The 72089-nt window shown below is 36.9% G+C and overlaps 1 protein-coding gene across 1 annotated transcript; it reads left to right on the top strand.

Annotated features, from left to right (window-relative positions):
* Positions 1-26639: 26639 nt before the first annotated feature.
* Crisp1 (cysteine rich secretory protein 1) lies at positions 26640-56652 on the top strand. The gene is made up of 7 exons (XM_052193627.1): positions 26640-26714; positions 29722-29856; positions 34809-34899; positions 36301-36449; positions 46327-46424; positions 47847-47935; positions 56525-56652. The coding sequence occupies exons 1-7, from the start codon at positions 26640-26642 to the stop codon at positions 56650-56652; spliced, it is 765 nt and encodes a 254-aa protein (XP_052049587.1).
* Positions 56653-72089: the final 15437 nt, after the last annotated feature.

The following is a 72089-nucleotide window of genomic DNA, read 5'->3' as shown; positions in this document are numbered from 1 at the left end:
AAAAACAAAACAAAACAAAAACAAAAAAAGGGACTCTTAATGATACTCTGCTATGCTCTTCGATCAGTGCTTTGCTCAGTCATAATCTGAGAACCTTGTTCCCACAATAGATGGGAAAAATATAGAGACTGTCACCCAGCCATTATGCAGAGAATGAGACCCTGGACCACTTGGCCCTAAATTAGACCACTCCATCAATCCCTCTGCTTAGAGCTCATGAAACTCTGATGAAGAATAGACAGAAAGGAAGACAGAACACAGGGAATTCACTTTTTCCATGTGTTTATGATAAGGGTAGACTGATTCCATGACAGTCTTCAAATTGGCAGTTAAGGAGACTAGGCCTAAAATGTTTGTTTCCCAGAACTTGGTAATCCCAGGCAAATCCAGGCCTCCATCAAAAACTGCCTAGCAATCTGGCCTGAGGCAAGGAAAATGGGTCAGCAGCAGTTTCCAGACTTCCTCAGCTACTTCCTCAGAACAGTTTCTAGACCTCCTCAGTAAGTTTCCAGCCCCTAAACCATGGTAATGGAATATCCATAGAGATGGACCCAACAAATTAACATAGAACCTACCCCAGAACTCGCTAATGTGCTTTAAATCAGGCCTGAAAGCTCACTTGGGTGTCTTTCTATTCTGGTATTGGGAGACCCCAGCATGCAGGACTTTCACAGAATAAAACACTCTTTGTTTTCACGTACTATTCAAGTCCTGGGTGTCATTCCTCAGAGAATCATGGACCCTTACATTTCAAGGTTTATCTGGCATTTGCTGGAGAGCACCTGATCCAAATAGTGGCGTGTTTTTTCTTATCTGTAAGTCCAGAGGCCTGGTTGCCTTTTATCTTGTTTATATCTGTGTTTCTGATTGGGATTTAGTTCTGTTTCAGATTTAATCTGGAGGCCAAGAGGGACAAGCAGACTTGTATTTTTTATCATCCAGCCAGGGGCAATGGCAAATGGTCCTGACTCCTACCAGAAACTGGAGAAATTGCTAGTTCTCCTCTATATTCTGACCTGGATGTGGGTTTATGATGGGACCAAGTACAGAGAGGAAGACTGAGACAGCCCTTAAGTTTGTTTTTGTTTCCTTGGGAATGTCCTTCTCTTTCTATGTGTACTCTTTGTGCTTTTTTGTCCTCTCTTACAAGTTTTTCTTTTTCCTAGGATGGGAGTGGCACAAAGCACCCCACTGGACTTGGTCCTGAACCATGTTCAGGAATTTCTGAATTCACAGAAGTCTCAAGTCTGGTTCTTCCTTCCCACAATGCAACCATCTCTTACAGGAATGAATGGCCCACCTATGGCCCAAAGAGAGGGGCCTTTCTATCTCCCTATCACAGTTTATGAGCCCTGGGGCCTCCTGGACCAAATGCTATGGGCCTTACAAGTTCTTCCTCTAATGGATGGTCAGCCTGGCCCCCATGCTTTGCTCCCCCTTTCTCTTCCTGAGGGGATCTCTGTCCCCCTTCCTATGTTCCTCTTCCTGCTGCCACTGCTGAAGCCTCTGCCCAGCCAGCCCAGGCAGAGGGAGGAGCAGCCCCTGAGTCCTCTGACTCTGCTGATTCCACTTGTCTTCCACTTTACATTGCCAGTATTGCCCAGAGAGCCAACTCTCACAATGTAATAATAAACCATCTACCAATCATAAGTGTAAGGTACATTACTTGCAGAGCTGAACTGCCTGTCTAAGTTGCTCTGAGGCTAGAAGCTGCAGTCTCCTGCTTAGCACCACATAGTAAAACAGTGGCAGGCTAGGTAAAGTAATCTTTGTTCTGTCTCTGCAGGAACTGCATCTCCAGAAGAAAAGGGAAGGGAGTCTTGTCACTGTTCCTTGTTCTCAGCACTTGTAGGACTTTCAGAGTACATGATCACATGGTAAAAATATTCACTACAAGTTTTCACATAATTCAGGTTACAAATTGAATAAGAGGTTTATAACAGAGAATGTCTCCATGCTTATCCACCAGGAGTAATTATGTGGCTAATTACCCATCATTTGTTACTAGTTTGCAGGTTCATGGTGAGTTAAAAACCATAACTAAGTTTTCCTTGAAGTTTTGTATAGATAAACCCAGTCACTATTTTATCTTCTGTCCCTGCACCTGTGGTATAAATCCATAGTTGCTTTATAATCTTCAGTTACTGGTTTTATACAGACCCTTGGAATGTGTGTTAGGGTTTAAATGTCTTTTATCTCAGAAGAAATTAGATTTAATAAGCAAGTTCTATTATAATGTTAAGTTCTGTTGGATGTTTTTTCTCATATATTTTTATTAGATCTTTTTATTTACATTTCAAACGTTATACCCTTTTCTAGTTTCCCCACTAAAAACACCCTATTCCCTCCCTCCTCTTCCTGCTCACCAACCTACTCACTCCCACTTCCCTGTCCTGGCATTCCCCTATACTGGGGCATTGAACCTTCTCAGTACCAAGGGCTTCTCCTCCCTTTGATGTCCAACAAGGCCATTCTCTTCTACATATGCAGCTGGAGCCATGGGTCCCTCCATGTGTACCTTTGGTTGGTGGTTTAGCCCCTGGAAGCTCTGGGGGAGGGTACTGATTGGTTCATATTGCTGTTCTTCCTATGGGGCTGCAAGTTTCTGTTGAATGTTTTCGGCCTTCATCTACATTCTGAAACAATGCTAACTGTGGCATGTTGGTTGTTTCTGCAGAATAAATGTTCTTTGTTCTTGCATACTATTTGAGTCTGGGGTCTTTCTTCAGTGATTCTCAAATCCTAACACTCTAGGTCCTCTTCATGACAGAGGAGAGAGAGAGAGGATCATGGAAGCTGCCTAGAAATTGGTTCTGGGAGCAAATAGGCTGCCCACTCAAGTTCAGGCTGGTATTGATGCAGCTTTACCATTGACTCCACCTGAGGGACTTTAATACTGCAGAAGGGAAGGAAAGGCTTCGTGACTACCACTAGATTCTGAGGGGGTGGGATTCTGAGAGGTTGCCAGACAGCCCAAAATTTATTGTAAGTGAGGCAGTGGATGCAGGAAAAGAATGAGAGCAACAGAGAACATCTAGAAAGACTTTTTGAAGCCAGTAGGACCTACACTCCTTTTGACTCAAAAGCCAGGGAGCACCAGTCAGCGGTGAACACTGCTGTTGTTAGCCCACCTGTCCCTTACATTCATTGTGAGCTTCAGCCACTGAACAGCTTTGTGGACATTTCATATTTTTTTTTTAATTTTGGTTTTTGTTTGCTTGTGTGTGTGTGTGTTTTTGGACATCCAGTGTTATTTGAATTACTGTCTAAATTAAAAAGGGGGATGTTTTCAAATGCTAAACCAAGCTCATTTCTAATTGCTAGAATAATACCATAGACTAAAAAAATAAGTATAGACTGGCATTTCTTAAAATAATCAGTCTTCCCAAATGTAGGTCTATAAGCTGAAACAAATCTAACAACTTGTAGTTTAACTAGCTAGGATAGTTGCCTAGACCTTCATAGGGGAGTCGTTAACAAAAATCACAAGTTTAGTACCTGACTGCTTGGAGTGAGATTGTTTTTGACTATAAAGCTATCGAAATGCAGGTTATGCTCGAACATTTGTCCTAGCCAACACTTCTGAATATTTACCATTAAAATCAGCTAATTAGCATAATCGGAGAATTGAAGACTTGCTTGCTTATGTGTTAATGAGGACTAGAGATTTTAGAGGGGTTTTCTAGCCTGAGTCAAGGTCAACGTGCCTTGTTGCCAATTCTCATTGGGAATATGACCTACTGCACTGTCATCACCTCACATCTGCTCAATGCTGACAATAACCCATTTTGTGGCTAAGCATCCCGACAAACAGCACTGTCTTGTGATTTAATTTTTGGCCTATTTTCAAGTATTTATGGATACTGCCAGAAAAAAAAATACCATTTTTTCCTACAGGAGTTCATAGAATAGAAACCAATTATTTCCTTAGTTATGGTTATTGTGTATGGATATAACATAATGGAAAAACAAAAAATTCAGGAAAATACAATCATATTAACTAAATAGTGTTGTAAAATTCATAAATTCATAGTATTCTGATCAAATCATCTGACAATAAAAGCTCAGCTTAGAAAAAGACAAGGGAACAAGTTATTGTGCATGACTATGTGGTATATAAAAAGTTATAATTACTATTATAAGCCACCAGTGATTACTTTATTTAACCTTGTGTAACAAAGGAAATTCAGGTTCTATTTTGCTACTTATGACTAATGGAAACTTTAAATCTGCTTCCTTTTTTCATTGATTCTTTTTTTGGTGTTGTTAATTGAAAGTTTCCATGAAGATTTCTCACATAGAGACAATGCATGGTATCCCCCTCCCCCTCCCCAACACAGCCTCCCATTTTCCACCAACCCTGTCTACTCTTCTTACACTTCCCCATTGCTCTCTAAATCTCTATATTTTTAGCCATGTATAAAATCTATTCTCACCTGTAATCAGAATACTAGTATTCAAAAATAAAAGGCAAAAAGGTTAATTCCCTAAATTAGCCAACTCAGTAGTTGATCATTTGTTTTTAAGTCAGGAATGTCAAATTGCTATATATGCATTTGCATTTGCATTTGCCTATAAGAAGGCAAAATAATTTACAGTTTTCTGTATATAATTTGAATGCATAAATGTCTGTTTTCTTTCTTTAAAAGTCTAGAAATTAGTACTATTTAGAAAGTCATAAACCCTTTGGAAACTGAAGTTGACTGAAGAATTCAATCAGCTAGCATAAAATTTCTTAAGAGTTGGGTGGAAAGCTGGGCAGTGGTGGCGTATAACATTAATCCCAGCACTTAGAAGGTGGAGGCAAGAGGATTTCTGAGTTCTAGTCCAGCCTGATCAACAGAGTGAGTTCCAGGGCTACACAGAAAAGCCCTACCTCTAAACATACCCCACAAAAAAGAGTTGTTTTGAATTTTTTTACCCCAACAAAATTCTTCCATAATTTCATATATATATACCTTTGGCTGAACTTTCAGGATTATCCCTTGGACATTTTTTCTCTTTTGTTCATTATTTTATTATTTCTATGTGTACATGTCCATGTATATACATCTGCATATGCCTTTGGGTACCTATGGATGCCAAAATAAAGAATCAGTTCACCTGCAGCAGGAGTTGCAAGTGGTTATGAGACACCTAAAATCAATATATATATATATATATATATATATATATATATATATATATATATATATATATATATATATATATATATTTTAATGTGTAGCCCAGGCTGGCCTCGAACTCGTGATCCTCCTGCCTCTGCCTCCTTCAGCAAATCCTACCGGCCGGCGTGCGCCACCACAACCGGCTAAAATCAATATTGGAATGATACTCTTGTAAAGAACCATGGCTCCTGGGAGCCAAAACCAGGTCCCCTATAGAAACAGAAAGTGTCTGTAACCTGTGAACCATATCTCCAGCTCCCAAATGTTTGTCAATTTATTTTTCAATTTATGTATGTGTGTCTGTCAGTGTTAGGTATGCATGCAAATGTGGGTACCTGCAGAAACCCTAGAGGGTGGATCTTTTAGAACTAGAGTTAGAAGTGGTTGTGAACCACTAGACATGGGTGCTGGGAACAGAACTAGGGTCCTCTAGAAGTGATGCAAATGTCCTAAATGGTGGAGTCATTTCTCCAGTTCCTAAGAACTGGAGAAATCTTTAAAATCAAAACATTCTAAAGTCTGACACAATCCAAATGATATTCAAACTATTGTTAAATTGGATTGTTTACCTAATAATGGTAGGAAAAGGGAGTCTGGACTTGTTCAGTCAGCTGTGCTGTCTTTGTTGAGAATATCCTTCATTTTTAGTTAGATGAATCTACAGACATGGAAAGTTTATGTCTGAAATTCCAACTGTACACACAATCAATACACTAAATACACACACACACACACACACACACACACACACACACACACACACACACACACCAGGAATACAAATAACCACCTCTCTACAGACAAAGGTGCTCCTATTAATGTCTAATTATTTCCTCTTTAGGCAACAGTCTGATGTAGTTTTAGATGGTGGTTTAAGCAGTTGCACCAAGACTATTTCAAATGGGCAGCATTGTACTTCTGAAGGTAGAACAAGAGCTGTACATCATGATTCCATTCACCAGAAGCTCTCCCACTTGCAGCAAGGCCACAGTTCTTAAGATGGGAAGGTTATAATGTGTAGCCTAGAAAGGGAAAGAGAGAAACTCAAGATTGATATATGGAAGAAGCCAGGTGACAAAAAGACTTGGGGACCTTCCCCACCAGGACTAAATGTAAGGAGCAAAGCATTCTGGATAAATAAGGCCTGGATCTTCAATAAGGGGGAAGATGTAAATGGTTCATTGAGGAATTGGGTAGCTCAAGTTCTTTGAGCTAACTTTCCTCAGCACTCTGTTCAACATTAACCTTTGAAAGCATGTTCTTATTGAACTATCTCTATTTCTATCACGATCCATGATTCCCTGGGCCAATCCTTTATTTCAAACGAAGGTACATGGAAGTCAGTTAAGGTGCCCACTGAATTCTAATCATACACATTTAGTAATAAGTCAGAAATGAAAACAGCTAGTCTACTGAGGTACCGCCCTCAGCATCACAGTATATGCCACAGATCATCTGCTCATCCTCATCGCAGCATGGAGGACTAGAACCCTTGTTCACTGCAGGTACCAGAATCCACAGAGAGTATCACGGGTTGAATACTGATAGCCCAGGTAAACATCAAAATTCAAAACTGGAAGTACAACTCTATTCTCCTAAAACTGACAAACATATAGTCAAACCATGGCAAATAAGCACTGTCTCTGTTGTGATTCTACTGCACAGATATGCTATAGATTGAATTAACTACAAGAGTTAATAAAATGCCATACAAAAAACTAGGGAACCATGAATTTTGAGTTCTTATCTTGTTTAGTTTAAGACAAAATTGAAGCAAGATATACTGCTGTAAACTCATAATCTAACAACAGGAGGGATAAACAGACAAGTGAGTTCAAGGCAGCACTAGGTTAGTGATGAAAATCTTGCCTCAAGACAAATAGCCTCAGAGGTTGTACCCTTGCCTCATATATGTAACCCTTACTTCTTTTGCCAGTCCCACACATTAAATGAACAAGAAATATAATAAAAGTAAACTAAACTAAAATAAATAAAAGTTAAATAGTTTTATTTAAACTTAATGAGTTTTATGGGGTGAATTTCTTTTCTTGATTTAAAATTACATACTTGTATATAATGCAAATTGACCAAATTCACTGCATTGCTTCCTGTCCAAATCCTCCACTGTCTTCCCACCACTTGTTCCTCCCAGTTCCAAATGTGATTTTTACAAACACACCAGGTCCACATTTCACTATTTGTATACACAGGGTTGTGCAAATGTTTTCTGGAGCATGGATAAGCCAAACAGGGTATGCATTTCCGAAGAAAACAGACTCTCCAATATCCCACTCCAAACATCCACAATCTTATGACCTTTTGAAGATTACATGTGCATAGTCACAGTTGCACTTATGTGTGCAATGACCCTGTAATGTTCAGACAGTATTTCATGGCTGTCATCTGTAGCCCCTGGTTCTTGTAATCTTTCACTCATTAAAAAATACCTTGTAGACATTCTAAAACATAAATACTCAGTATACTATGCAGGTTCAATAGGTTCTAGCATACTAAAATTGTAAGGGCTCATGATTCACTGAAGAATGATACCATGGACTAAAAATGTATGCAAACACAAAGAGCGTTTTATTCTCTAGAAGTTCAGCATGCTGGGTTCTCCTGTCACCAGAATAGAGAGACTCCGAAGTGAGAATGCAAGCCTGATTTAAAGCACTTTAGGGAAGTTCAGGTAGGTGACCTCTATGTTAATCTGTTGAGTCTCTCTCTTTTTGGACATTCCATTAGGAGGATTCAGGGGCTGGAAACATGCTGGGGAGGTCTAGAAAATGTTACAGAGGAAGTCTGGAAACTGCTGCTTATCCATTGTCCTTGACTCAGGCCAGGTGACAAAGAGGTGCTGAGGCTAGACTTGCCTGGAATTGCTCAATTCTTGGAAATTGAGATTTAGGCCTAGGCTCCTTACCTGTCAATTTTAAGTCTGTCATGGAATCAGCTTTGCCATCTCATAGTCAATCAGTCAATCAATCAATCAATCAATCAATAAATCAATCAAATGAAGGTAATGACACATACTTATAGTCCCTGAGTTTTTAATGCCAAAGTAATATGCTCACCACAAAATCAAAGCTAACCTGGTCTGCATAGTGAGTTCTAGGCCAAACAGGGCTACTCAGACAAACAGATATTCTAATTCCATATGTCAATCATCATGATCGAAATATCCAATGTGATGTGGTCTGTGGAGTCCACAGAAAGAATATACAAATTTAATAAAAGGAATGTTTTAGAACATTTTAAAAATAAAACCTTACATTTTTTAAGTTGTATACAATTCCCGTTCCCACAGCAGATACTGGATAGATGTGATGGTTAGTGTCAACTATCAAGCTGACAGGATTGATCGGGTATAACCACCTGGAAGATGGGACTTTACACATGCCTCTGGGGGAATATCTTAATAAGGTATAGAGACATGTCTGCTGTAAAAGGAATCATTCCGTAGCCAGGAGATACTGGACGTTGGGAAATGGGAAAAAGAGACGAGCACTAGTTTGTGTTTATCTCTCTCTGTCTCCTGCTTGTGGATATGATGTGACTAACTGCCTCAAGTTCCTACAACCTAAAATTTTCCTCTATAAGTGACTACACTTGGCAGTGTGAGCTAAAATAAATCTTTCTTCTTTAATTTTTCTGCTACCATAAGTTTAATATCCATTGCATATAAAATGTCTTATTGTACAGGCTCACCATAATATGTTCTTATTTAGTTCTATCAAGGTGTGTTCTGTTTCCTAGATTGTCATGCTTACATACTTCTTGGACCTTTGAACTGGCTTCTTTATAAGGACTATCTCCATTGCAGTCCTTTGGATTCTTATTTCCCAAGAATAGCCAGGTTGCTTTCAAAGATGACTTAAGATTTACTTATAGAATTTACCTTCCAGGTCTCCAGAGGGAGATGAAGAAGATAGAAGCAACTGAGAGGTAGCAAAGTAAGACTGTCAGAACCTGAACCCTGCTATAGACAAAGCCATCTGAGTTCTCATACACAAAAGCAAAATAGCCAGAACAAAACAAAAACAAACAAAAACAACTTAAAATTATTCATAGGGACATTTCCTAAAGTTTTCATTAATTATTATGAGATGGCCACTCTAGTGTTGTAAATCCATAAAAACAATTATTAATAACATATTTTGGAATGTAGGATTTAGGGAATAAACTTAAGAATTTATAATTCTTAGAAAACATACAATAGTACTGTGATATGTCTGACCTTTAGCATATAATAAAAACTTAGCAAAAAGGATTAAGATATATAATTTGGTAAAAATGTGACAATATCATTGCTAATAGATGGTACAGGCATTAGGTTTCATTATATTCCTTTCTACACATTATCATACACACATTGAATAATACCTTACTATTCCAATTGCAAAAAATATTAATTGACAATTTTTTTAAAAGATATCTTCCTGCTCTCATAATAGTTGGTTGGCTTTGACTAACACTGAACACCAGTTCACACTAACAAATGATCATTGAAATTAATGACCTCATATTGTACTAGCTTCAAGACAGCTGTTCCAGAATCTTCTACCGTGAACTTATTATACTTCTTGCTGTGGAAGCTGACGTGGCCTGTGCCATTGCACCATCTGCTCAGCTCTCACTCACCAGCATCTGCTATTCTTGCCTTGGCACCATCTGGTGGCCATCTCCACTCCCATCTGCACTGCTCAGTGGTACTGCTGAAATTACAGCACATTTCACCTACTCCTAAATAAAGGTCTCTCTGTGTCTTGAGTCATTTCTCCTTTGAGATCCATGAAAGCCCTTTGTGGAATATCTGTAAGTCTTATTTTCAGTATCACTTCATTCTTATTAACACACATTTCATGCTTTTCATGATTTTTAAAATCTAGAAAGGACTCTGAGTGTATAGTAATATACATGGAACTTCATGATTATCATTCTAAAAATGCTTGGTATTCAGACAATGCCCTGCTTGCATAGAAGTTATTTAACGAAAAACTTCAAAGGCAAATACAATGAAGTAAAGTAAATTGAAAACACATGTAGAACAAGGACATACAAATGGAAATTTTTCATAGATCTCTGAAATGCATTTGTGTTCTGACAGATAAGCTACTTTAAAAATGGTTAAAATGTTCAAAATTTTAAAATTATAGAGCAACAATATAATCATAAGCTAGGGTTGATTTTGTTTTTAAAGAAATAATTACATTATTAATGTCATGTGTTCCAAATTCCACTTTGTATAAGTCTATGTTAGATATAGTCAGTCAGTTAGTCCTTGACCTTCCCTTTCATTGAGTAGCCACAGAATCACACTGGGAAGTTTCCTGTTCTATGATCTTCATTAAGAGTATTCCTCTCTTACAGGTGTAATTGTTTTCTGTCTTTTACCCAGTGCATTGACTAACATTTTTCTATGTTGAGCTAGGTAAGCAAAGTGTATTACTGTTGTCTATTATATCCATTACAATAGTATAGAATGGATTCTCCTGTAGAGTTAAGGATTATGGCAATAGAAGCTATACCATCCTTATCTAAGTGTATTTTATCATGATCATACAAGGAAACTACTTAGTGATACATATCTGAGAGGGTCTCTACATCACTAAATAATACATGATTGCATTTTGATAGTGTAATTGTATATATTTGTATTTATTTATTTATTCACATGCACACACATATGTGTGTGTGTGTGTGTGTGTGTGTGTGTGTGTGTGTGTTGATATGGCGTGTGTAGAGAAAATAGAGGATATCTTGCAGGAGTCAATTCTCTTTCTTTACACCACATGTGCTCCTGATATCAGTCTTTCATATTCAGGCTTGATGGCACACGCTTTTACCCACTGGACCATCTAGCCAGTCTAGAGTAACTGCAGCTAACACACAAGCAACATGGAACTGAGTTTCTGTTGTTAATATTGCAGAATATGTGGTCTGCTGTTTTTGTTTGTATTTTTTTTTTATTTGTAGAAGGTTCTATGGACGTTTTTGGAGAAGTAGTATTGAACAAACTCTTAGTATCTTATCCTATTCCAATAGATTAAGACATCTCCTAACCTTCATTAGAGAAGATTTCTATTGCTATAGATGGTGATTATAATGAAAAAAATCACAGTCCATCATGGTGTAGGAGAAAAGAGACTTCAGAATGCTGAGTCTTAAACATGACATCCATTGCATAATCTTTACCCTCAAGTCTCATGAGTCATTGTAAAAAGATGTTAAAGGATCCACATAGCCAGAGTTTCGTCAACAACTACAAGGAAACTTTTTCCTGACACAGGAAGCTCCATATATAACACTAGTTGGGGAAATATTCATAAGCCTTATGCAAACTCAAGTCACATAAATCCCAATATGGAGAAGGGAGAATATGATTTGTTTGCTTGTTTCTTTTAGTTTTTGTTGTTTTTGTTTTGTTTTTTTCTGAAGGTTTCATTCATCTATGGGTTGACCATGCAACAGTGAGAACCACATATCTGAGCATCCATGTTTATATGAACTTTAGCATCTTTCCAAGAGAGAAACAGAGATAGAGAGACTGAGAGACAAAGAGAGACAGAACAACAGACAGAAACACACACACAGAGACACACAGACACACACATGAGGGAGAGAGAGAGAGAGAGAGAGGAAGAGAGAGGGGGAGAGAGCAAGAGGGGGAAAGAGTGAGAGAGAGGGAGAGAGAGGGGAGATGGAGGGAGGGAGGGAGGGAGGGAGGGAGAGCGAGCACAAATTGATTGGGTGAGAAAGAAAAGGGCAATGTTTCTGGGAAGCAATGGGGAGTTGAATATGATCAAAACACATTGTAAAAATTCTCAAAAATCTTATAAAACATATAAATAAATCTAGAATATACACCTCTTTTTATTTTGATTTCGAGTTATACATTATGTTGATATCATTGGCTACTTGAGTTCAGATGCCATTCAATGGATTTCCAAATTCTTGTGTCCCAGTAAAAGGAATTTGACAGAGATACATGCATAGTAATAGAAGTAGATCTAGTTTATTAACAATACATTTGCTAGGAAAGAAGTGAGCAGGAGGGTTACATACTCAAATGTAAAATACAAAAGATTTGTATTTTATGGGTCATTTGTCTTTTATGAGTTTTCTTAAGCACCTCTGTACCATGTAGGAAGGTCTGGGGTGTCCAGTCTTTCTTTCTGGCAAGTAGTCTCTTTCATATGCTAATTTTGTACTTCTTCAGACATTAATCTTCACCTCCAGATTCTTTAATAAAACCTAAAAACAAGTGAGGAAACTTTTCATGATTTTAGAATATTACTTTACTGATTCATTTTGCTTCCATTAACCAAATAGATGAAAGTATCTTCTACATTTGCCATTGAACTAATCTGTTTACCCAGGAGAATTCTGTTAACTGAGTTCATGCCACTCTTTGAAAACATTATTGACTCTAGGAGGAACATTTACATTGTAATGTGGAAATACTAGGTAAGAAGCCTTTGTTTGGATCAGAGAACTATGATACAATATCTGTACTTTGTTAGAACCACCATTAATTATTTCTGGACAATGGGGTTTGTAGTTTTAAGTGTTAAGGTTCTAACATCCCATTCTCTTAATAATTTCCTGACTGAATGGCAATGATTTAAATTTATGTATGCTTTCCCTCTTCTTTGCAATTGAAGCAAAAAAGGTATTAATATTCTTCTATAGTTTCTGTGAAGAAAAGACAAATATATGTGAAATTCCTAAATCACACTTTATGTTCTTATATTTCAATAGATTGTAGTTATAGGTTAATATTGGCATTTTACTTCATACATATATCATGTATAATGAATATTATATTACAAAATTAATGAATACATATTTTTAAGGATGATTCAGTAGTTTTCTTTACAAAAGTAATAAATTCTTGTAACATCCTTGCGTATGGTCTTTGGAATATTAGGTCAAGTCATAGACAGTCCCTACCATCAGTAGATTATGGAATATGGTTATGCTCTTTATCAATTCATTCTCATTAAAAGCACTACAATTTATTCTGTTCTTGGATTACTTGCTCAGGAATATGTAAACACCATACTTTAGGTCTCTCTACCTAGCTCTGTGGACAGATAAATCTTTTCCTTTTCCATCCAATTTGCTAACATCTTTGTTTCAATCTTCCTAATGCTACAGACATAAAAAACATTTACATGTTATGCAATTTTTATTTCTGCTTTTGTGTATGCATGCTGGGACTGATGGACACCAGGAAAAGACGTGAGGTCTCCAGGATCTAGAGTTTCAGTGAACCATTAGAGGTATGTTCTGGGAACAGAACTCAGGTCTTCTAGAAAAGCAACAAGCAGTCTTAGCCACTAAGCCATCTCTCCAACCACTTAAAATTTTATTTAAGTTTTACCATAAAACATGGATGTTTGCCAACTGCAATAATCTTGAATATTTAGTAAGATAATCAGGAACATACCCAAAGATCCCCATGAAAAATCAAAGGAAACATTCAAACAATTAATGATTCAACTTGGACAAACACAAAGATGATAAATGTCTGTGATCTTTACTGACACATGACTTCCCTTGATTAAACACCAGACTGAAATCTGAGTCACTAATGCCCTGAAACTATTGAGTATGCTTATTGTTTTAAACTCTTAAGATCTTTGAATTATTGTTACAGGAGTAAGCAGGAAATAAAATTTCAATACAAAGACATCCATCTTTGATAACATATTGATATGTTATAAAAAGTATAAAGTTTATAAATTACAATTCTATTAGAATTAAATTATAAAAATGACACACTTCATTCTTTATGTGGGAGATATTTAGATATGATAGAGTTTAAATTTTATGGGGATAGAACCAACTTTATAAGCTAGAAAGAGTTTGAAACATAGGCAGAAATGTTCTGAGTGGTAGTCAACTCCCAGGACACTTTGATAACAAAAATTTCAGCCTGGGAATTAGAAGTTAGGAGACAAGGGTATCTCGTCTTTAGAGAGTGGATCATGAGTGTGAAGTCATGGGAAGAACAACTTGGAAAAACAAAAATCATTTAACACAAACAAAACATTTTCATGACTTTTTTGATATTATACTTTAGTTATATTCTCTTTTTCCTTTCCTTCCTCCAAAAACTCTCAAATACATTTTCCTCCCCTCTTTTAAATTCATGGTCTTTAGTTTCACTAAATTCCTAAATATAACATGTTCAGTCTGTCTACCTTTATATATGCTTTCAGAAATGACCTTCAGGCCGTGTATAAACCAATGTGTGTACTCTTGCCTAGGTAAGGTCATCTCTCCCCTTACCAGTTTCCATCAGTTCATACCTCTTTGTGTAGGACTGAAGACTTGTGGACTCTTCTGTTTCTTTTGGCATGCTCATTGGTATTATCCTTGTTCAGTTTATGTTTGAGAAAATTCGTTAAGACTGTAGAGATATGGATTCTGACATTACTAGGAAATACAAACTCAAAGCAAGTACTTTCATCCTTTGGCTCTTATAATCTACAGCCCCTTGTCTGTAGTGGTTTCTGTTTGTTACGTATGAGAGTGTTTTGCAGATATATCCTTTGGGACCGGGATCCACAAGTATGTATTTTGATTGGTTTGGTTTCCTTTAATGGTTGCCATTTGCTTCAAAATGAAGTTTCTTTGATGAGTGAAGACGCCACTTATAAGAACAAGTGTTTATAAGTAAATAAAAATAAATTCAAAAAATTATATAACATTTAAAAATGATAACATTTGAAATGTAAATAAAGAAAATATCCAATAAAAAGAAAAAATGTTTTTATGCCTCTAGCATTAATACTGAAAAAAGATATTAACAACTTTGATGGAAAAGAAAAAGATTTACCTGGTGTCAGAGCTAGTTATAGAGGTCTAATGTATGGTATTTATATATTCCTGAGCATGTGATCCAAGAACAGAAGAAATTGTAATGCTTTTAATGAGGTTGAAATGATAAGGAGTATAGCCATATGCCCCTATCTATTAACAATAGAAATTTCCCATGACTTCATCAAGTAATGATTATGTTGGTTTAATAGATAACTTGTAGATATTCTTCCAATAATCATCACTTAACCAGCATAAAGTATTTTGCTAAGTTTATAGTATTAGGCATCTTAGTGAACTCAAGAGAAAAATTTTGAATGCACATATGAGTATGAGAGTCTCACACAAGTGATGCTGCCAATTTTAAATCTTGTGCTATCAGATTTTCAGCTATAATATGTGCAATTATTTTTGAGATTAAAAAGCACTTTTGATCCAATTTATCACATAGATACTGGGTTTTTGTTTAATTATACATTTATGCTTACTATTTGGTAGCTGATTTCTGAGTGGATGATTGATTTTAAAGTTTCTTTTAAATGCATTTATTTTAATGAACAGGATGTGTTCACAAACACATTACTCTTTATTTATCTCCCAAGGGTTTTTTGGGATAGCTCCAATTTAAAATACTCTATCATGTTGTTGCATCATATGTTAAACCAATGTGTCTTGATTCTTTGTTTTAGGAGAAAAGTCACTGTGGATCATTTTCTACTATGCTAAAAAGCTTAAGCAGAAAGAGAACAATTTATGAAAATGGGAGGGAGATGAGCAGAAGCAGCCAACTGGCACCATGTTTGGGGCTTGCATGCAAATCATGTTACTCTGTGCTTTCCAACACTTTCCAAATTCCTTTAAAACCATATTTAAAGCTGGATAGCAACTCTATATGAAGTCATCAGTGATATAAATACAGACAGCACTGTGTTTGGTAGAGCCATGCCAGAGATTGACAGGACCAACAGAAAAAATTCCAAAACAATTAAGTTTCCATAACAGTTGACTTGGTGTTGAGTCAACACTCTTCATTGTAAATAGCAGTGTAGAAGGAAATAAATGACAATCATACATTTCCAATACATAAATCAGGCTGGTCTTCTGAAGAAACCACATTCTTTTCCAGTTTTCTTCTTACAAAATGGGAAAATAAATTCTTCAGTAATCTGTATACTTTGCTTTGGCAATCAAGCAAAGTTTCTTATCTACAAATTTTTAGATAACTTTTGGTACTTTACCAATTTAATGTCATTCTGCCAAATTCTGGTTACAGGTTAGCAAGTTTTAAGGGATACTTAGTTTTCAATTTTTTGCAGTTTATTTCCAGGCATTAATTTCAACTTATCAAGGCCAGAAATTCTGTATTAAAAGCCTTATTTTTCCTTTAACTTTCATTTAACTCCCACGTGAGTACTAACACAAGGTAACTCTTTACTACCTACCTATTGTGTATTTTCTTCCCTTATAGATACTCAAGTCACCTTCCATTTTAAAAATGGTATAAATAAATATTTTTATTAAATGTTTTATGAATCCTCAATGGAAAATAGAAAAAGGCATAGAGAGAATGTTTTCAATATAATTGTATGCACAAAGGCATGTGTATATATATATATATATATATATATATGTGTGTGTGTGTGTGTGTGTGTGTGTGTGTGTGTGTGTGTGTGTGTGTGTGTATGTGTGTGTGTGTTTTAAAGACTTATTGGAATATAAGAAGATAGATAGACAGATAGATAGATAGATGTCAGAGAGAGATAAATAAGGTTAAGTAAACATTCTATTGTTTATGTCCTTTTCTAAAGTGTCTCCAGTTTTAATCATATACATGTTAAATGATGTATCAGCAAAAAAGGATAAATAGGAAACACTCCCCAAAAATTCACTTGAGAGAAGTTTTGCTTTTTTTTTTTTTTTATGCAATCAGAAACAAGTTAAACAATTCCTGGACCACTTATTTAATGTTTCCGAAATAACAAAATTAAAAGCAAGTGTATTACAAATTAAGAGCATTTATTCAAGAGTGAGTTTTCTATTTTTATATGTGCTTTCATTTGATTAGCATGAATTGCCATTCTTTTGAAAGTTCTTTTTACTTCTTATCATCAAACTCAAGAGACTCCTGGATACTTAGCTTTCCTTTATTTGATATTTATTATAAATCTACATAATATTTCCAGAATTTTCAAGGCAGTTTGTTATCTCCATATACTTCTGATTTATTTTATCACCATCTTATCTTCTTGTAGATATTTGTTTTCTGTAATCACTGAGATCCTTATGAGAGTGGACTAGCTTTCTTTGAATCTTTGAATCACCTTACCCTAACTAGAATAACATAGTATGATACCATTAATGAACTCCAAGCACTACACACCAGGAAGTAAAGAAAATCCTCAGTAGATTTCACACTCTCTATGCTTGTTTATCATAATCAGCCGAACATGCAGAAAGGGCATAGTTAATATTACAATTTTAATAAAAGATGGGAGAAATGATGCAGTAGGTAAAGTCTTTGCCAGACATATATTAGGACCAGAATTCAATCTGATATAGAGTACCCAAATAAACAGGTGCGATTGCTTACACTCTGTTTTAATCCTTGCTCTGGGGATATGAAACTAGGAGGATTTCTGGGATTTGCTGGCCCAGTAGAATAGACTAACCTCAGTGAGAAAATGTATCTTTAAAAAATGAGGTGCACTGAATTTTTGAGGTTGGAGAGGATGTGGAGAAAGAGGAACATTCCTTTATTGCTGATAGCATTTCAAGCTGGTAAAACCACTCTGGAAATCAGTTTGTCAGTTCCTCAGAAAATTGTACATAGTACTACCTGAGGACCGAGCTATACCACTCCTGGGCATATACCTAGAAGATGCTATGACTTGTAATAAGGACACAATTTCTACTGTGTTCATAGCAGCCTTATTTATAGTAGCCAGAAGCTGGAAAGAACCCTCAAAAGAGGAATGGAAACAGAGAAGGTGGTACATTTACACAATGGAGTACTACGCAGCTATTAATAATAATGAATTCATAAATTTCTTAGGCAAATGTATGGAGCTAGAAAATATTATCTTGAGTGAAGTAACCCAATCATAAAAGAACACACAGAGTATGCACTCGCTAATAAGTGGGTATTAATCCAAAAGCTCAGAATACCTATAATACAACTCACAGAACACTTGAAGCTCAAGAAGAAAGAAGACCATTGGAAAGTGGATCAAAATACCAATGGTTCACAACCAACAAATAGACTGAGCATAGAAAAAGGATCCAAGGAGCTGAAGAGGTTTGCAGCCCTGCAGGAAGAACAATAATATGTACCAACCAGTACCCCCAGAGCTCCCAGGGACTAAAACACCAAGCAAAGAGTACACACGGAGGGACCTATGGCTCCAGCTACATATGTAGTAGAAGATGAGCATGTCAGGCATCAATGAGAGGAGAGGCCATTGGTCCTGTGAAGGCTTGATTCCCCAGAATAGGGGAATGCAAGTCAGGAAATTGGAGGTGATCAGGGGGAGGGGGGATGGGATAAGGTGTTTTATGAGGGGTAACAGCAAAAGGGGATACCATTTGAAAGATAAATGTAGTAGATATCTAATAAAAATATGAAGTGTGGAGCAAGTAAGAAAGATACGCTACACTGACCCTTGCCTCCACTTACATATAAACCTAAGTGTACACACCTGTGAATACAAGTATATAGACACATATACATACTTATATCACACACACAAACACACACATGCACACACATACACACATATGCACACACACTTAAATAAATATTTATTTTTGAGTTGGAGAATGAAATAAAAGTGACAAAATATTTTCATTTTCTTTCCCACTACTGAGACTTTCAGGAATCTTTCTATTCTTTTGTGATTCTATGTATCCTGCAGCTAGGTTTTACCATTTTGTTCTCAGTGAAAAAAATTTAACACTGATCAAGTTGTCTAAGGCATTGTATATTCTAGAAATATGCTCATGATCCTGATTTGAAAGCTGTGGCCTATAGTTTTGTTGTGAACGTGTGATAAAGCATATCTGCTGCTATTCCTTGATCTGCTGAAGCAGCTCCCCTTGTTCTGACTGCCTCATTGACCAGATCTTTTTGAAATGTCATTTAACTCATTAGTAAGCAGTACAGACAAAGGTCAGGTTCGTATCAGCACACAATTTTAAGAGCTACATGGATGTGGGTAAGTTATACATCATATTTCAGTCCATTATAAAAGAAATGCATAGATAACAATTCAGCAGCATTGTAATGAAATTGATTTCATGCAAATCTGTTAATGTTGACATGATCTAAAAGCAAAGGTCCACTATTTCTGCAATTTTAGTAGGATTTATGATCAATATATTCTGTCCAAGATAATGTCACTTTTTGAGTTCATTCTCATAAACTACTGGAGTCAAATCGGATTGCTCCAATTTGTACATCTTTACTTAAGTTTTACATTTTATACATGCAAATATTTTGAGTATATTCCCTTTCCTCATATCTTTCTTTCCCTTTCCTATCTCTCCTTTCTCCTTCAATAATCTCTTTTCACAATAGACAGTTTTATTGCTACTTGTATATCATATACCTATACAAGATTTTAGGTACCTATATTATATCAAGGAATTGCAAAAGAGAGAAAAGATGTAAGAAACATATGTTTTATAGGTTTGCATTGACTTATTTAATAAGATTATTTACACTTCCTTCCATTCCCATCTGAAAGACATGACTATGTTCTTCTTTCTGGCTGAAAAGGATTTGATTATGTAGTTTTCTATCTATGCATGAGTAGATAGAAGAAACATCATACAGGTTTACAAATGTCTCTGAAATACATTGACTTGAAACTCTGGGTAAACATGCTGCAGTGGTATGGTTGTGTCATATAATAAACCTAGTTTTAGAGTTTTGAGAGCCCTCCATACTGACATGCAGAGAGTCTGGACTAGGTCGCATTCCCACTAGAAGTATAAAGCATCCAAATGTAGAGTAGTGGAGTTTGGACACATTTTATTTCATCTGAATCTATTACTGTGGTAAAAATAAGCAGTTCACAGAGGAACATCACAACCCTGCACATATTTTACATCTACAGTTTGTCTTGGGGAATCATGAATCATTCTGTGGATAATAGGATAAACACTTTTGCTTTACATAAGAAAAGCAATCTACAAATTGTGGTCTTGGGGGAGGAGGCTACTTTTAGTTGTTCAAATTTCTTTCGGCAGATCTTCTAGTTGCTGTTCTTTGATCCTCTAGGCTTCAGTGTCTTCATGAGAGATCTCGTCGTCTGAAAAATTGTACAGCCTTCCTCAGCAGTGTCTCTTCTCTGTGCCTACTCCTTTCTCACTCCTCTTTTAATGCTCTCTTTGTTCTACTCATCTTTTCTGTTGTGTGTGCTGTTCCTCTGTGCTCTGATTTACAAAAAATATTGCCTTCAGTATATACTCTATACTGTTTGTAAGTATGTGTTTATTTCTGAAGTGGACATCGGCCCAGAAGACAGTGAAGTAAATGTAACACAAAACTAAAAAGGAGAAAGCAAAAAGATGATCATTTATTTCACAAGTTATGACTAGACACTCATACAGTAGGTTATTATCAATATACACATGGATTTATGTCAAATAAGTATAATCTACATTATTTACTATTAAATGTATGGCATGTAAAATATAATTTTTGTTTAAAATGTTAGAGTTCAAATTCATTATTTTTGTATTAGATATTCCACTGAATTTTCTTTATTTGATTTCATGGTAGCCTTTGTCTTAAATCAGATGATAATATGTATAAATTTATTTTTGTATCCTATAATATTTCCTTGATTAAGTTTTCTAAACTTATGACACCAATGGTGCCCATGCCCAGCATTATAGCAAATTTTAATATTTATTAGTGCAAGCTTTCAAGCTTTGCTATTCTTCAATATTTTAAAATTTGAATCAATGTTCAGAAGAAGAATTCTTTCATAATTTGTCTATTCTGATAAGAAAAAATTTATCAAACATTCATGTAAACAGAGACAAACAAACACAGCATTAGCTATAGTGAGTAAAACTAAAACTTAATATCTACTTTTAAAACAATTGTTAATGAAGATTTACAGATATTGATCAGCTATTTCATATACTCTCCTTCTAGAGGTATATGAAGATTATTGAGATTATTGAGAAAGAGGATGAAATAATTATATGAATCAAGGACAATGTCTTTAAGAAAATTGTCTTCTGGAGATAGCATGGATGTTGAATATATAACTTACAGAGATTGTGACATAACACATAAGACATAGGTACTGGCAGCGAGTTTAAGCCAGAAAAAATCCTAATACAGATACGAGAAATGGGCATGAATTTCCACCTGTAGTTGGCAAATGATGTTTTCTGGAAAATGAAAAACAGATAGTTAGTATTCTTTTAAGATATGATCCCTGGTAGGTTGAGCAGACTTTAATGCAAGATTTCATATTCAAGATTATATGGAAAATATGAGCAAACAAACCAAAAACAAAAACTAGGACACAAAGTTGAGTTAAGGAAAGAAAGAGATGGGTCTAGAAGGAGTTGGTGGAAAGGAGGTAAATAAGGAATTCTCAAGGAACTAACAAAATTGAGAAAAGGGAGTTTAAAAATTAGTCACAAGCCAATAAATTGCTGATACATTTTGAATGCTTATCAATAGCATAAGTATAATTCACACAAACCAATAAGAAATGTATAATGAAGTAATTGTAACAATAGAAAAAGATTGAATACAGACTATATAAAAGATGGTACCTAGTGTCTGATAAAACATTTAAATATACTCAGTATTATTAGTCATGAAATAAATAAAAGCTAACATTGTAATGAAATAACATTATGTACAAATAAGAACAAATAGCAGGTGAGGACAGGAAGCAAAAATTGTTTTTAAAAAGGATTGAACTGCTCTGGACAATAATTCATTAAAATATACTAAAGAAAAAAAAACATTTATATAGCCCAATAATTCCACTCTAGGTTAGGGAATTCACTCTTTTAAAAAAAAAGGAGCATGAAGTTTGTACCAAAAGATATAGTGATAAAATGTTACTATAAACTTTTAGTAAAATCCCAACTGAAAAAAGATCAAAGTATCTCTGAATCATAAAGTGGATGGATACATTGTATCATAGATACATATTATGTGGACTGTTATATAGCTATCTTCATTTGTGCCATGAACGATTCATGTAGGCATATTAGCAGAGAAGGTAGCATTAAGATATACATATATCAACTCTAGAAAGGTTAAGTATTGATTAAAATAATTCATAGCCACGAAGATCAGGATTCTGTTTTATTTGGGGGCTGTAGACTAATGGGGCATGAGGGACTGACTTGGGTATTAGAAAAACAGTGTGTGTGTATTGGTTATTGTAGAATTGATGCAGGTATACACATTTGTACAGCATAATCAAGCTTGACCACTGTGGTTTGACTGCCTTACTGTAGTCTGCTGAAAGTAAGGGTTAACATATTTGCCAAAGCAAAGAAGATTAAATGTGGGAAATGGGCCATTGGCAAGGCATGTTTTTATCAGTTATTCAGTCAAGGCAAGGAAGAGCCTGTTCCTCATTTTAGTTGATTATGAGCAGTCATGTTCTAACAATTCCCAGATGAGGAACTGTTCTGAAGGCTTGCCCCAGGGTACTGCTTGATCCTCCTCAGATTTTTCCCACATCCTCTCTCTTTCCACTCACTAAATATTAACTTTTATTTGTTCATGGTCCATTTGTCCAAGCTTAAAACTAGGACAATAAGTTTATATCATCAGTTTTTCATGTTTGGGTATTGTCCAACTTTTTGAAAAAGAAGGTTGACTAAAAATTTCACATTTTGGACAAACTATGTGTGTTAAAATGAAATGCTGAGGTTATTCTCCTTTGTCTCTGCTTTAACTGAGTTCAGGCAACTAGTTAGCATCTCAGATCATAGGTCAGTGTTGTTTACAGATTTGCAGCCTGTGGTCAATGGAGAACTATGCAAGATACTCTGGCTGGTTTGCCCAGGTCTGCCCATGGATTTCATCATTTCCCAGTGATCTAGTGAACACGGTTCAGACTAGATATGCAAGGCTTCCACCTTTTTATCATCCAAGCCTACTCAGCTTCTCATTCATGCTGCCTAATCCTTACTTTTAGGCCAACATCTCTGCTTATGCCAATTTCTGTTTCCATCTGAAACCACAGCCTCTTTCAGATCCTTCACCCTACCCTTTGACTACCGATTCTGAGATGTATCTATCAGCACAACCCAAGAGATCCAGTCTGTGATCTCATATACTCATCTCTAGACCAATAGCAATCCTCTCACATTGCATGAGCTCTATTGTAACTCTAAAATCCTTAATGCATTCCTGATAGTTAGGTACTAAATAGTATTTTCCTGTTTCAACCTGATTTCTCTAAGTGCTCTTTAAACTTTAAGCTACCTAGCATGATCCCCTATGTTCTTTGTACTTTCAGTTATTTAAGGAACATTAACCTGAGTCGACACATTCTACCTGCCCACAAGCCGAGAAGCTAAAGCAGGATTTGGAATTGTAGATTTCTTTCTTAGCAGATCCTCCTTCCATTCCGTCAAACTAATCTTTGCGAAACCAAAGTTCTTGATATGAAGCCAATGTGCTAAAGTAACCATAATCCTATCTCAAACCAGTGGTCCCATGATCATATATCAGAGTTAAGATAGGAGTTTTTTGTGGCTTATGTCTTTTGTTCACAGATAATAAGTCACAGGTACGTATTACAGTGTTCATTCCTTTATGTATGCTACAGAAAAGAAAGATTTTTCATCTATTTGTGACAGATATTTTTGTATCTAAAAATGTTTTACGTGAACATGTACACATATATATGTTTCAGTTAATCTTTCTGTGGTAAGATATGTGTTCTAACATTGCCCCTTATCACTAAAGAAAACTTATAGTATATTATATGCCTTCACATTTGTGACATGAGGCAAGTTAGCAGATTGTAGCATTCTGTATTGGGCTCTGCCCATCTGGATTAGATGTCTGCTAAAGATTTTGGTTGTTTCTCCTCTTATTTATTTTTTTTATTCGATATAATTTATTTACATTTCAAATGATTTCCCCTTTTCTAGCCCCCGACTCCCCGAAAGTCCCGTAAGTCCCCCTCTCTTCCCCTGTCCTCCCACCCACCCCTTCCCACTTCCCCGTTCTGGTTTTGCCGAATACTGTTTCACTGAGTCTTTCCAGAACCAGGGGCCACTCCTCCCTTCTTCTTGTAGAAGAGTATTTGTGTTAACTCTTCTTTGAAGGTCTGATAGAATTCTGCACTGAAACCATCTGGTCCTGTGCTTTTTTTGGTTGGAAGACTTTCTATGACACCTTCTATTTCTTTAGGCATTATGGGACTGTTTAGATGGTCTAGTTGGTCCTGATTTAATTTTGGTATTTGGTATCTGTCAAGGAAATTGTCCCAGAGGATTCCCCACCATGTAATAAGGATACATGCTCTACTATGTTCATAGCAGCCCTATTTATAATTGCCAGATGCTGGAAAGAACCCAGGTATCCCTCAACAGAAGAGTGGATGCAAAAAATGTGGTATATCTACACAATGGAGTACTATTCAGCCATTAGAAACAATGAATTCATGAAATTCTTAGGCAAATGGATGGAGCTAGAGAACATCATACTAAGTGAGGTAACCCAGACTCAAAAGGTGAATCATGGTATGCACTCACTAATAAGTGCTTATTAACCTAGAAAACTGGAATACCCAAAACATAATCTCCTCTTATTTAAACAAATGTGTTTGCAGCTTTCAGTAGACCCTTGGTTGTATTAAAGTTGTAGTAATGATGTTATCTGTTCAACTAAGTTTATAAACTCCTGGCTCTATTTCTACTCAGTCTCTATGGTCAGCATAATGTCTGCAGCAAGCATTAATTTATACATTAGTAACTATGAAGCAGATGCTTGCTAAGGACTGATTGTTTTAAGAAATAAACGGCCCTCATGTATATTATCAGGTTGGCTATTGTAGGGACAAGTAGAAAGGAAGAGTAGCTAAGCAGTCACAATGAGAACAGTGCTTAGTATTAGAGTGTTAGATGGAACTAGAAGAAAGGAGTATACTTGGGAACATGAATAAGAGAAGGAAAGGACAAAACAGGGCGCATTCATGGGCATTTGAGTTAATAACAAAGTAAAAAGAAGGGAGAAAGATGTTTTAGATATCACAAACCAAGTATTTCTCTAGGCTTTGGAAGTATAATAGTAAGAAAAATGGGCATGAGGAAAATAAAAGAGGTGGAGAGAGAGACAGAGACAGAGACAGAGAAAGAGAGAGAGAGAGAGAGAGAGAGAGAGAGAGAGAGAGAGAGAGAGAGCGCAAACAACCCAGGTTAGAATAATGAGAGTAAAACAAGAAAGCGGTAAACAGTACAAGACAGTGTCGGCCTACTTCCCTAATCTACTGCACTGTATAGATAAGAAGTAGCCATTTGGAGCAGAGCTGGACAGAACTATAAGATGATAAAATGGCTGGCTCTAATGCTGTTTTCTTCATCTTGGCAGCTCCTTTGCATTGTCTTGGTGTGCTGATCTGGGCAATGCTCTCAGTTGCCCTATCCTTGTCCAGTGGCTCCCCAGCTCCCCTTATGTGTGATAAACATTGCAGGTGGTTGATTGTGAGGGTGTGGGAAATACTGGAGAAAATAGGTTTGAAGAGAGTGAAGTTGATGAAAAAGGCAGAGCAACACTACATGGTTTATTTAATAACACATCCCTCAGGTTATACATTTTTTCAGAGGACACGGGATATCTAAGGACATGTGACATCTGAGAGCAATGACAGGACAACCATGCAAATCACAGAATCAACCATAAGTACTACTGTTTAGTATTTAATTCGTCACAAACCGATTAGGTTCCTTTTCAAGATTAGAAATTTCTATAAAATGTAACTAGTACTTTCATAGAAATACACACAATAGGTTGTTAGAAAAAGTACTACCCCATTTAAAAACTTATACTCATTAGTACCTGAGCATTAACTAACTTTAATAAATAAGAATAAAGGCCCATTAGTACTGATTTTGTTACAACACAAAGACAATTCTTAGCCAAGTAATGGAAATATGCAGATTATCTTTAACTCACACACACATATCAGTATTAACAGCATCACCTGCCTTCTCTGTGCTCTTCCAAATAATACGTGGCTGATGGCATCTATCTCATGTTATTTGCTACAGATGTGGCAAATAACTTTGTCTTTTACAATTAGGCAATTTTTGGGTTAACTTAAATCAATGAAAGTACAGGATAATCTCTTTTAGTTTTAATCATTCGGTGAGCATCCTAAATGCCATCTTCTACTTTAATTCCCTATTAATACATAGTTGTGTATATTCAGACTATGAAAATAAAGGAGTTTACATTCTGATTGATATCATTTATTATTCTACTGTATATTATTTCTGAGTCCCCTTAGCTAAAGAATAATATTGAACTATATTTTCATGTCCACTAAAAAATGCTAACAATGTAAAAGTAGTTCAAGATTTCTTAGAGTTTTCTACACATTAAGAATAATCTAAAATTGTGTTACTTATTTTTTTTCAGGTATGGCAATGAAACTCATCTTGTTATTGTTTGTTGCTGTTACTCTTGTTGTCTTTGTTCCTGTTGTGACTATCAGAGTATGTAAAGTTTATATGCTAAATAATTATATTTTATTTAAGGATACCCAACAATCCTTTGATGAAATGTTTCATATATAGTGGTATGAGAAGGGTGTATCAGTTACTCAAATACTTCATATAATGATGTAGCTAAACAAGTCCTATTCTGGCTTATAAAAGAATCACTTATTTATTTTATATACATGATTACACTGTAGTTGTCTCCAGATACACCAGAGAAGGCACTGGGTCCCTTTACAGATGGTTGTGAGCCACAATGTGGTTCCTGGGAATTGAACTCAGAACATCTGGAAGAGCAATCATTGCTCTTAACCACTGTGCAATCTCTCCAGTTCCAACAAGTCATGTTCTTAATACAACAGAAGCAAGGATGCAACAAAAGAATACCAAACTGTCAGGTTCAGATGTCTAGAACTGAGGAGGTTAAAGTTCAACTTTCACTTTAAATTCTTGGGCCCAAGTCTACATCCTTTTTATAAACAATAAGAAAAAACAAATAAAGAAAGGCAGGCTATCAAAGAATGTGATAAAGGAGAGGCAGGATGAAGGGAGAGAAATATAAAAGCATTCTTTACAATTTACCCATGTGTTTTCATAATCAGAGAGAAGAAAATAGACAAATGCTGTTATTGTTACTTTCCCTACCATATAACCATGTCTTCAACTAAGCTATATACTTTTTGATTTTAAGAATGTTATAAACCAAATTAAGTATAAAATTGAAAGGCACAACTACAAAGATGTGTGTGAGACTCAGCAGTGGAATCAATATATAATGCCTGGATCTGATTGCTCACAAAAATAAAACCTTTGGACTAGCCATATATCTCAGTATTATAACACTTGCTTTGTATGTGTGATGTCCAGAATTCAATCACTAGGATCACAAAATAAGATAATTATGGTGATGATGATGGTGTTACTGATAAGGATGACTTCAATATTCACTAAACAAAATCAAAATCTTCAGTGGTAAAATAGGTGGAGTGTCCTAACAATTTGTGATCATTGAATAATTCATCATTAGCAAACAAAGTAAGGTATAGAAAACTATGTGGACCTCAATTTCCTTTATCTACCTATATAATGACATAATGTCAGTGATTTTTTTTTTGCAGAACTAGATTGAGTGTGTGTGTGTGTGTGTGTGTGTGTGTGTGTGTGGTGTTTCTCAAGAAGCAAAGGGAGATTTTCAAAATCACATAATATTATTGTCAAAAGATTATTGTCATCGCTACTGAAGTGGTGGATTGGTATCAGTATACCATGATGTCCATGTCCCAGTGATCCTCTAGGAAACAGAATATTGAATATCAAGCTTTATGGAAGGTATTTTCAACCTTCCCTTTGATTCTCTGCTAGTTTCCCTCCTTTTCTGTGGAAGGACATCTCACCACCAAAACGAAAGACAACATAAGGTATAGGCTGCATTACCTATTAAAGAAAAAAGAGAGGTAGGTAGTCAGAAACCCACATGTGCCTTTGTAGGACCTCCTAGTATAGGAAACTTCAGCCCAATTTTGGAATGCAAATAAAAGAAAGGATCAGATATACCAGAGTTTAGCACGAAATTCACAAGGACCTAAGACGTCAGAGGTTTCCAGGTACTTATGTGGATATTAGACCATTGGATTGGATAAAGAAATCTGGGTATACAAGATGAATTTACAGAGGAGATTTGATTTTCATAAAAGTAAATAAATCAATATCAGAAAAAATAGACATTCCTTTATATTCTATTATAGAGGATGTAAATATTTGAACAGAGAGATGATCAGAGAGGCAAATTTTATGTTTTTCATTGAAAGAAAATGCTCAGGAAACCTGTGCATTCTTGTGAGTCTCCATTTTTTTCTTTACTGTAGTCTAGAGCGGATTGCAATTGCAGAAGAAACCAGCTTCTGAGCATGCTCCTGGGAAAGGGTGTCTATAGAAGTTCCACGGGAATGCCTTCTCTTGACATGAATGATTTCTGTTTGGTCAAGGCAACATTCTGGATTCTGATCATTCATAATTTACCTCAATAATCCTGAGGTAGCTAAGGAAGAGACACACACCACTCATACGTTATTTCTGATAACTAATAAAAGAAACCTTGGGAAGTATATGTGTTATAAACCACACATATAAAAAAGACACTTTATAGCAACTAATGTGAATACAGTCTATTTTAGTAAACATTTTTCTTAGTGAATTATAAAATAAAATCTATACAATTTTTAAAGAGGACTCATACATTTGAAGCTGCAAGGGAGTTTGAATTTTACTTACACCTTTAATGCACCCACTTGTTTTTAAAAACCCACTGGTTGTTTTGAGATATAAATATAAAAGACATATAAACCTGGAGGGTTAAAAGAACACTTAGTCACATGCTCAAAATACACTGTTAATTTTGGTTTGACCTCACACATGCACACACACACACACATTCAGTTTGAAAAGAACTCAAGTGTGCATTGTTGATTTTTAGAGTGTAAGCATTGCTTTCAACTGCTGTGTATATATAGAGAGTTATCTAAGGCAGCGAGTCATTCAGTGAACAAGAGATGTCAAACTATGGCTATTGGTTCTATTGTTCAGTAGCAAGATCTTCTACTTGACTCTAAGTATGAATCATACATTTGAAAATTTCTTTTTTTTTATTTGTGATTCAATATTTTAATTCCACATAATTAAATGCAGATTTTGAGTGGAATTTTCAAATTTTATTTTTGTTGTGTAATACAGTTTTTTATTAGATATATTCTTTATTTACATTTCAAATGTTGCCCCCTTTCTGGTTTCCCCCATTTGAAAATATCTAAGAACCGTATAATTTCTGCACTGGTTTCAACACAAAAATGTAGAAATCCTTAAAACTTGAATATTAACGATTCCTGAATACTGAACATTATTGCTTATTCAGTGTAAGCCCTAATTTCACATTGCCTATAGATCTATATGTAATAGACTTGGAAGGGCCACTTCCAACAAGTGATATTAACTAAAAATTTTCTGGTAGCCTCTCAAAACCGATAGAGCTCTCTACACTAAACTTATCACGGAATCACATACTGAACCACAAGAGGAAATTGTCAATACACATAATGCCTTCAGGAGAAAAGTGTCCCCACCAGCCAAGAACATGCTGAAAATGGTAAGTCTAAAGCACAGCACCAGTGGGGATACAAGAGACACTGGTGGCATCTCCTTCATTGTTACTTGTTCCTATGTAGTGTTAAGATGCCAAGTGTTTGGTATCACAATAAATCTATGACATAACAGCAGAAGAAACTGAGTCTAAGATGATGTGAATAACTGTGTTGATGTATGTACACATCTGAATAACTGTACATCTGCTGTGTAGATGACAGAGCAACAATTCTGACTCAGTCCCAAATCAATCTATTTCTAGGAATAATCTATTTCTATTACAGAAAGTAATTTTGGTCTTTTCAATTTCCTCAGTTAGACACGCACATCAAAAAAGCTTTCTTACTTGAAAAATGGAAACAAACAAAAACATGTTTTGGATGCTAAATCATTTAAAAGAGTAATTCTATATGAGAGCCACTAGATGGCAGCATAAACAATACAGTAATTTTTTATTGGATACTTTCATTATTTACATTTCAAATGTTTTCCTCTTTTTAGCCCTCCCCCTTTGGAAACCCTGTATCCTGTCTGCCTTCCCGCTGCCTCTATTAGGGTGCTCCACCACCCACGCACCCACTCACATCTCCCTGCACTGGCATTCCCCAACACTGGGACATTGAACACCCTCAGACCCAAGGGCCTCTCTTCCACTAATATCCCGCAAGGCCATCCTCTGCCATGCAATCGGTAGCTCCATGCATATTCTTGGTTGGTGGTCCAGTCCCCAGGAGCTCCGGGTTGTCTGGCCTGTTGACACTGTTGCTCCCTCCATGGGCCTATAACCCCCCTTAGCTCTTTCAGTCCTTTCTCCAACTCCTCCATCAGGGACTCCCGAGCTCAGCCCAATGGTTGGCTGTGAGTGTTTCCTTTTGTATTTGTCAGGGTCTGGCAAAACCTCTCAGCCTCTCAGGAGACAGATCAGGCTTCCATTAGCACGCACTTCCTGATATCCACAATAATGCCTGGGTTTGGTAGCTGAATATGAAATGGATCACAAGTGGTAGCCTTTCCTTCAGTCTCTTTTCCACACCTTGTCTCTGTCTTGCTCCTGTGAATATTTTGTTCAGCCTTCTAAAAAGCAATTAAACATCCACATTTTGGTCTTTCTTCTTCTTGGGCTTCATATGGCTTGTGAATTGAATCTTGGGTATTCGGAACTTTTGGGTTAATATCCACTTATCAGTGCATACATACCTTGTTTGTTCCTTTGTGACTGAGTCACTTCACTCAGGATGATAGTCTCAAGTTTAATCCATTTGCCTGCGAATTTCATGAAGTCCTCATTTTTTATTAGATATATTCTTTATTACATTTCAGATGTTGTCCCATTTCCTCTTTTCTGCCTCGAAAAACCCCAACACATCCCCACTCCCCTGCTTACCAATCTACCCACTGCCACTTCCCTGTCCTTTCTTGGTATATGCCCAAGAGTAGTCTAGCTGGATCCACAGGTAGTACTATGTCCAATTTTCTGAGGAACTGCCAGACTGTTTCCAGAGTGGTTTTACCACCTTGTAATCCCACCAACATTGGAGGAGTATTCCTCTTTCTCCACATCCTTACCAGTATCTGCTGTCACTTGAGTTTTTGATCTTAGCCATTCTGACTTGTGTGAGGTGGAATTTCATGGTTGTTTTGATTTGCATTTCCCTGTTGACTAAGGATGTAAGAAGCTAACATTTCTTTAGGTGTATCTCAGCCCTTCAAGTTTCCTCAGTTGAGAATTCTGTTTAGCTCTGTTCACCATTTTTAATAGGGTTCTTTGGTTCTCTGGAGTCTAACTTCTTTTCACAATCCTGCTAAGAAAATTGACCTTTACTGTGAAAAGCTACAGCGATAATTCTAATGTTGCTTCCTACATTGTTATTAAGTCCATTGAACTTACACTGTTCTAAAAGTTTTGTAAAATCACCAAGTTCAAAACACAGAAGAGGAAACTGAGTCCAAAAAGAGTTGTAATTGTCCATACATCCTTAAAGAATTTATACAAAAGTCTGTGTGGAAATGAACCAAATTCTATAGTTGTGGTTGACAATGTAACACATAGGGCATGAGCAGACTATGATGCTGGTTGCATGATTGTCAGGATGTCATTTCTACTCCAATGTAGTGATTTTTAAAACAATGCTTTAACTGAGCACACACTACACTTATTCCACCCTCATGAAGAGTTAAGGATATTGTAGATTAACTGATTCAAATTCTCTGTTCGGTGACTTTTAAAAATCTTTAAAACTCTGGTTTTGGGCTGGAGAGATGGATGACTCAGCAGATAAGAGCACTGACTGTTCTTCCAGAGATCCTGGGAATTTGTCAATTTCCAACACCTGGACAGCAGCTCACAACTGTCTGTAACTCCTGTTGCAAGGAAATCCAACACTTGCACACAGATCCGCATGCAGGCAAAACACCAATAAGCATTAAAAAAAATAAGATATTAAAAAAATTGGTCACACACAGAATAATATTGTTGTCCCCTTTGAGTTACTGAAAAAGTGGAAAAATATGTTTAGTAACAGCATCTAATACCTCTTCTTTGCTCTACTCATCATTTAAGGTAGGGATATTTGAGTCTGCTTGCATTCACAGAACTCATTTTTATACAAAGCAAACCTTCTGAGACTCAAAGTATCACAGGTTTATTGTAAGGTCTGCCCATTGAACAAAGCTTTTGGCATAACTTCTGCACAATCTTTACAGAAGCTGGGATTCAGAGAGATAAAATGACAAGCCTGGGGTTTTTCTTGTTTGCATCTCTGTTGGAGTGATAAAACATTGACCTAAGGAAACTTATGGAGGAGGGTGGTTTATTTGGTCTACAATTCCAGATCACAACACATTGTTGAGGAGAGTCAAGACAAGATCTAGCACAGGCCAGAAAAGAATGCCTCTTACTGGCTTATTCTTCATGACTTCCCTAGCCTGCTTTCTTGTATTACCCAGAACCACATGCAGCCACTGATCAAGGATATGTCCCCAAAGGCATGTTCCTAAGCTGATATGATGAAGATAATTCCTCAGGGAGCAGTTCTCTCTTTCCAGGTGACTCCAGTTTGTGCCAAGCTACCAACACTTAGGGAAAACAATTGACACGTTATTGGGTTAGCTTTCTGATTGTGATCTGTTTTCCTGAACCTCTTTACTTAAATTCTAAGAAACAAGCACACCAATAGCTTGTGCTCTGAGATCAAGAATTGATAAATGGGACCTCATAAAATTGCAAAGCTTCTATAAGGCAAAGGACACTGTCTATAGGATAAAACAGGAAACAACAGACTGGGAAAAGATCTTTACCAATCCTACATCCAATAGAGGACTAACATACAATATATACAAAGAACTCAAGAAGTTAGAATCCAGAGAACCAAAGAACCCTATTAAAAATGTGGTAAAGAGCTAAACAAATAATTCTCAACTAAGAATACCAAATGGCTGAGAAGCACCTAAAGAAATGTTCAATATCCTTAGTCATCAGGGAAATGCAAATTAAAACAACCCGAGATTTCACCTCACACCAGTCAGAATGGCTAAGATAAAAAACTCTGGTAACAGCAGATGCTGGTGTGGATGTGGAGAAAAAGGAACACTCCTCCATTGTTGGTGGGATTGCAAGGTGGTAAAACTACTCTGGAAATCAGTCTGGGGGTTCCTCAGAAAACTGGACATAGTACCACCTGAGTACCCAGCTATACCATTCCTGGGCATATACCCGGAAAATGATCCAACATATAACAAGGACATATGCTCCACTATGTTCATAGAAGCCTTATTTATAATAGCCAGAAGCTGGAAAGAACCCAGATGTCTCTCAACAGAGGAATGGATATTGAAAATACAGTACATTTACCCAATGGAGTACTACTCAACTATTAAAAACAATGAATTATGAAATTTTTAGGCAAATGGATGGAAGTAGAAAATATCAACCTGAGTTAGGTAACCCAATCACAAAAGAACACACATGGTATGCACTCACTGCATAAGTGGATATTAGCCCAGAAGCTAGAATACTCAAGATATAATATCACAGGAAGTTCAAGAAGAACAAGGAAGACCAAAGTGTGTATACTTTGGTCCTTCTTAGAAGGGGAAACAAAATACTCACAGGAGCACATAGGGAGACAAAGTGTGGAGCAAAGACTGACGGAAATGCCATCCAGAGATTGCCCCACAAGGGGACCCATTCCGTATACAGTTACCTAACCCAGTCACTATTGTGGATGCCAACAAGTGCTTGCTGACAGGAACCTAATATAGTTGTCTCTTGAGAGGCTCTGCCAGTACCTGACAAACATAGAGCGGGATGTTCTCAGACAACTACTGGACTGAGCCCAGTAGTTGGAGGAACTAGAGAAAGGGGTTTGCAGTCCCATAGGAGGAACAACAATTTGAACAAACCAGCAACCCCAGAGCTCCCAGGGGCTAAACTGTGAACCAAAGAGTACACATGGAGGGATCCATGGCTCCAGCTGCATATGTAGACAGGATGCCTTTGTCATACATCAGAGAGGAGAGGCCCTTGGACCTGTGAAGGCTGGTTGCCCCAGTGTAGGGGAATGCCAGGACAGGAAAGCAGGGTTGGGTTGGTTAGGGAGCAGGGGGAGTGGGGATGGCATAGGGGAAGTTTGGAGGGGAAACAAGAAAAGTGAATAACATTTTAAGTGCAAATAAAGAAAAATATCTAATTAAAAAATGATAAAAAAAAAAACAAGCTATGATCTGAAGTTTATAACCTAACTTTGAATTTGTTATATCACAGAGAACCAAAATGAATTACACACTTGTCTTCTTTTGGTTCCTACTAGAATATTTAAGGAAAATGTTTCCATGTAAAAATTCAGTTTCCACAAGAAAAGATGTAATGAATCCCACATTTTTTTTTTACAGAAAGCAAGAATATTAGGTTGTTAAAGCTAATTTTATTGTGTTTCTGGGTATTCTCTTGCCTTGTAGAGTTGGAGTTCAGATGCTGCAGAAAACGCTAGAATCTTGGCGAGGTACTGTGACAAGTCAGAGAGTGAATCTCTTGAGAGGAGACTACCAAGTATGTATGGGTCTCTACAGCTCAACTTATATTAAATAGTTTTTCTAGCTCTGGAATGAAATGTCTGGGGGGAGGGGGGAATCCTTTTAAAGGGAGGAGGATTATTTTTATTTCATGGCTTCAAAATGTTTAGCCTATGGTCTTTTAGTTTGAGTGATTTGGGACAGAAATGAGGCCAAATAAGATGATAGAGGGTAAAGTGGAAGAGGCTGTTCACCTCAATTTCAAATGAAGTTGGATAGAAATGTAGAAAAATAATAGGTAGAAAGTACTCTTTTGACATGAATGCCTTCAAAGATCCAAATTTGTCACATAGGCCCCATTTCTCAAAGTGCCTGTAGCCCATTCAGCCCCAGTATCCGGAGAATGGGGGAGACCTTGTAGAACAGTTTAGATACAAACTACTGTTAAATAAACAAAACATTAATGAATAAATTACATCTAAAAAAAAAGCATGCAAGCAAACAACTTGACAACATTAAGCTAACAGACTTAATCTACACTGACCCTCACCTATCTTGCTGGTAGATTATAGCTTGATATAGTTTTTAAGTTTTAAAATTTGGATATTTTAATTTTGGAGTCTTAAGTTCTCACCAATGGGAGGAGACAATCATGACCAGCAACATTAAAGGATGGAGCACATCTGGATATCTTGGAGGTTTCTATTCAAAGCTAACTAAGTTGTCCAGAATTTCAGAATGGGGGATTTTCTCAGTTTTGGGGCACTCAGATATGAGGAAATGTAGAACTACCCAGATAAACAATTTTGAGTGCTCAAAGGTAGGCTCAGTTTTGTCATCTAAACTAAATAACTGCTACCCAATATTTAGTGTACTCTAAATTACATAACATTTTAAGCAATGCTTTCTTCCAAACTAATTTTAAAACATACAACTGGAACTTTGTGCCTATAGATTATTAGTACTCTCATGCTACGGTGTTAAATGATGGGGCTATTGTATTCTAGAGAAATGACCGATAATTCCTCAATACCATATCCTACCTAAAGCATGTATGACAAATGGATCTAAGATCTTTTGAGCATGTGCACTGTCGGTTCAACTCCTTTCAACCTCAGAGCTCATTTGCTTCCAGCCCCCATGTGCTCATACAGACTTTCACCATTATCCTTGATCTGTCAGGTTACAGAGGTTGTGAAATCTGCAGTCATGACTGTAAAGCTTTCTCACCATCTGTCAGTGCCATTTCTCACCAGACTTGAGCACAACATGTTCATTCAGCAAAACATGCTCATTCATCAAAACAGATAAACAACTCAGTTTATTTTCAGTTTTAAAACAATGCCCAGGTGATCATTAATATATTTGTGAAATAAAAGGAGAACCTCTGTGTTCTAATTTATAAAAAAGAACTATTACACACTTGTCCTCATTTCAGATACATTTTGTGGAGAAAATATGCTTATGGAACATTATCCCTCTTCCTGGTCAAAAGTAATTGAAATCTGGTACAATGAGTCCAAATACTTCAAATATGGAGAATGGCCATCTACAGATGATGACATCGAAACGGATCACTACACTCAGGTAATCTGTATCCTTCCACATATACACACAGCTGGATATATATGTCTGTAAAAGCTAAGTACTAGTTCTCTTCTCAGGCCTCAGGAAATCTACCCATGAAATCCCAAATCTAGTTCCTGGATTGTGACCAGGAAAATTATAACACCACTTGACTGACAGTGCCAACAGGTAAAATTCCACCTGAGCCCAACTTTTTGTTGAAGTACAGGGGGTCAATAACTGCTCAGCTAAAGACAGTGTCAGTCTTGAATATAGTTACATATGAGCAATAAAGGAACTAAGTAGGTTGAATATACAATGTCTTTGTATCTACATGTTTATGTAACAAGGATGATTAGAGAAGGAATAGGGAGCTCATGGAAGGAGTTTGAAGTGGGAGATGTAAAGTAATATAGATATGGGGCCCATGTATGTGTTTCTCAGCAAACAGATTTTTATGTTTGCATTTTTATGATTAAATGGAAATAAAAAGCAACCAGTAGGGCTGGAGAGATGGCTCAGCGATTAATAGCACTGAATGCTCTCCTGAAGATCCTGAGTTCAATTCTCAGCAGCCACATGGTGGCTCACAACCATCCATAACAAGATCTGAAGCCCTATTCTGTAATGTCTGAGGACAGCTACAGTGTACTTAAATATAATAAATAAATAAATAAATATTTTTTTTAAAAAGGCAAGCAATAAAATTACAAATGTCTAACAAACTTGCTGGAGTCTTTATTTCAGAGTACAGTTCTGGAGACCTGTACTCTGGTTCTCATGTGGAAGAGGCAAATATTTTATCAAGTAAGCCACTTCCCTAGCTCACTTAACTTCATTAACATATTTATTTGTATTAAGTAAGTTTTATTATGAGATTTTATACATGGAATATAGTTTCTGACTATATTCACTCTATTTATTTATTATTTTGCCTGCTCCATTTCTACATTCATCATTCTAATGGTTCCTCTTTTAACATATATCTTTTTAATGGACTTTGTATGTGAGAGAAAAGCCAATCCTTGACTTAAGGAGACTATATTCACTAATCCATACCCCTATATATTTCCTGAAAATGGCATACTTTATTGTTCTTAGTGTCTGAAAAACTCTTTTGTATCTTTTTTTTAATTGAATATTGTCTTCATTTACATTGCCAATGGTAAAACCTTTCCCAATTTCCCCCCTCCGCAAAGGCACCCAACCTCTCCTTCCACCCCCTGCCTCCAAATATATGCCCCTCCATCTGACCCACTCCCACCTCTCCCCCCTCAATTTCCGATTGTTGGGACCTCTATTGAGCCTTTACTAGACCAAGGACCACTCCTCCCACTGATGCCCAACAAGGCATTCCTCTGTTACATTTTTGGCTAGAACCATGTGTACCCCTTAGTTGAAGGTTTAATCCCTGGGAGTCCTGGGGTGTTTGGGTGGCCAAAATCATTGTTCTTCCTATGGGGCTGTAAACCCCTTCAGCTACTCCGGACCACCCTCCAGCTCCTCCATTTGATGACCAGTCCAATGGTTGGCTACTAGTATCTGCCTCTGTATTTGTGAGGCTCTGGCAGGACCCCTCCAGAGACAACCATGTCATGCTCCTTTTGGTATTCACTTCTTGTTGTCCATAGTAGTGTCTGGGTTTGGTGACTGTTTAGTGACTGGGTTTTGGTGAATCCCCAGGTAGGGCAGTCTCTGGTTGGCCTTTTTTTCAGTCTCTGCTCCACACATTTTCTCCCTTATTGCTCCTGTGCGTATTTTTTTCCCTTTCTCAGAGGACTCAAAGTACCTTCACTGTGCTAGGTGAATTGTAACTTGTTTATTTTGAGCTTTTGGGCTAACATCCACTTATTATTGAGTGCATACCATGTATGTTCCTTTGTGATTGGATTACCTAACTCAGGATAACACTTTCTAGTTTCATTCATTTGCCTAAGAATTTCATAAATTCATTGTTTTTAATAGCTGAATAGTACTCCATTGTGTATATATACCACAGTTCTGTATCCATTCCTCTGTTGAAGGACATATGGGTTCTTTCCAGGTTCTGGCTATTATAAATAAGGCAGCTAAGAACATAGTGGAGCATGTGTCCTTATTAAATGTAGGAGCACTTTCTGGGTATATGCCCAGGAGTGGTATAGCTGCTTCCTCAGGTAGTACTATCTCTAATTTCCTGAAGAATTGCCAGACTGATTTCCAGAGTGGTTTTTATTAGCTTGCAGTCCCACCAACAATAAAGAAGTGTTCCTTTCTCCCTACATCCTCTCCAACATCTGCTGTCCCTTGAGTTTCTCATCTTAGCCTTTCTGACTGGTGTGAGGTGGAATCTCAGTGTTTCTAACACATTCATCTGGTAATATATACCTATGCTAGCTTGTCTATTGTGAACGGTACCATTGTAAAGACAAGTGTGCATGTCTGTATTGTATTTTGACCATGATTTTCTCATATAAACATCCAGAAAATATAAAACTTATAGAAGTTCCCCTTCTAATATTTTAAGTATTTCTGTACTGATTTCCACAGAGAATGCCCAGTTCATGTTTCCACCATCACCATGAAAGAATCCTTCTATTCCCACATCCTCATTAACATTTGTCCTTTTATTTTTCTGGAGGGCAATCTTTTTCAGAGCAGTGACATGGAATCTTATCAAAATGTTGATTAAATTTCTCTAACAGATAAATATGTGATCATTTTTCCATATATCTATTGGACATTCCTATTTCTTTCAAAGTGCAACTAATCAATGGTCAAAATGTTCAAAACCTGACACTTTCAGGGAATTTTATCAGTTTCAAACCACATCAGATCTAATTTAATTTCTTTCAGTTAATCTTCTGCAAATCTCACCTTGAAATATTTAAGACTCCTTGCTAAAGATTCTAAATAGTTTATTGTTATTGTGCTTTTTAAACAGCACAATTTTCTTAATTTAATGTTCTTATTCATTCAGTCTTAGTGTTATAGAAAGCTAGAAACTGATTAATAGGAATAGAGAAGGTATTCACAACAGAGATAAAGTAATTATATAACCCAGTATAAAATTTGCATTTATATTAAACGCAGGAAGCAATCACTGGAGAACAACAGACAAAGAATTGACTTAATTTGATCAAAAGTTTGAATGATCATTTGCCTGACATTCAGAGTCTATATTAATTTTAAAGAAAAAAGGGACTTGAATTTCTAAATATAAAGTAACAAAATGTATACTAGAAGAAGATTTAAATATTTAAAATGGAAAATATTAGAATTTAGTTATTGAACACAAATCAGAAAACTCAGAAATATTCACTAATGAGTTGAAGTTACATGAAATACATCTTAGTTAAGATTGATATTAAAAGTTTCCAAAGATATAACTCAAGATAATCAGTCATGCATTGTACCCACAGAATTATTAAATAAACATCAGCAAATCATATTTTCTTTCAACATCAATACCACTGAACATTGTGGTAAATCTGCAGCCCAAATATGCCTGTAAGGAAACACAACTCAATTAAAATGAATACAAGCTGTGTGCCTAGATTGGGCAGATTTACCACACACTACCCTCTTGCCCATCTATGAGACACTATAACTTGCCATTTCTCCAGACCATGTGCTTCTGTTTTACTTTTCTTTCTACTTTCTCCTCCATCCTTCTCTTTTTCCATCTCTTCTAAAACCTTCAGCTCCACCTTCCCCTCTTTCTTTGTCCAATCACCAACTCTAGCCTTTATTTTATAAATTAATGTGGGAAGGGTTACAGGAAATCACCTGAGTGCTGACTCCTTCCTTGTTTCCATCCCCTCACAGGAGAATGGAATTGACATCAAATACAATTAGCCCAGGGTTATCTGCAACAACTGAACACAAACAATATGAGCAAACAATTCAAGATGCCTTAAAACTTAATAATTTAATCCAATGATTTATGATGCCAATGGATTAGAAGAGAATCTAAGGGGAAAAAAAAAACAGTAGAAACCCATGATGATATTACCCCAGTCTTATAACCCATTCATTCAAAAATCAGCTTGATCCTTTTCTTCTATCATATTGGCACTGGCTCTTTCAGTATTGTACAGAAATGTACCCCATGGATGTTTTATTTATCAAAAAAATTCAGTGCCATAGCAAATAAATTTATAAGAATGACTGCTTCCATTTGCCAAAGGTGCTAGTAAATGTATAAAAATCATATATATGTAAGAAACATCAATTAATAAAAAGAGAGGCCATGAATTTGAAAAAAAGTAGAAAAATTATAGTACAGGGTTTCGAGAAAGAAAATGAAAGAGGAAAATGAAAATACTCTAAAATTCTCATAGTCTTAAATGCTGAAGTAATAGTTTCAAAAATAAAAATTGGTCTTATTTGCTTAAATTTTAAGAGAAAAATACTGTCATTATCTATAGAATCATAGGAATTCATTAATATTTATTTTCACAATATTTGTACTTTTTCTTGGCTATGGACTGAATGTATAAATGGAAGAAACACTACTTTTAAGACTAATGAATATACAATATGAGTATGACAAAATAGATATTCTAATATTTTCTCATTGCAACTTTTTTCTAAGAATATATTCTATATCATTCAGAGCTTAACAAAATTTTATGAGGCAAATACATGTTTAGGAGTGTTAGGGATTGTAGGGTGGCTTCAGAAATACCACACCTGGCCAAACCATTTATTGAGAGAAGAAAAGGCAAGGTGGCAGCAGAAAGAGAAGAGGAGGAAGAGAGAGGGGGTAGTGGCCTTCCTCTTATATACAGATGGTGACATGGTCACAGGTAAAGGTGGGAGGTGAGCCAAATGGATTCTGGGAATATGGTAGCTGTTGCCTTGGCAACAGGCATACAGGTTGTGCTTATGTGATGTCACACGTTTCAGAGATACTGGTATCAACATTCCTCTCTTATAATTATAAAGAGAAGAAGAAAAAAGGGGAAGGGGAAAGCTGATGGTGAAAGGGAATGAGGGTGTTGTGATTCTTAAGCTGGTTCCTGTTGTCTAGGGGCATCATCAATTTTGGGGTGCAGCCGAATTTCACTATTAGGGTCCATGTTTGCATCAGCTTCCTCTGTGGACAGTGGCTCTTCTGTGGGCGGTGGCTGGTAATCTTGTAACCGGAACTGATTAAGAGTTTGGTTAGAAAGTTTTTATATTTGTTGTTGAAGGAAAGTAGAAACAACATTAAAGGCAGGGAACAAATAATAACACCAGGAAAATGACTAGAAAAGGTGTTACAAAATGGAGTATCCACTTTTATATAAAGCTTTTGAAAATCCCAGAACTAGAGGTCTCACATTAACTGAAATTCTTTATGTCTGACTGTAGCTCCTAGATTTTATTTCTCACTATCCCTCATTGGTTGATGTAGAAACACATTCTTCTTGGACGAACAGGCAAAGATCACCTTCTTTAGCTGTCAGGACATCTAATTCCCATTGGTTCTGAAGCACCACAGATGCCAAAGAATTGATCTGTTTCTGGATAGTAAGCACAGTTTCAGACATTTCTTGAAGACTGCTTTTAAACTGGGAAGTGAATGTATCATATTGGGTCATGGAAGTTGATATCCCTGCAATTCTAGTATCAGTTCCTATTGCTATTCCCATAGCAACCAAGAATCGCACAACCTGAACTGCCCTCTTATGTTAGGCAGCTATCATATCTACAACTGGGATTAGCAGCGGCTCATTACCCTAGATTACTCCCAGTTCAGAGAAAAGGAGTACCAACATGGAAACTCATGACCAGCTGTAGGGTAGGTGATGATATATCTGAGTGCCACAAAGAATTGATGTGTTTTAGACTGCAGTGCATTGTGACAGATATGATATATTAAGGATTATGGTTCTATTGCAATCTAGGGAACTTAGTGCTCCACAGAACATTTCCTAGAAGTCTTAAAACAGTTTGCCAAGACAACGAGAGGGATAGAGATAAGGTATGGAGTCATGGCAGCATCAGAGTCAGGAGAGCTGGCAAAAGGTGAGGTATGGTTACTTGACTGTATCACCAGAGAGGCTGTAAGTGGCAATTGTGAGTTAATTCCAGGGGATAAACATAATCAACAATCTTTAAAGCAACCAGGCCTGGTGACATTAAGGAGTTGTTATGCTGAGGTCAAGGTCTGAAGCAAAAGGTGAAATGACAAGTTAGTGCTATTCATGAGGTATGATGTCAAAGAGGTAAGGACCTTGGAGGAATGTTTGATTATCTCCCATACTTTTCTGATATCTAGGGGTTGGACAATTGAGACATATTTTCTCTGAATATGGATAGTACTTACTGGGGACCTAGAATGATTTTTATGGTAGAGCTTACTAACAACTCCTATCTACCACTTGGAGTACCAATGGTCTTGTATAAAGAAAAAGAGTTTCTTGTAGTGTTGATAGAAAAAATGATTGATCCATGATCCTAGCATATGTATCTGAAAAGACCAATATGGGCAGCCCCCATATTAATCTGTCCATTTTCTACAATAATATTTTGTCTGGTCAAGAGAAAGCAAGTATAGAGATCATAATATTTAAATAGGATAACAGATACAGAGATGATAGCAACTTGGATCAGTTTCTGGCATCCTGCTATGGAGCAGTTTCCTGACACTATTTGGAAAGACTGTTATCTGTGGGGGTTTCTTGAACCTCCAATCTCCAGATGTAAGTGAACTGGAAATGAACAGCAGGGGGAAGATGTGAAACCTATGTCTAATTCAGTGAGGTTGAGCTCAGCTGCCAGAGTGGAGCCTCATTTTCAGGGACTGGGGACAAGTTGAGTTGTCTCAACATCCTCCAGAGCTTAACAGAGCAGGGACGACATGTATTAAGAAGAGTCATTTTTAGGTAGAGGAATGAAAGATTTGTGGTGAGACAGGTGGACCCAATAAGAGAGTCCCTTAAGTTTAGCAGCTGTAGGGGTCACAAGAATCACCTTAAAAGGGCCCTGCCGTTTGGTACAAAGGGGTGAGGGCCAATGATCTGGAGGGGATAGGAGGACTTGGTCTCCAGTGTTGACAGGTAGTGAACAGGAGACAGTCTGTGGCTGCAGTAGATGGCACTACTAGGAGAGAACAGGGGTGCCAAAGTAATGGGGTGAGTAGATGGTCTGGTAGGGGAGAGCATTTAGATGAAATACCAGGAGTTAGAACTGGATGTCCACACATGAGTTCAAAGGGTGAGATGAGGATGGGTCACTTAGAAGAGCTTATAGCCTGAAAAGAGCCAGAGGTAGTTTTACCCAGTCAAAGTGAAGTTCTTGTGACAGATTAGCAAGAGTGGTTTTTAAAGCACGGTTAGTTCTTTCTACTTTACCCAAAGACTGAGGGTGGTAGGGGATGTGAGAATGACAGGGGATGTATAGGGCCTTAGAATTTGAAAAATCTGGAAAGTAAATTTGGGACCATTGTCTGACTGGAGGGAGGCTGGGACACCAAACTGGGTCGTGATCTCCTGGCGGAAGAGATCAGAGACTGTCTGAGTCCTTTTGTTAGTTGTGGGAAATACCTTCATCCACCCTGAGAAGATATCCACCAAGACCAGGAGGTACGTGGCATGTCTCACAGTGGGCATGTGGGTAAAGTCAAGTTGCCAGTTAGCTTCAGAAAAGGAAACTCTAGCCTGATGGGTAGGGACAAGGGGTGTTACGATACCTTGAGTTGGAGTCTCACATCTGACAGATTTGGCAAGAAGCAGTCACATATTTTAAGAAACTTCAGTCCTCAGGAGTAGGTGTGTCTTGACAAAAGAAAATAATGCTTGGCTATCAGGATGAAAGAGTTGGTGAAAATAGGACAGAGTTTGGCGAGTGTCAGTGGGAGAAGGTGGGGATGTGGGTTGCAGTGTTAGCAGGGTGATATGAGTTCAGTCTCCTAAAAGCTGCAGCTTTAGCTGCCTCATCAGCTCTGTTGTCTCCCTTGGAGACAATAGTCATCCATCTGGTGGGATCTACAGTGGACAATCCCAATAGCTGTGGGGAGATGGGAGGTTTTTAGCACGGTCATAATGTGATTTGTATTACTTATTGATCCTCTTGTGGAAAGTAATCACTGCTTCTTCCAGAAAGCAATGTGGGACAGAAGGATATGGAAGCCATATTTGGAATCTGTGTAGATATTGAGGGATTGTCCCTGTGCCAGTTAAAAGACATGGATAAGAGCTTTTAGTAAAGCCTGTTGATTGGTGGTGTGAGCAGGAAGGGCCTGTGCCTCCACCTCTTCGATGTCTGACACCATGGCATAGCCAGATTTTCTGTCCCCTTCATATAGAAAGGAGCTTCCATCTGTATAGCAGGTATAAATGGCTTGAGGCAATGTACCCTCCTGTATGTGTGAAGTATGATCTAATAGTTCCTCTAAAGTTTCAGTGCAGTAGTGAGACAGGGAGTGGTAAGTTTGAGGAGAGCATCTTGCAATCATTGAGTTGCATCATCCAAAGTTTGCAAATCTGTGGAGTCACAGATTTGGTGGAAGCATATCTTATTCCCCATAGATAATTAAATGCTGTATGGTGTGGAGGAAGACAAACACCTAGGAAAGTTGGGAAGACAAAGTAACACTTTACAAAAACATCCAGAGAAAATCATTATGATAGAAAGAAAAAAAATAATATGATGATGATGATAAAGAGGATGAAGAAAAAATTAATTATTATTATTATCGAGGGATTCATAATATCAATAGAAATAATAATGATAATAAATGAAATTATAATATCAATGTAAATAATAATGATAATAAACCTGAGTAAAGATTCCAGTGTTGGTGAGGGCAAATTCTAGCCAGGCTCCTATTCAGGTTGCAGAATATAATGGGTTCAATCACATCACCCTTACTTTCTTCTCCAGTTTTTTAAACACTGTAATATTTAACCCTTGCCATACAAGTGCGTATACTGGGCAGCAATTTATATTCTTCTTTCAGATGAGAAAATGAAACCCTAACAAAGAAACTGCAAGAAATAAACAAAGCAAAGCAAACCAAACCGTACCAAACCAAACCACACCACACCACACCACACCAAACCAAACCAAACCAAACCAAACCAAACCACACCACACCACACCACACCAAACCAAACCAAACCAAACCAAACCAAACCAAACCAAACCAAACCAAACCAAACCAAACCAAACCAATGAACCAACCAATCAACCAACTTACCTCCCTACCCAAACAAACAAAAGCTTAGAACTACAGAGATAGAATTCAAGCTTGCCTCATTTGCATTAAAAACGATTTGAGATTTATACCCTAGGCTTGACCAGTGAGAAAACACCATTCTTGGGTTTGAGTCTTACAGAAATACCCCTTATCATATTAACTTATTCACTACATAGATTTGACATGGAGAGAATGATCTATGTAGATGATGTTAATCTTGGTTTTCAGTGGGAATTAATGTAACAGGATTCTTGTTCTACTAAGATGACCTAAACACATGAGTTTTTCATATATCTGCCTTCTGGATAAGCCAAGCAGAATGCAAACTTAAAACAAGATTATTTTTTTATGATTAACTTTTATTTGTGTGTGTGTGTGTGTGTGTGTGTGTGTGTGTGTGTGTGAGTGCGTGTGTGTATGTGTGTGTGAGTGTGTGCGTGTGTATGTGAGTGCGTGTGTGTGTGTGTGTGTGTGTGTGTGTGTGTGTGTGTGTGTGTAAGTTTGCCCATAGGAGTAATAAGGTAATAAGGAGGCTTGGTACACTTGGTTCTGGGTTTAGAGATGGTTATGGGCAGTCCAGGAGGATGGTGGAGCCACAGTCAAGTCCACTAAAAACGAAGCAAGTTCTTGTAACCACTGACCCATGAATCCATGCCCTGCATACTTACATATAAAACTGATAATGGTACTCATGAACATTGGTCATCAAGTCATCTCTTATCTTTGCAGATGGTCTGGGCCTCTTCCTACCTCATTGGTTGTGATGTTGCATCATGTCGCAGGCAAAAGGCAGCTACATATCTCTATGTGTGTCACTATTGTCATGAGTATGTAATGCCAGTTTACTATTCTTTCTAAATATGTTATCTTCCTACAATAACCTTGTCTAATGTTTTAAATATTATAAATGAATGTTCTTTTTTTTTACTCAGTTTCTTAGTAAAATGTCACAAATAGATCCCAAATGTTTCATTTTTCATCATGTTTTTACTAAGTAAGTTATTAGAAACAAACACATTTGGACAATTTATTGGTGATCCTAGTCAGTCACTGGAAAGTGGTATCTCATAGGGAAGTGAATTTGAACTAGGTTAGGCTAAAAAAGGGTATTCAGGCAAATGCTACTCTCTGTGCTAGGCTTTGGGATCCCAATGTTGACTTTGGCATTTCCTTTAAAATTGAAATTTATGTCACTCTATGGAGATGGCTCAGCAATTTAAAGAACCTGTTGCTCTTGCAAAGGTCAAGATTCATTCCCAGCATCCAAGAACTAGGGTTCCAGGACTGTCCATAACCCCCAGTTTTAGGGAATTCTATGTCCTCACCAGGCCTCTACTGACACCTACACACACACACACACACACACACACACATATATATATAATATTTTACTTTAAAGGCAATATATGTATATATACATACATATATTACATGTATACAAACATTTATATACATACAATATAAACACAAACTAAAATAAAAATCTTTTAAAATAAATTAAATGTTCATATTCTAAATGCTACCATTAAATGTACTAGTCACAAAATCTAGAACATATAGTCCAATTGCTTCAAGGAAAGGAGATGCACTTCCTTATATTAGTGAATGCCTTTACATAACTTTAAAAGTGGCACTAAGGATAGCATATTTTCTAAATAACATTTAGATATTGAGAGTCAAGTTTTTGCATTTCCTAAAATTTCAAATATTTCTTATCTATGGTGCTCTTATATACTTTTTATCCCACCCAATACTTTCCTTAGTTTTTTTTTTTTTCAGGCTTATGTGCTTTTGTGATTTCTATAGATAGTTTATCTATAGATAGGACACAATCACAGAAGTCATGTTTGCATCACTGGTGCAAAGTGAGATAAAAAGATGCTAATTAACCATGTACATTTCCCCCTTAACTCTATATTTTCCACAACACTTTTCCAAGTTGTGGATTAAAACTCCAATTACTGGCTTTGACTGTACAAATATCTGGAGCCCTGTTAGCACATGACTGTTCAAAGATAGGGCGGCAATGAGTCCATGTGTACTTGAACAGAACTGCTAGGGGATGAGTGCAAAGGCAGAACTCATAACCATAAATCTATATCACATAACCATTGTAAATATTAGCTCTGTTTGCAAATATGCTTAAAGAATCCATGTTTCAAATTAGCTGTTGACAGTGGACGTAAGTTAGTAAATATTTTCCTGAGATAGTTTTCATTATACCTCAATTTCTTTTCTTTTTTTTAAAGGGGAAATAATCAAGACACACTAAATATGCCTTATAAGGAGGGCTCGCCATGTGGAGACTGTCCAAACAACTGTGAAGATGGATTGTGCAGTGAGTTGTCTTTGCTATTTATTTAGATTGCCTGAAGTTGGCATATTAATATGTAGAGCACATGTCCTTTAAGTGAAGCATCAACCCACATTCTCGATGTCTATGATTTTCATCTTAATATTGTACCAAGATATATCTATATTTTTTCTGCTTCCCTTCCCCTCACACCCAGGATAATCAAACCTCTTTGATTTTATCACTGGAGGGCAGAATTAGAAGCTCTAGATAAGAAAATTCAACTTCCCATCCAAAATTTTAAAATTATGAATTAGAGGAAGTAAAATATTAATATAAGAGTGACTGCTTTCCCAGATAGATCCTGAGATACCTTATTGCTGACTATTCCTTTCAGGTAACTGGTCTGCAAAATAAGGGTCCCATAACTTATAACTCACCTGAATATATATCAGTGTGGAAATATTACTTTTTTTCTTTTTTACAGTCCAGTCGTTGTCCTCTTCCCACAGGAAGATTGGGAATTGGAATCTGGGACACATAACATTATTAAGTGTCAGGTCTTGGAGCCTCCCCCTGAGTTGGCATGGTCATTGGACCTACTCTCTCTCAGTCTCTTCTCTACTTTTGTCCCTGAGATTCTTTTAGACAGGAACAATTCTGTTTAGATAATTATAACAGTTTAGATATTATAACAGTGGGTTAGTAACCCTGTCCCTCCATTGATGCCCCATGTCTTTCTGCTGAAGTTGGACTCTACAAGCTCATTTTTCTCATTGCAGGACATTTTACCTAAGTCCCTTCCCTTTGAGTCCTTCATCCCACAGTTCCTCATTCCATTCCTCCCCCCAATACCCTGTCTCCAAGAGGATGTCCCTTCTCCACCCACCTCCCAGCAGGCCTCACTACTCCCTGGGACCTGAAGTCTCTGGAAGATTAGGTAATTCTTCTCCCAGTGAGGTCAGACCAGGCATTCCTATGTTGTATATGTGTTGGGGGGACTCAGACAAGCTCCAGCATGTTGCCTGTTTAGTGGGTCAGTGTCTGAGAGATCTCAGGGTTCTTGGTTAGTTGATACTGCTGGTCTTCCTATGTAGCAGCCCTACTTCTCAGCTTTTTCCAACTTTGCCCTAAATCAACCTCAGGGGTTCATGACTTCAGTCTAGTGTTTGGTTTTAAGTATCTGCTTCTGTCTCAGTCAGCTGCTTTTTGGGCCTCTCAGAGGATAGCCATGCTAGGCACACCATAACATTATTAAGTGTCAGGTCTTGGAGTCTCCCCCTGAAATGGATCCTGAGTTGGCATGGTCATTGGACCTACTCACTCTCAGTCTCTTCTCTACTTTTGTCCCTGAGGTTCTTTTAGACAGGAACAATTCTGTTTAGATAATTATAACAGTTTAGATATTATAACAGTGGGTTAGTAACCCTGTCCCTCCATTGATGCCCCATGTCTTTCTGCTGAAGTTGGACTCTGCAAGTTCATTTTTCTCATTGCAGGACATTTTACCTAAGTGCCTTCCCTTTGAGTCCTAGCAGCCTCTCACTTCCCAGGTCTCTGGTACATTCTATAAGGTCCTCCCACCTATTACACCCCATGTTTGCAAATTTCCATTCATTCTGCTGGTGTTCAGGGATTCTCTTCTGTCTCTCCTTCACTTCACACCTGATCACATTCCCTTTTCACCTTCCCCTCCCATCTCCCACCCATGTTCCTTTCTCTCTCTGCCACTTGTGATGGTTTGCATCTTCCTCCCAAAAGGGATTGAAACATTCTCACACGGTCCCTTCTGCTTGTTAACCTTCAATTCTGTGGATTGTATCCTAGGTATTCTGTACTTTTTTTTTTTGCTAATATTTACTTATTTGTGAGTACATAGCATACATGATATTAGGTCTGAGTTACCTCACTCAGGATTATATTTTCTAGCTCCATCCATTTGCCTGAAAAAGTTCTTGATGTCCTTGTTCTTAATAGCTGAATAATATTCCATTGTGTAAATGGGTCACATTTTTTGTATCCATCCTTTGCTTGTGGGGCATATGGACTGTTTCCAGCTTCTGGCTATTATAAAAAGGCCATTATGAACATAGTGGAGCACGTGTCTCTGTGGTATTGTGAGGCATATTTTGGGCATATGTCCAATAGTGGTATAGGTGGGTCTTCAGGTGGAGCTATTTCCAATTTTCTGAGAAACCTTCAGATTAATTTCCAGAGTGGGTGTACTGTTTATGATCAGTGTGAAATTCTTATAAGCAGATCATTATTCTTCATTAGCTCAGGATAGATCTGATACTGGATTTATCTGATCTCTCTTATATTGCGATCCAGGTATCCCACTACTTAGCATATACCTAAAGAACTTGGATCCTTTTCCAAATATTCTCATATAGTACTAGTCATTGACACTCCACTCACAATAACTAGGAAATAAAAGCAATATGAACGTCTTCAACAGATAAAGGATAGTAAACATATGGTTTGTGTACACACAGTGAAAAATTCTCTTCATCCAGAAAAAGATACCTTGAAACAAAATATTTTTCAGAGAAATGTGTGAAACTGAAAAATACTATATTGATTGAGATAACCGAGGCCCAGAAATTAAATGACACATGTTCTCTCCTATTTGTGAGTCTTAGCTCTAAAGTTTTGGATGCCAGTACCTGGAGTAATCTACAGAAACAAGGAAAGTAAAAGGGACCACAGTGTGGCACTGGCAGCTCTAGAAAAGGGAAATAAAAGGACACAGGTACTATGAAGGTGAAAATGGAAAAATAGCAAGGAGACTATAACTGGGGATAAAAGAAGGGCAGTATATAGGGAGAGGGAGGACTGAGGAATATACAACAGTAAGGATGTTTAAAAATATGGCATATAAACATATTATGTTTAGTTCAAAATACATATATAGTTTAAATCTAATTATACCACCTGGGGTAATAATGCTTCCTGCAATGCTTCTCCCTAAATCATAGACTATCTAACAAAATCTCGAGAGCCAGGAATGTGAAACCGCCCTTCCAATTGTTGGTGAGGAGAATCTAGAAAATTCCTAAAACAATAAAATCTATTTCCAATGCCCTTGCCTACCAGCCAGAACTTGAAGGAGCCTGTTGCTGAAGACAGTACAGACTTTGGGTACAGGAATCCAAAAAATTAAGTTTGAATTGTGAATGTCACAATCCAACTCTAGACAAAAACCTATAAGCAATTAGTGATTGATTTAAAAGGGAGTATCTTACTACAACTTGATATGTTGATATACCAGGCTGGTTGTTATCCACTGGAGACTTCTCCTTTTCTAAAGAGAAACAAAGGAGAAAAAGTAGATAGGAGAGTGTGGGGAGAGGAGGATGTGGAGGGAGGGAGGAAAAATTGAGGGTAGAGGAGGGTAGAAAGTAGAAACTTTGGCTGGGAAACAAAATAAATTAATAAATTTATTTAATTTAAAATAGCCAAAGAAATGTTGAGAAAATGGGAGGGAACAGGCTTTGTAATACCTAGCTTTAATATATACTGCAAAGCTCTATTATTCAAAACAGGACAGTATTAATATAAGAATATGCCTCTAGAGCAATGGGGCCAGAATGCAAGTAAATTTGTGCAGCTACAAAGAGTAAATAATAAAAAAATTAAAAAGGAAAAAGAAAAGGAATTAAGGGGAAAGGGAAAGAAAGGAGGTAGAGAGAGGGAGAGAGGGAGAGAGGGTGGAAAAAAGAAAGAAAGACAAACAGACAGAAATAAAGACAGACAGAAAGAAAGGAAGAAAGAAAGAAAGAAGAAAGAAAGAAAGAAAGAAAGAAAGAAAGAAAGAAAGAAAGAAAGAAAGAAAGAAAGAAGAAAGAAAATCAGTTTTCTTCAGGGAAGGGACCTTTGACAGATTATCCCAGTCTTGACACAAATATAATGTGTAAAGAAGTCATCAATTAAAGAGAGAGAGAGAGTGGAAGAAACATTGGTGGGATTGGATGAAGAAAAGCAAAGAGTAAAACCTATCTAAATACTGTATTTTTAATTTTATCTTAATATTGAATAAATTTATTAATTTAAATTATACATTAAAATATTATAAAATAAAATTCATGCCACTTATGAAACTATCACTAATAAAGAGAGTTTCTGGATTTATCCTCATTTTATTGGTTATTCACAAATAAATTATGTGTGCTACTGTTCCAATTGTTGAGTTCCTTCATGGGCCATCATGTCCATTGCTGACAGTGCAGTGTTAAAGTCCTCATGTATCTCTTCTTGGAAGGCAATTAATATCTGATTTGTATATTTAGAAGCTTTTACACATATGCACTTAGAATTTTTATTATTTTGCCCACTTACCATTTATCATTATATAATGACCTTTGATTTTTCCTGAAGTCTATTTTATCTGCTATCAATGGAGTGACTCTCGTTTTCATCTGAATTTTATTAATATGGCATATGTTAATTCATTTGTAAACTATCTGTTAGTGTGTATCCACAACCAACATATATTTTCTTTCAACCAACATATATTTAAGTAGTGTCTTGTTTTCTGTTTATCAATTTACTATGTCTTTGAGGTGGAAAATGAAAATCAGTTTACTCACATTCAAAGTCATCAATAATCAATATGATCTCATAGCAGCCCATGTTCAAAGTTAATTTTCAGTTGTCAAATGGCTGGTTTTCTTCCTCTCTCACAGCCTTATTGCAGTTATATTACATAATATAATTGTACATTTTAATTTCTGCCTTATTATTTTTGTTTGTTTTCTGTTATAGATGTTTTCTTAGCAACAGGTTGTAAAGTAAGGAAGCTAGTGCCAGATGTGAGGTACCCCCTGTTACATTTTGTGTTATAGAGTTTAGAAATGACCTAAACTTAGATAAAATAATGAAAATAAATGGAAGACACTTTGATTTTTAAAATACTATTGCTAAAGTCCAGGAGTCTCAAGGCTTGGAGAAGGTAATGGTGAACTCAGGGAGTACAACTCTGGTGATGGCTTTAAAATCTGAGGGTTTCAGGGCTTTCTCGCTGTCTAACTGTAGTGAAATGCTGATGATATGTTCTGAAGAGTCCCCAGAACTTTCTTGCTCTTTCTGAGGGTGAAAGACTGCTGGCTTAGGTGATTAACACTTGTAGCCTAGCAGTGAAGGATTAAGCAACATGGTCTTTGTTCTATCTCTGTAGGAACTGCTGGGCTCCAACTTTCAGCCTGCTAGTAGGAAGTCACAGGGAGAAAAATGGGACACTTAAAGAAGTGGTTAATGAGTTTATTACTAAATTGTAAAGAGTTTCCTTTGAAAGTTATCTAAGGGGAAAAGCAGAAAGATCATTAGTGGGGAAAGAGAAAAATTCTTCTGGGTGGGGAAAGGCAAAAAGTGTGAGGAGAGGGAGAAATAGAGACAGAGGAACCCATTCTCTTTTGTCTTCAGTACTTATACATCTTTCAGAATACATGGTCACGTGTTACAAAGTTAATCACAAGTTCACACAAAAATCAAATCATAAATTGAAATAGAAGATTACAACAGAGAATGTTTACATGCATATCCATTAGGAGTAATTATCTAGCTAAACATGTATCACTTGTCTCAGGTCTACAAGTTTATTGAAAGTTTAAAATTATAACTAAGTTATTAGTGAAGTTTTGTATAGATAAAACCAGTCAATATTTTATCTTCCATCCTAATACCTATAATAAATCCTAGTTCCCTTTTTATGACATTTGGTTAACTGTTTTACCACCTCTTGGAATGTACTCTGAGTAGGAGAAAGTCTTGATGCCATTTAGGAGTAATTAACTGGTGACATTTGGGAGACTGGCTGAGTTCTCATTGCAGTTTTGACTATCAGAAAAGGACCTAATAGCAGTCCTACTATAAAAGAGCTTAATAACCGCAGATGTAATTTTAGAAATTACATCTTATAGGATCATCATTAAAATGTAAGTCATTTATTTGTCTACATAGCATCACTATAAGAGAGTACATCTTTGTGCACCTGCAGAGAGCTGCTTCAAAGGGGTGTACTATTACTTATTGATATTATATATGTTGAATAATAACTGGTAAAGCATATTAATAGCAGGAATCTTTCCTAAAATGAGTCCCTCATAGCCTTGCTTAACGAGGGCTCACCTGTCACAGATTATGTAATAATCCAAAGCAGGCCATTTCAGGATGATTACCTGCTAGTATATTAGCTTGTCCCATTATGGCTCCTGACACTCTATATTTACAGACTGTTTTCTGTTAGATCCTTTTAAATGTGTCACTTTAAATCTTTCTAAGTCTCTTACTTCACTGTATTAAAGAACCTGTTATTAATTTTATTATTTAAGCTTAATATTTATATTAAAGAGAACAACAACATATGCATCACATTTGAAATACTGGAGCACTCTGAATTTGTGCTCCAAATTACTCTTTTTTTATTTGATATATTTTTTATTTACATTTCAAATGACTTCCCCTTTCCTGGCTCCCCACTCCCCAAAAGCCCCATAAGCCCTTTTCCCTCCCCTTGTTCCCCCATCCAACCCTTCCCACTTTCCAGTTCTGGTATTGCCCTACACTGCTCCACTGAGCCTTTCCAGAACCAGAGGCCACTCCTCCATTCTTCTAGGACATCATTTGATAGTGGATTATGTCTTGGGTATTCCAAGTTTCTAGGCTAATATCCGCTTATCAGTGAGTGCATATCATGATTGATCTTTTGAGACTGGGTTACCTCACTTAGTATGATGTTCTCCAGCTCCATCCATTTGTCTAAGAATTTCATGAATTCATTGTTTCTAATGGCTGTATAGTACTCCATTGTGTATATATACCACATTTTTTTTTATCCATTCCTCCGTTGAGTTCTTTCCAGCTTCTGGCTATTATAAATAAGGCTGCTATGAACCTAGTGGAGCATGTATCCTAATTACATGCTGGGGAATCCTCTGGGTATATGCCCAGGAGTGGTATAGCAGGGTCCTCCAGAAGTGATGTGCCCAGTTTTCTGAGGAACCGCCAAACTGATGTCCAGAGTGGTTGTACCAACTTGCAACCCCACCAACAGTAGAAGAGTGTTCCTCTTTCTGCACATCCTCTCCAACACCTGCTGTTTCCTGAGATTTTAATCTTAGCCATTTCTGACTGGTGTGATGTGAATTCTCAGGGTTCTTTTGATTTGCATTTCCCTAATGACAAATGATGCTGAACATTTTTTAAGATGCTTCTTAGCCATCCAAAGTTCTTCAATTAAATTTTTTGTTTAGCTCTGTACCCCATTTTTTAATAGGGTTATTTGGTTTCCTGGGGTTTAACTTGAGTTCTTTGTATATATTGGCTATTAGCCCTCTGTCAGATATAGGGATGGTGAAGATCTTTTCCCAATTTGTTGGTTGCTGATTTGTCCTTTTGATGGTGTCTGTTGCCTTACAGAAACTTTGCAATTTTATGAGGTCCCATTTGTCAATTCTTGATCTTAGATACTGAACTCCATGTTGAGTTTGATAAAGGGCTTTGAGTATATGGTCTGGACTTAATTCTTCATCTCACAAGCAGGAGGATCTCTCTTTCTGCTGAATTTCTTTATGTTGAGGAAGGGGTTATGACAGCAATTACTTTGAAAGTTTCCTCTGTTTTCAAACAATATAACCAATTACTGAGATATCTCAGATGATGAATTTCTTGTGATCACAGGTTCATGCCTGATTAGCCACTGGCATGAGCACATCTTTGGAGAGACTTGGCTGGAGGACAGTTTTTCTTTTTTCTTTTACTTGGATCTCAAGGAGTCTTGTGGAAGCACAGGGAGAAGTATTATAGGACACAAAGCAGACAGGGACTCCACAGGAAGAATAACAGGGTCAACTAACCTGGACCCTTGGGGGCTCCCAGAGACTGAACCTCCAACCAAAGAGTGAGGATGGGATGAACCTAGGTTCCTATAATTTCATAGCAAATATGTAGCTTGGTTTTTGTGCATATCCCCCAACAACTGGAGCAGGCATTGTCCCTGAACCTGTTTCTTGTCTGTGAATATAGTTTCCCCAGTTGGGGTAACTTGTCTGGCCTCAGTGGGAGAGGATGAGCCTAATTCTATAGAGACTTGATATGCCAGAGTGGGGGTGGCTCTACTCTTTCAGAGGAAAATGGGATGGGGAAAGGAGGAGGTGGAGAGTCTGTGGGAAGGGGATACTGGAGGGTAGATATACGGATGTAAAGTAAATAAAGAAATTAAGTAATGGTAAAAGGATTATCTATAGCCTCCTTCAATGATAAACTTCAAATACATTTTAAAAAATTACTGAAACATCAGTGCTTTATCATTATTATCATGGCAATATTGTTTTCAAAATGACAGAGTAATTGAAAAGATTACTCATCTCCAGTCTGTTCAGGTGTGGTGTTGCCAATTAAAAAACTGAGATTGAATAGAAGTGCTTCATAGCATGACAAGCACTTTGTCCTTTGCTTCAAGAGAGTCTGATGCAACATGTCAATTGTTTTCTATTAACCTCATAAGCTCACGTTAATCAAATTAATCTTTTACTAGATAGAGCATTTCTCTTGACATCTTAGGAAGATGATGTCTTTTCCTCAATGGTCACAACTGTTTTAATCACAATGTTGCATACCATTCTTCTTTTCTTCCAGCTAACCCCTGCCTTTATTATGATGAATATAACAACTGTGATAAGCAGGTAAAACTTTATGGATGCTCACATCCAGCTGTCAAGCCATTCTGTAAGGCTTCTTGTCTGTGTAAAACTGAAATAAAATAACCTAGTGTTTGCTACTATGCTGTGAAGATAAAGGGTGTTTTCAGGATCATTTATTTCACCTTAATGTGCTCTACTGTAAGACTTTCATTTGAATTTCATTTGTTTTTTTTTAAATTGTGCTCAAGAACCTAATGGTTAGCAATTGTTTATGAATATCAATATATTTTCATCATGACTGTGCCCACTGCCATGTAGTAACATAGATTTGAAATCCCTTGTTTGATGAAAGGACAAGTCAAATGCTTGCCCCAAATTTAATATATGTGATTAGTGGCATGTAGGTCAACATAATCCAACTAATGAATGAGTCCTTCATCGGTAACTTGCAGTAAAATAGCTCTTTCTTAACCCCCTTTCCTAACATTCTCATTTTCCTCACAACCATATTTTTTTTTTTGTTTAACTTTTCAGTTTCCATCCTATTTGAAATCAAGCATTAAAAATACTCACCAAAAAAACGAGTCAGGCCTCAACTTGAAGTGTAGGTTGATTCAACTAAAAGTGGTTTAATATCTCCCCACTTCATTTGTATCTCCACATGCATTTTTGTCATGTGGGGAAGTGAGAACCAATCTGTCTTTGGGTTCCTTGTCCCTTCACCTCTAGTTCTCCAGGGCCCCCCTGCACCCCTGAGCACCCCGTTCCCAGATTGTCATGTTTCTAATGCCATAATGGAATGGACATAACACCAGGCTGCCAAATTATTTGAAAGGCTTAATCCTTTAAATTGGCCACATTATATTATGTCACTAGAAAAACTCTGTCGTAGAAATTGTTCTGTATACAGTTCTAATCAAAGAAAACTGATGTTGGAACAAAATAAATGATGACATTGGGATGTGTTCTTCATATACTGCTTTATTTTGGAGTCATGAACCTTGCTGGTCCAAATGAAATATAAAAATCTGTAAGTCAGAGTATCAAAGGAATATAGAAACATACAAAGTCTCATATTTGGTATTTTTAGCTTTGCTGTTTTTTTTTCTTCAAAAAATTCAATTTTTCCTTCTGAAAGTTGTTCTAGTGCAACGTTCCTCAAGTTTCTGTTCTCTCTCTCTCTCTCTCTCTCTCTCTCTCTCTCTCTCTCTCTCTCTCATACACATAGTAAGTGGAAGTGCATACAAACCATGTTTAGCTTCGAAAATGGAAGTTCTATCATCCAAATGGGATGTGGTTCCATAAAATGTGAGGCCAACAGTAGGGCATCTTGCTACACACTTCCAGAAGGGCATTTGTGTGCTCAGCAGTACACTTACATTATAGCATGGCAACGGCTAAGTGTGCTTCAGGAGAAGAACGATATCCTCAGGTTTCAGCTTCCAACACATGTGTGTATTTTCGGGTACATGTATACACATTAATGAAAACCAGGAGAAATATAAAGAGTGGCATTCAGGATACATGCACAAGTAGCAGATTTGTTACATCACAGTAAGAGGAGAGAAGGAAAAATAAATAGAAGACAGACGTTTTGGGGAAAAAAATCCAAATATGTCCTGTGTTACATCCTTGATTTACCACAGTGTCAAGAGTTTAATAGCACACTCTATGCCCACACACACTATCTAAAGACAAAAAACAAGGGGCTTGTTCAAATGTCTGGACTGAATACTGATTCACGGTCATGTTAATTAATTATACAATTATACTGTATTTTTCTTGACATAGAAAGGCACTGCTGTGTCACTGTAAAGGGACCATATTTAATATATAATTCTGAGCTCACTCTTCCAAAACTATTATTACTAATGGGAATGTAGAACAACTCCAATGCTTAAATGAGCCTTTAGTGTTTGCATACTTTTATGGAAAAGTGGAGGAGAATTCAGCATGGAAGTTTATTACTGTGAAACCAGTAGCCTCATAGGGGGAATGGTTTTTCAGCTTTTCTTGAACAAAAGTTCAGAAATCCCAACCACTTAAACAACAGATATTTTCTAGGAAAGTTAATCCATCTGACCACTAGATGGCAGACTATACACACTGTTTAGTATTCCTTCCAAATGGCGCCATTCTGGCAGAACGGAATCATTTCTAGACTTACTTATTTTGTGCTTTATCTAATGGAGGTTTGGGTCATTTGTTTATCTAAATGCCACGGGGGGTATTAAAAAAAACTTTATTAGGTCATAAGGTTTTGCAAATACCAGAGTTACTGTAAACAGATAACAATGAATTTATGTAAACAAACAAACAAAAAAAAAAGTAGAAAATACCTCAAGCAGTTTCTATAGCCTAAATAAAGCTAAGTGAACAGGGTGTGGAGGTAATTTGGATACCAAAGTTTCTTTTCCATTCAAAGCACGGTACCCCATTTTGAAATCCATTCATCCATTTAGATGCATCGATGTAATTAACCAGCAGAGGGCTCTGTTGCATTTCTTAAGCAACTTTTGACAAAGCCGGAGCCTGAATTTTGTTCTCCGGATTAATTTACTTTTCATTTCCTCTTAACCATTTACAGGAAGTACTGTCTTAGATATTTTTCTGAGACATGCGTTGAGCTACTGACTCACTACTTGTGGTTTTGAAAGAGTAACAGAAACCTGTGCCTGCCTGAACTTGAAGTTTCTCCTTCAGTGTAAAATCCTGCTAGTCAAGTCTCAGCAACCATGCTAAGCCTGTTTTTTTACAGTTTTTTTTTCCCCAGCTTTTCTGGTACATGTTAATTGTAATGTACTGGGCAGTGTTTCCATAGCAGAGATCAAACTGTATCTAAATGTCAAATGTAGTCCTTAGCCGAACTAGGTCACTATTTCCCAGGGATTCCCTGGACTCCCTTTCTCCTCAAAAGATCACTGGTGCTTGCCTCTCATTAAATTAGTTTGTGTGTGTGTGTGTGTGTGTGTGTGTGTGTGTGTTTGCAGTAGAGAATCTCTGTTACCATAACAGCTAGCAGGAAAGCAATTTGCATGAAATTAAGACAGTGCTGGTGTGCTGGATTAAGACTTCTAGTGCTAGACCAGTTTATATTTCGTACACATATAAACAAAATAAAACTTTAGGGAAAATGTTCGAAATGACAATTATCACAACAAAGCATTAGACTTGACTTTATAGATATTCCCTTGCAGATTATGTCTCCTTAATGTTAGGCACCTGTGACCTTTACTATAAGAAAGGGTTATTGTTGGCAGAAAGAGTATTCAGGATGAGGGCATAAGGAGAACAGATTCGTAATAAGCATATGGATGGGTCCTATTAATTAAAAAATGCATAAGGATGACATCTATTCACTGAGAGACTAGGTTCAAAACAATAGCCTAAACAATTCTTAGGATTTGCTGGAATTTAGGGTAAAGGTTACCTCCATTGAATACCAAAAGCTCACCAAGTTTTTAGATAAGTAAGCAAGTCCTTAACTTTCCTTGAAGAAAAAGACTGCCTAGTTAAGAATTCTGACTACTTTAATGATATATATATATATATCAACACACACACACACACACATATCACAACCACAGTGATTTCATAATATTTAAATTAAATATAGAGAGTTCCTGTCTTGGAATTCTTGTTTTCCTTTTCATTTCAAATGTGTAATTATTTCTGTGTTTTCACAATGCATTTCTGCAAGTAGTGTTTATGTTTTTCTTTCAACTCAAATATTAAGACCTTCACTCCTCTGCCTGTGTTCCCCCCAGATCCAATCCCTGACTCTTATCCCCAGCATCTTCATCTCTGCAGCAGAACCAAACCAATTTTATGAAATATTTATTTACAAATCCAGTTCTGCAGAGGGTGCTAGAAAAAAATACACTTTGAAGGCTAACTACAAACATGAAAATATAGGGAATAAATAATATCAGACCATCAAAATCAAAGAAAGGAAAATGCACATACAAACACAAACCATCACCACCTCTACAATCACTACTGTACTGGCTAGTTTTGTGTCAACTTGACACAAGCTGGAGTTGCCACAGAGAAATGAGCTGCAGTTGAGGAAATACCTCCATGAGATCCAGCTGTAAGGCATTTTCTCAATTAGTGATCAAGGGGTAAGGGACCCTTGTGGGTGTTGCCATCCCTGGGCTGGTATTCTTGGGTTCTATAAGAAAGCACGCTGTGTAAGTCAGAGGAAGCAAATCAGTAAGTAACATCCCTCCATGGCCTCTGCATCAGCTCTAGCTTCCTGTCCTGCTTGAGTTCCACTCCTGACTTCCTTTGGTGATGAACAGCAATGTGGAAATGTAAGCTGAATAAACGCTTTCCTCTCAAATGTGCTTCTGGGTCAAGATGTTTTGTCCAGAAATAGAAACCTTGACTAAGACAAATTGGTACCAGTATAGTGGGGTATTCCTGTGACAATGTGACTATTGTTTGGGGAGGACTGTGGAAGATCCATTCAGTGTTAAGAACTCTGTGGAATGCTGTACAGGAGCTTGGAAGATAATGCTGAGAACAATACAGAAGATGGAGGCCTGGCTTGTGAAATTTCAGAGGGAAGATTAAAGACTCTTATCAGGGCTATTGCTATTTTGATTGTGAAGATTCTTTTGCTTTGGTTAGCTGGGACTGAAGAGTCAGATGGAATTAATAAGATATCAGAACTACTAAAGCAAAAATTTTGCATTACTGAGGTTATTGATGCTTGTTAGCTGGAGCTAAGAAATTAGTGGTCATTAATAAGAGACCAGCATCATTAAGGTGAAATCTTCTGGGAAGTGTTTTTTTAAGAGGACACAGTGGCTGTGTTCCAGTAATAGCCAAGGTTGTGTCTTATGCTGTGGCTGGACTCAGTAATGTGTAAATGTCACCCAGATGGTACTGGTTTTGAAGTCATGAAGGGGTCACAAAGAGCAGCTGAGGCTCAGCACCATGGAAGGCCTTTGGTGCAGGTATAGCCACAGTTGCAATTTATGGCCCAGGACTGAAGGCATCATGGAAAGGAACTGAGGCTTTGCAACATGAAGAGAGCCTATGAGAGGCTATTGTTGAAGCCTAGTTATAGCGGAAGCAGTGTCTTGGAGATGCTAGTACCATGAGATGACCACCAAGAACACCAAGAGCACCAAGATGTGCTACAAAGGGCAGGGCTGGAGAAGTGACCCAAGACCTTGGAGGAACCCAGAAGATCATGAGTTGGATTCCAGTGGATTGTTGTAGTCTGATTTTGCTTTTGATTGTAACTCTGCCCTGATATTTTTCCCTCTTTAAGAAAAAAGGTAGTTTACTGGTGCAAACAGTTAAGAGATTTGAATTTTTAAAACACCTTGAATTTTAAAAGATTTAAAATATTAGATATTTTAAAGGAATTGAACTTTTAATATTCAAGACTGTGGGAATTTTAAAGTTATTTTGATCTTGTGGATGAATAAGAATGTAAGGGTTGAGGCTTAATAGTGATGTGTTTGTGTGCCAAGTGGACAAGGGGTCAATTGTACTGGCTTGTTTTGTATGCTAATTTGACAAAGGTTGGAGTTGTTACAGAGAAAGGATCTTCAGTTGAGGAAATGCCTCCATGAGACCCAGCTGTAATGCATTTTTTCAATTAGTGATCAAGGGTGGAAGGCCCACTGTGGGTGGTGCCAATCCTGGGCTGCTAGTCTTGGGTCTATAAGAAAGGAAGCTGACCAAGGCAGCAGAAGCAAACCAGTAAGTAACATCCCTCTTTGGCCTCTGCATCAGCTCCTCCTTCCTTCCCTACTTGAGTTCCAGTCCTCACTTCCCTTAGTGATGAACAGCAATGTGGACATGTAAGCTGAATAAATCTTTTTCCTCCCCAACCTGATTCTTGGTCATGATATTTTGTCCAGGAATGGAAACCCTAAGACAATTATTAACAAAAACAAAATAAGAGGAATCCACAATCATTGGTTATTGATATCTATTAACATCAATTGTCTCAAGTGTTCATGAAAAAGATACAGACTAACAGAATAGATAAGAAAACTAAACCCATCTCTTTGTTGTTTACAAGAAGCATACATCAACATTAGAGATTATCATAAGATGAAGGGTTATGAAAAGGTATTTAAGTACACAGATCTAAGAAATGAGCTGTTATAGCCATTCTACTATCTAGAAAAATAGACATCAAACCAAACAAATAAGAAGAGATAGGGAGGGACACTACATTCTCATCAAAGAAAAATATTTCACCAAGATGACATTTTAATAGAACATCCCTGTTCATAAAAGAAATACTTCAGTTCCTTCTGCCCCCTCCACTGCTGCCTGCCCTTTCTGCTGTGGCAGACTCTTGCCAGGTCTGCCACAGTGAAGATACCATCTCTTGATACTTCCTAAAGAACCAGCTGCACTGAGGGCAATTGAAGTGTGGAGAGACCTGGGAGCCCAGGAGCGTGCGTCTCCCAGGAGAGCCTACATGCCTATGTGCCCAGAGAGAAATGGAATCCCAGGAGTACAGATACACAGCCTTGCAGGACAGAGAAGCCACAGTCAAAGACAGCAAGACCAGCTAACACTAGAGATAACTAAATGGCAAAAGACAAATGCAAGATCATTCCCAACAGAAACCATGGCAACATGGCACCATCAGAACCCAGTTCTCCCACAGTAGCAAATCCTGGATATCCCAACACACTGGGAAAACAAGAGCTGTATTTAAAATCACATCTCATGATGATGATAGAGGACTTCAAGAAGTACATAAATAACTCTCTTAGGGAAATACAGGAGAACATGGGTCAACATGTAGAAGTCCTTAAAGAGAACTTGGGTCAACACATAGAAGACATTAAAGAGGAAAAACAAAAATCCCTGATAGAATTTCAGGAAAACACAAACAAACAAGTAAAGGGACTGAACAAAATCCTTTCAGGATCTAAAAATGGAAGTAGAAACAGTAAAGAAATCACTAAGCTCATCTCTGGAGATAGAAAACCTTGGAAAGAATTCAGCAATCATAGATGCAAGCATCAAAGACAGAATAAAAGAGATAGAAGAACCTCAGGTGCTGAAAATACCATACAAAACATTGACACAACAGTCAAAGAAAATGCAAAATGCAAAAAGGTTGTGACCCAAAATATCCAGGAAATCCAGGACACAATGTGAAAACCAAATCTAATCATTAAATAGAAGAGAGTGAAGATTTACAACTTGTAGGGCCAGTAAATATCTTCAACAAAATTGTAGAAGAAAACTTCCCTAATCTAAAGAAAGAGATGCCCATGAACATACAAGAAGCTTATACAACTCCAAACAAACTGGACCAGAACAGAAAGTCCTCTCTGCACATAATAATCAAAACACCAAATGAACTAAACAAAGAAAGAATATTAAAAGCCATAAGGGAAAAAGGTCAACAGCAGACCTATCAAAATTACACCAGACTTCTCAGCAGAAACTATGAAAGTTAGAAGATAGTTGGCTGATATCATACAGACCCTAAGAGAACATAAATGTCAGCCCAGGCTACTATACTGAGTAAAACTCTCAATTACCATAGACAGAAAAAACAGTGCTTTCCATGACAAAACCCAATTTACATGTCTTTCCACAAACCTAGCTCTACAAAGGATAATGGGTAGAAAATACCAGCACATGGAGAGAAACCACAACCTAGAAAAAGCAATAAAGTAATCATTTAACAACCCTAAAAGAAGATAGCCACAAAAACAGAATTCCACTTTTAACAACGAAAATAACAGAAAGCAACAATCACTTTTCCTTAATATCAATTATCTTCAATGGTCTCAATTCCCCAATAAAAAGCCATAGACTAACAGACTGAATACATAAACAGGACCCAACATTTTGGTGCATAGAGGAAATCCACCTCAGTGACGAACAAAGTCACTACTTCAGAGTCAAAAGTTGGAAAACATATTTACAAGGAAATGGTCCCAAGAAACTAGCTGGAGTGCCATTCTTATATGGACTTTCAACCAAAAGTTGTCAAAAAAGATAAGGAGGGATACTTCATACTGGTCAAAGGAAAAGCCTACCAAGATGAACTCTCAATTCTGAACATTTATGCTCTAAATGCAAGGGCAACGACATCCATAAAAGCAACTTTACTAAAGCTCAAAGTAAGCTGGGTTGTGGTGGCACCTCTGGGAGGCAGAGGCTGGCAGATTTCTGAGTTCAAGGCCAGCTTGATATACAGAGTAGTTTCCAGGATAGCCAGGGTTATACAGAGAACCCTGTCTCGAAGAAAACAAAAATCCAAAATACAAAAAAAATAGCTCAAAGTAAACATTACACCCCACAAAATAATAGTGGGAGACCTCAACTTCCCTCTCTCAACATTGGACAAATCATAAAAACAGAAACCAAACAGAGACACAGTGAAACTAACTGAAGTTATGGTCCGAATGGATCTAACAGATATTTATAAAACATTCCATTGTAAAGCAAAAGAATATGCATTCTCCTCAGCACTTCATGGTATCCTCTCCAAAATTGACCATATAATGGTAACAAAACAGGCCTCAACAGATTCAGAAATATTGAAATAATACATGCAGCTTATCATATCACCATGGCCTAAAGCTGGTCTTATATTCAAATAAAAACAATGGAAAACACACATGTATGTGGACATTGAACAATGCTCTTCTCAATGATAGCTTGGTCAAGGAAAAAAATAAAGAAATTAAAGACTTTTCCAAATGTATTGAAAATGAAGACACATCATCATACCACACTTATGGGACACAATGAAAGCAGTGCTAAAAGGAAAACTGAAGCTCCAAGGGCCTCCAAAATGAAAATGGAGAGCAGTTTCACTAGCAGCTTGACAACACACCTTAAAGCTCTAAAACAAAATGAAGCAAATATACCCAAGAGGAGTAGACTGCAGGAAATAATCAAACTCAGGGCCAATATCCACCAAATAGAAACAAAAAGGAACTATACAAAGAATCAACAAAACCAGGAGCTGGTTCTTTGACAAAATCAACAAGATAGATAAGACTTACTTATCCAGACTAACCAGAGGCCACAGAGGTACTACCCAAATTGATAAAATCAGAAATGAAAAGGGAGACATAACAACAGAAACTGTAGAAATTCAAAAAAATCATCAGATCCTACTTCAAGAGTTTATATTCAACAAAACTTGAAAATCTGAAGGAAACGGACAAGTTTCTAGATACATATCAGGTGCCAACATTAAAACAGGATCAGATAAAACATCTAAATTGGAAGTACATTGATGCAAATATACTCAACAAAATTCTGGCCAACCAAATCTAAGAATGCATCAAAATGATAATTCTCCACTTTCAGGTAGGCTTCATCGCAGGGATGCAATGATGGTTCAATATATGGAAATCCATCAATGTAATCCACTACATAAACAAACAAAATGCAAAAAAAAAAAAAAAAAAAAAAACTATGGTCATTTCATTAGATGCTGAAAAGGCTTTGGACAAAATCCAGCATCCCTTCATGAAAGAAGTCTTGGAAAGATCAGGAATTCAAGGCCCATACTTAACATAGTGAAAGCAATATACTACAAACTGATAGACAACATCAAACTAAATGGAGAGAAACTTGAAGCAATCCCACTAAAATCAGGGACCAGACAAGGCTGCCCCCTCTCTTCCTATCTATTCAATATAATAGCTGAAGTCTTAGCTAGAACAATGAGACAACAAAAGGAGGTCAAAGGTGTACAAATTGGAAAGGAAGAAGTCAAAATATCACTATTTGCAGATGATATGATCATATAAGTGACCCCAAGATGTCCACCAGAGAACTCCTCAAGCTGATATATAATTAACTCAATCAAATCATTAGCCTTCCTCTACTCAAAGGATAAATAGGCTGAGAAAGAAATTAGGGAAATGACACCCTTCACAATAGTCACAAATAATATTACATACCTTGGTGTGACTCTCACCAAGCAAGTGAAAGATCTGTATGACAAGAACTTCAAGCCTCTGAAGAATTGAAGATCTCAGAAGACGGAAAGATCTACCATGGTCATTGATAGGCAGGATTAATATAGTAAAAATGGTCATCTTGTCAAAAGCAATCTACAGATTCAATGAAGTCCCCATCAAAATTCCAAATCAATTCTTCACAGAGATACAAAGAGCAATCTGCAAATTCATCTGGAATAACAAAAAACCCAGGATATCAAAACCTATTCTCCAAAACAGAAGATTTCCTGGGAAAATTATCATCCCTGTCCTCAAGCTTTACTATAGAACACTAGTGATAAAAACTGTATGGTGTTGATACAGAGACAGGTAGGAAGATCAATGGAATAGAATTGAAGATCCAGAAATGAACCCACACACTTGATATTTGACAAAGGAGTCACTTGATATTTGACAAAGGAGCTAAAAACATCCAGTGGAAATAATACAGCATTTTAAACAAATGATGCTGGATCAACTGATGGTCAGCATGCAGAAAAATGCAAATTGACCCATTCTTATCTCCTTGTACAAAGCTCAAGTCCAAGTGGATCAAGGACCTACACATAAAACCAGATGCACTGAAGCTTGTAGAGGAGAAAGTGCAGAAGAGCACTGAACACATGGGCACAGGGGAAAATTTCCCGAATAGAGCACCAATGGCTTATGCTCTAAGAACAAGATTTGATAAATGAGACCTCATAAAACTGCAAAGCTTCTGTAAGGCAAAGGACACTGTCAGTTGGACAACATGGAAGTCAATAGTATTGTGAGAAGATATTTACCAATTCTATAGCCAATAGAGAGCTAGTATCCAATGTATATAGAGAAGACAAGAAGTTAGACTCCAGAGAGTCAAATAACCCTATTAAAAATGGATTACAGAGCTAAACAGGGAATCTTCAACTGAGGAAACTAGTTAGGCTCTGAAGTACCTAAACAATGTTCAGCATCCTTATTTACTAGGGAAATGCAAATCATAATAACGCTGAGATTCCACTTCACACCAGTCAGAATGGCTAAGATGAAAAACTCTGGGGACAGAAGATGCTGGTCAGGATGTGGAGAAGGAGGTACATGTCTCTGTTTCTAGTGGGCTTGCAAGCTGGTAAAACCACTCTGGAGATCAGTTTAGTGGTTCCTCAGAAAATTAGATATAGTGATACCTGGGGACCCAGCTATACAACCCCTGAGCACATACCCAGAAGATGCTTCAATAGGTAATAAGGACACATGCTCTACTATGTTCATAGCAGCCTTATTTATAATAGCCAGAAGCTGGAAAGACCCCAAATGTCCTTCAACAGAGGAATGGATACAGATATTGTGGTATATCTACACAATGGTGTACTATTCAGCTATTAAAAACAACGAATTCATAAAATTCTTCAGCAAATGGCTGGGACTAGAAAGTTTCATCCTGAGTGAGGTAACCGAATCACAAAAGTATACTCATTGTATACACTCACTAATAAGTGGATATTAGCCTAACAGTTCAAAATAAACAAGTTACAATTCACAGACCACAGGAAGGTGAAGAAGATAGAAATCTGAAGTTGGGGTGCTTTGGTTCCTGTGAGAAAGGAACAAAGTTTTCACAGGAGCAATTATGAAGGCAAAGTGTGACACAGAGACTGAAGGAAAGGCCAGCCAGAGACTGCCCTACCTGGGGATTCTTCCTCTAAACAGTCACCAAACACTGACACTCTTGGATGAAAAGAAGTGTGTGCTGAAAGGAGCCTATTATCACTGTTTCTAGAGGGGCCTTGACAGAGCCTTACAGATAAAGAGGCAGATGCTAGTGGCCAACAATTGGACTGAGCATGGGGTCCCCAAATACGGTTCCCAGTTCCAGGACTGAGTTATATCTAATTGAGTTGTATGCAAAGGGGAATCCCATGGTTACTAAACAACAGTAAGTTACCAAGACTATAGGCTGCTCTCCACAAATTGGTCCCAAGACTCCCCTGGTGAAGACAAGACCTACTCAATTCATTGAACATGGAGAAGTTGAGTTACTACCTATATAGTGCCTTCACCTCTTTTGCTAGTGTCTTTTGTACAGCAAAGATGGTACCAGAAGAAACATGAACACCTACACAGTTAGAAACACTCTTACATTCAATGGTTTCCTGCTTGAAAGATATATTTGTGCAATGATGGCACAAAGCTTATGGGAGTAATCAACCAATATATAATTTATTTAAGGCCCACTCCAGGATATGAAACCCATACTCAACACTTAGGTGACCATGTAATAGAGACTTTTTACCTCAGGGACCTAGTGTAAAACTAATACTGCTGTTTTAACAACAACAACAACAACTACAACAACAACAACAAAAGCAGCAAATTAGCAATACAATTACTAATGAATTCTTCTATACTCAGATCTGGGACTTGCTCAGTCATTATCAGAGAAGCTTCCTGTTGTGGATACAGAGAATTACAGCCAGAAATATGCAGAGAATTAGAGACCTAGCAACACTGAGCACTATGTGAGATATCTCCATTATATTCCTCCCCCATGGGCTCAGAGAGCACTCTGGAAGAAGAGGTTGAAAAAGTGTAATAACCAGAGGAAACAACAAGAAAATAAGACCTCTAATTCAAAAGGATCAATGGACATCTGAGCTCACAGAGACTGAGACACAATACACAGAACCTGCATAGGTCTGCACCAGGTGGCTTCATAAAGGTGAAAGAAACAGATGCGTGTTCCTAACTCTAATCTAGAAGCTATCTCCAAGCCATAACCATTTGCAAATGAATATTTAGGTTTCTTTAAGGATGTAGGCTATAAGCCATGCTAGATGGCTAGATGGCCAATAGAAAACAAACTCTATAACATCTTTAGAGGTCCCTTGTTTCAGAATATTGTATCACAGTTTTTCTTTTAAAAATAAAATAATTTTTTTCTTAATTTTTTTTAATAAGTACTTGTTGAGATTCTTGGATAATGGTTAAAAGAAAATCTGAAACTGTATGTGTTTGAATGTTCTGAAATTTTCTTTTTTTTTTCGATATATTTTTTTATTTACATTTCAAATGATTTCCCCTTTCCTAGCTCTCCACTTCCCGAACATGCCATAAGCCCTCTTCCCTCCCCCTGTTCCCCCATCCACCCCTTCCCACTTCCCTTCCCTGTTCTGGTATTGCCCTACACTGCTCCACTGAACCAGGAACTACTCCTCCATTCTTCTTGTACATCATTTGATATGTGAACTATGTCTTGGGTATTCCAAGTTTCTAGGCTAATATCTGCTTACCAGTAAGTACATCCCTATAGTATACCTAAGTATATATATATCTTAGGATCTCAGGAATGCATATATTTGCATATATTTGTTTGTGTTGTCTTTTTCTTAAGTGTTAATTTTTGTTTTATATTTTATTTTATATTGCTATGCCTTGGAATCCTGTTTGTTTTGTAATCAGAAATGGAAAAAGAGTCAGTCTAATGGGAAGGAAAGTGGGGAGGGACTGGGAGAAGTAGAGGGAGGAGAAATAGTAACCAGGATATATGATGTGAAAAATATTATTCTGCTTCAAATGATTTATTTTAATTTTTATTAAATACAATAAACTTTCTAAGAAAAAATACTTCAGCAAAGAACATATCTTACTTAAAAAATGTATAAAACATTTGTTATATTCTTCTCACTTGTATGTTAACTTTCAAAGATGTGAAATTATGATTGAATATTTTAGTTTATCTAGCTAATAAAATTTTAATGAATAGTACAAATGCATATCTCTATAGAAGTGAGTATATTGAAATATATATCATAATATTTTTTAAAAATCATTGAAAGGTTAATAGTAAAAATAAAATAGTGGAGGTTGGAAAAATTCCTGTCATGGAAGCATGGATTTAAGTTTGTGAATCTAGTAACAATGTACAATGGTTAGGATGCTACTATACTTTAGAAGGCTGGGAAAGAAAAACCCAATAACTGTGTTCCACATAGTTGAGCAATTACTATGCTCTGATTTTAATGAGGGACCCTATCTCAACAAACAAGACAGGGAGCAGCTCCTGTCCTCAGAGCAAACCAGAAAATCACTGAGTTTCGTTAAAAGCAGACTTCACGGATTTTATTGGTATCATAAAGTTTAGTAGATGATACTCTGTTCTTATAAGTTAAACAATTGACTTAAATCATTAAATCCAAAAATCAGTACATCATTGCACATGACTGTCTAATATTTGAGAACAAGATTTAGACGGTAATACATTCAAACAGAAATCGTTACCATCAAAAGCTACATGGGACACAACTGTATTATGAGTCCTTCATCTGCTTTGAGAACTTTCTGTGATAAGAGTGTCAAGGAGATGCATTCTTTGAAAACAAAAACAAAGACGAAAACAAAAACCCTCTAATACTTTCAAAACTTACCTCAAATAGGGGGAAATATCCCCACTGATCCTATAGGAGAAGTTATAGAAGAGATGGTAAAACATTTTGAAATACAATAGTGTAAGCCTATCTTCAAGGACAAGTACTTTGCTAACCACTCATCTAAGTTGTTAAAGGAACTCAATTGACTTGAAGGAATATGAAGATCCAGCTGAGACTTACTCTTCTTTTCCAAGTGGAAATGTAGCCATTAGTTTACTCCCAGGGGCCTGCACAAGAATGGTCTTGTCAACATTCATTCATAGATGGGTGCAAATCTCATGTGACCAGGTTGCTCTCTAGAAAGTTTCTGGTAGTAGGCAGCAGTGGAACAGACACAACCACTATGGTTAATGGCTTAGCCATTGTTAATCTGTCTTAGTTCCAGAGATGATTTCATACACATAACCATGGTTAACCCAAAATGTAACAAGTAACAACAGCAAGAAATGCAAGAATCAAGAGAGTATTTAAAGGGAAAATAATTATAGAGAATGTGGGATGGATGGATATCAGAAAATCTGAAATGGGTGCATGACCCAAAATCTATCACATGCTTATATGAAATCAAAAAAGTCACATAAAATTAAAACAAAACAAAACATGATAGTTAAAACTGTATAGCCACAAAGATAGTCTGAATGATCCATAGCTTGTTTTCATTCCAATCTGATCAGACCAAGTAAGGAAGAGTTAGGAGCCCATGATGATTTGCCTGGGAATCTTGCCAAGTAATGATATAAGGCAGGGGTTTTTATCCTGTTGTTTGTGAGCCCTTTGGGGATTGAATGACCATTTTACAGTGGTCAAATATCAGATAGCCTGAATATCAGATGTTTAAATTACCAATAATAACATTAACATATTTAAAGTTATAATGTAGCAAGGTAAATAATTTTCTGTTTGGGTATCACTGCGACATGAGGGACTGCAGTCAAGATTTGCAGCATTAAGAAAACTGAAAACCACTAACTTGAGAGAGGAAAGATTAGGATACTAATTTTGATATTATTATAACACCTAGCTTCCTGATATATATACAGCTTGCTTAGAACAATTTCTTTTCTGACTCTAGGTAAAGAAACAGAAAAAAAATTTCTGCCTCTAGATAAAGAAACTTTTTTCTTACATTGTTATTTTTTTTTTTACACTCTCCATTCTTCTTGTGTTTGTGTGGTTAAGTGAATAGACATAG

Source organism: Apodemus sylvaticus, chromosome 9, assembly GCF_947179515.1.
Source record: "Apodemus sylvaticus chromosome 9, mApoSyl1.1, whole genome shotgun sequence".
NCBI lineage: Eukaryota > Metazoa > Chordata > Mammalia > Rodentia > Muridae > Apodemus > Apodemus sylvaticus.
Note: the sequence above shows the minus strand (reverse complement) of the source record. Positions and strands in the feature narration are given on the sequence as shown.

What these genes read in the sequence shown, in the direction of transcription:
- Crisp1 (XM_052193627.1), top strand. Translation starts at nt 26,640, where the DNA reads ATGGCAATGAAACTCATCTTGTTATTGTTTGTTGCTGTTACTCTTGTT. An exon ending in TTCCTGTTGTGACTATCAGA is followed by an intron (nt 26,715 to 29,721) that starts GTATGTAAAGTT and finishes ATTTTCTGGTAG; the next exon opens with CCTCTCAAAACCGATAGAGC. An exon ending in AAACGGATCACTACACTCAG is followed by an intron (nt 36,450 to 46,326) that starts GTAATCTGTATC and finishes TTATCTTTGCAG; the next exon opens with ATGGTCTGGGCCTCTTCCTA.